The sequence below is a fragment of the Ochotona princeps genome, chromosome Y (genome assembly GCF_030435755.1).
Source record: "Ochotona princeps isolate mOchPri1 chromosome Y, mOchPri1.hap1, whole genome shotgun sequence".
In the NCBI taxonomy this organism is placed as follows: Eukaryota; Metazoa; Chordata; class Mammalia; order Lagomorpha; family Ochotonidae; genus Ochotona; species Ochotona princeps.
This window is the reverse complement of record NC_080866.1, coordinates 9,551,915-9,624,003: the sequence shown is the minus strand read 5'-3', so window position 1 is coordinate 9,624,003 and position 72,089 is coordinate 9,551,915. Positions and strand designations below refer to the sequence as shown.

General features: G+C 38.2%; 1 protein-coding gene across 1 annotated transcript; it reads right to left on the bottom strand.

The window, feature by feature from the left end:
• Positions 1 to 35,331: 35,331 nt before the first annotated feature.
• On the bottom strand, positions 35,332 to 61,915 carry XKR3 (XK related 3). Its single transcript, XM_058659364.1, has 4 exons — positions 61,873 to 61,915; positions 47,457 to 47,870; positions 38,012 to 38,259; positions 35,332 to 35,959 (listed from the first exon to the last, which is right to left on the bottom strand). Exons 2-4 carry the CDS (start codon positions 47,801 to 47,803, stop codon positions 35,337 to 35,339), a joined length of 1,218 nt encoding a protein of 405 aa, XP_058515347.1. The 5' UTR covers positions 47,804 to 47,870; positions 61,873 to 61,915; the 3' UTR covers positions 35,332 to 35,336.
• Between the last annotated feature and the right edge of the window lie 10,174 nt (positions 61,916 to 72,089).

Here is a 72,089-nt window from a genome sequence, read left to right as displayed (position 1 = left end):
TGTAATAAAAGGGTTCCTGTATTAGTATCTCTCTCAAAAATATATCTTTGTATATACTAGGTGGCAGGAATATAGCAAAATCATTAATTAACTAAAATGTCATTCACTAAAATGTCATTCACTAAAATGTCATTCACTAAAAATGTCATTCGCAGTTCCTATGGATTCTTCTATTGATGCTACTGCTGGTACTCATAAGCCTATAGTGCGATGACAAAATTTGTCAATGTTTCTGTTTCTGCTTTATGCTATAAAAATCCTAAAATGCCAAGATTGGAGAAGCTGCATGCAAATTCTTGCTGCTATAGATTTTTTTTTTTTTACCAGTAAGGGAATTTAATAGCTGCTGTGAATTTTATGAAATGTGCTCTTTTACTATTATTGATGATGTACACTTAATTGAAAATAAAGTCAGCAAGCTTAGAGAAGAACACTAAGAAATTGATCATTGTTCCCAATTGGTGGGATGTGAAGGGATGTGGGCATGTCTGATTGTTGCCTTTTATTGTACTTGTTGCTGTTATGTGGTTTGTCTTACTGTTGAATGTTGTAGCATACATTGTTTTTCTCAAATAATCTCCAGTCAATTTCAAGAAATCAAAATTTATTCTATTATTCAAAAAATGTAGGAAAACTAATTGAAATAATTGTAACAAATAAAAAGGGTGAAATTTAAGGGTTTTAGCTTTATCCCTAGTGTGGTTTATACTCCAATAAGAGTTGATTGCAGTTTAAGCCAAAGTCTTGGTGATGCTGACAACACCTACTAAATGAGAAGAACAGATGTTGAGAATGAGAACATTTAAGCCTGGTTGCCCAAAAGGCCATGGAGAAAGGGCCGAAGAGGCCTGTGTTAATGAGGGTTAATTAATTTATTACCACACTACCTGGAACCAAGGAAGACAGCAACTAAGAAATTTTGTAGAAATATTTCCTAATGATTGCTGCAACCTGGAGATAATCTCAAACATAAGGTTGATGTGATGTTTGATTTGTATGCATAGGATAAAGATATACTCAGGAAAAAGGTTCCAGGTTCTTGTCCTGGTTCATGTGGCATAAGTTAACACTTGCCCCACTCTTCGTTTATGTTGTGTTATTCCCAATTCCTTTTATGCTAGCAATTTTTTTCAATACCCATATTATAGCTTTGCACTTTGCAAGCTTATTGCATGGTAGCATGTGACAAAATGTCAGAAAGAGACAGAGAAAAATAGGAAGAGAAATGGAGTTTCTCCACCATCGGACTCACTTTATGCATAAACTTTATTAGAATTGGAGCCCCCATGAATGTTGGAGTCATAGAATAAAATCTGCAATTCCACTGTTGTAGCTCAATAATATTATTAAATGGTAGAAACTTATATCACACGTAGATCACAGTTCCCCATCTATCTTTTGTGATTTTGTGAAGGTGAACTGACATATATAAAGGACATATATAAATACTTGGTGTCCAAGTATTGAGTTGTCCCCTCCATGATCTTGCCTATAATTCATCTACTTTGAAAAAGAATTCAGTTGGTGTGAGGTACAGCCAAATGTTTGATCATTTCTTACATAGATCAACAAAGACAAGAAACATGCCATTTTATGTGCTTACTATGTTTGGAAACCAATCATCTTCTCTCTTCAGTTGTCAGTACAATATAAAATAGAATTTCATGAACTGTAATCCCTTCACTATGTGTTGGATCTAGATTTTGCTAATTCTACTTATTTGGTTTTCTTTAACCACTCACTGCCTTGCAAGTATGTAAGAGTGATTAAACAAATATCTAGTATTTTTAAATTGTATGTATAAAAGATGATATACAGCATCTCCCTTTCCCTGGTTTATTTCATTGTCATAATGATATCTAGTGATAACATTTTCTATGCATGTCAATATACTACTACTACTCTTTTTTTTTTTAATTTTCTGTCAATAGTAAGTTTATTGAGATTCTATCTAATATATCATTTTTAATTCATTGATTACATTGTATTATGTGATACAGTTTCATTGGAACTGGGAATCACCCCACCACTCTCCCCGACCTCCCCCCATGTGGAATATTCCACCTTGTTGCATATCCACTGATCAAGTAGAGTTGAGATTTCCTCTATGCAAGCAGAAATTAAACATAGAGTCCAACAACTTATAGTCCAATCTAGTTCCTCAGCTTCCTGGGAGACCCTGACCAGTCCGAGGGCAGAACCATCAGATTATCAACCTGATCAATTAAAGGCTCCAACATACCCTCAGCAACAATTAAATTCGCTGTGTAACTAATAGTTATAGTATTGAGTAACCAATATGTTGAAAACAATTGCGATTTCTTAACCATCTTCTGTGATCACCCCATTGTTAATTCAGTTTTAGTTTATACACAACATATAACATAATATACATAAAATGACATGTTTTACATAACATCATATCCTGTTAAATTAAGGCAAACATGTGGTGTCTGACCTTTTGGGATTGGCTCATTTCCCTTAGCATTATGGTTTCCAGTTTAGCCCTTTTGGCCACAAAGAACTGCATTTTGGTGTTTTTTTTTTTGTTTTTTTTGTTTTTTTTTTTTTTTTTAATAGCTGAATAGTACTCCATGGAGTAGATGTACCATAGCTTTCTTATCCAATCCTCTGCTGATGGGCATTTTGGCTGCTTCCATGATTTTGCAATTACTCATTGTGCTGCTATGAACATAGGGGTGCATGTTGGTTTCTCATAAAACAGGTATTTTGGGTATATTCCTAGGAGTGCTACAGCTGGATCATATGCTATGTCAATTTTGAGTTGTCTGAATGTTCTCCATACTGATTTCCATAGAGGCTGTACCAGCCTGCAGCCCCACCAGCATTGGAGTAGTCTTCCCTTTCCCCACAACCTCGCCAACAAGTGTTGTTGGTGCTTTTATTCATGTGGGCCAATCTTACTGGCGTTAGGTGGTACCTCATTGATGTTTTAATTTGGATTTCCCTTATTGCCAGGGAACTTGAACATTTTTTCATATGTTTATTTGCCATTTGGGTTTGTTCTTTTGTGAAGTGTTTGCCCATTTCTCATGCCCATTTCTTGAGTGGCTTGTTTGTTTTGGTGTTTTGGCTGTTTTGTAGTTCTTTGTATATTCTGGAGATCAGCCCTCTATCACCTATGTCGTGCGCGAAGATCTTCTCCCATTCTGTGGGTTGCCTTTTTACTTTATTGATTGTTTCCTTTGCTGTGCAGAAGCTTCTTAGTTTGATGAGGTCCCATTTATTTATTCTGGCTTTGAATGCTAATGCTTTTGGTGTCCTTTTTAGGAAGTAGGGACCTACCACTAGGTCTTGTAGAGTATTTCCGACATTTTCTTCCAAAAGTTTGAAGGTTTCTGGAAGTAGGTTTAGATCTTTTATCCATTTAGATTTGATCTTAGTATATGGTGAGAGATGTGGGTCTATCTTTTTGTTTCTGCAGGCTATCAACAAGTTGTCCCAACAGCATTTATTGAACAGACCTTTCCATTTGCTTGGATTGTTGTCTGTCATTTTGTCAAAGATTAATTGTATCTATGTGGGTTCCCTTCTGGTGTTTCTATTCTGCTCCATGATCTTCCTCTCTTTGAGCCAGTACCAGGCTGTTTTGATAACCACTGCCCTATAGTATGTCCAGAGGTCTGGGCCGTGATTCCCCCTGCTAAATTCCTGTTCTTGAGAATGGTTCTAGCTATTCGTGTTTTTTTGTTTTTCCAGATGAACCTTTGAATCATTGTTTCCAGATCTGTGAAGAAAGTTTTTGGCAATTTGATTGGGATTGTGTTGAATGTATATATTGCTTTTGGCAATATAGACATTTTAATGATATTGATTTTACTTATCCAGGAGCATGGCATATTACTCCATCTTTTGAGGTCTTGTTCAATTTCTTTTCTAAGTAATTTGTGGTTTGCTTCATAAAGGTCTCCTACATTTTTGGTTAGGTTTATTCCCAGATGCTTCATACTTTTCTCAGTTATTTTGAATGGTATCTTGCTGGTTAGGACTTTTTCCATCTTTCGGCTATTTGCATGCACTATGGCTGTTGATTTTTGTTCATTACTTTTGTGCCCTGCCACTCCTCCAAACTCTCATATAAGATCTAGCAGTCTCTGTATTGAGCCTCTTGGCTCTTCTATATAAAGAATCATGTCATCTGCGTATAGTGAAAGCTTGACTCCTTCATTTCCCATTTGGTTTCCTTTGATTTCTTTTTCTTGTCTTATGGCCTCAGCGAGTACCTCTAGGACTATGTTGAACATCAGTTGGGAAAGCGGACATCCTTTTCTTGTTCCAGATCTCAGAGGGAAGGGTTCCAGTTTTTCTCCATTCAGTATGATGTTCGCAGTGGGTTTTTTATATATTGCTTTGATTATGTTGTGGATTTTTCCATCTATGCCTACCTTGGTTAGGGTTTTTAGCAAGAAATTGTGTTGGATTTTGTCGAAAGCTTTTCTGCGTCTGTTGAAACTATCATGTGATTCTTGTTTTTCAGTTTTTGGATGTTGTGTATCACATTTATGGATTTCCGGATGTTGAACCATCCCTGCATTCCAGGGATGAATCCTACTTGATCCGGATGAGTGATCTGTCAGATGATTTTTTGAATTCTATTGTCTAGTATTTTGTTGAGAATCTTAGTGTCAATGTTCATCAGAGAGATAGGTCTGTAGTTTTCCTTCTCATTTGGGTCTCTGTCGGGTTTTGGGATTAAGGCTGTTTTGGCTACATAGAATGAGTTTGGAAGAGTTGCCTCTTTATTGTATTGAAGAGTTTGTAGAGGATTGGAGTCAGTTCTGTTCGGAATGTTTTGTAGAATTCTGTAGTGAAGCCGTCTGGGCCTGGGCTTTTCTTTGTTGTGAGATCTTTAATCACTGATTCAATCTCTGCTTCAGTTATGGGTTTGTTCAGGCCGTTTGTTGCCTCTGGGCTATGTTTTGGCAAGTTGTATAAGTCTAAAAACTTTTCCATTTCTTAGTGGTCTTCTGATTTGTTGGAGTACAGTGCTTTGTAGTAATTTCTAATTATATTCTTAATGGTTACAGTGTCTGTTGTTATGTTGCCTTTTTCATCTTTGATGCCTTTAATTCTTGCTTTCTCTTGTTTTTTCTTTGTCAGTCTGGCCAGCGGGGTGTCTATTTTGTTTATCTTTTAAAAAACCAGCTTTCTGATTCATTGATTTCTATCTGATTAGTTTCCTCCCTTGTTTTGATGATTTCTTGTTTCCTATTGTGTGTGGGGCTCTTCTGCTGCTGTTTTTCCAGATCCTGGAGGTGTGTGTTTAGTTTCTATATTTGGCTCCTCTCTTGGGCCTTGACATGGGCTCCAATTGTGATGAATTTACCCCGTAGCACTGCTTTGGCCATGTCCCATAAGATTTGGAATGTTGTGTCAGAGTTTCATTGGTTTCCATAAATTGTTTTATCTCATCTTTAATTTCTTCTCTGATCCATTGTTCGTTTAATAGCATATTGTTTAGCCTCCAAGAGTTTCTGCATTTCCTGGGGCATTTTGAATTGCTGATTTCCAATTTCATTCCGTGGTGGTCTGAGAGGGTACATGGTATGATTTCTATCTTTTTGAAGTTATTTAGGTTTGCTTTGTGTCCTATCATGTTTTTTGATCCTGGAGAAGGTGCCATGCACTGCTGAAAAAAATGTATAATCTGTGGCCTTGTGATAAAAAGTTCTATAAATGTCTACCAAGTCCAGTTGTTCTATTGTGTGTATGTGCTTTGTTGTTTCTTGGTTGAGTTTTTGTTTTGTTGATATGTCTATTGTTGTTAGTGTGGTGTTAAGGTCACCCACAATTGTTGTGTGGATATCAATGCCTCCTCTTATGTCTGTGAGTAATTGCTTCACGTAGCTAGGCGCGTTGCAATTTGGTGCATATATATTCACAATGTTGATTACTTCCTGATGTATCACTACCTTCACCAAAATATAATGACCTTCCCTGTCTTTTTTGATCTCTGTGAGCTTGAAGTCTAGGTCATCTGAGATTAGGACAGCTACCCCAGGCTTTTTTTCTCGTCCATTTGAATGAACTATCTTTTTCCATCCCTTCACTTTCAGATTCTTAGAGGCTTTTCTGGTTAGATGTGTCTCCTGTAGGCAACAGATAGTTGAGTCCTGTATGATGTTCCATTCTGTTAACCTGTGCCTTTTGATTGGTGAGTTTAGACCATTTGTGTTTAGAGATAATATTGAGAGAAATTGATTTTGGGCTGCCATGAGAGCGTGTACATGTGCAAGTGTGTATTTGCGACTATTAGAATGTCTGCTTGGTTGAGTTTCCTTTTATGGATTTTAGTGGGGAGGTCTTCCCATTTGCCATCTTTGATTTTGGTTTTCATTTTTTCCTTCTGGGTTTAGCACCTTCCTGAGGAGGTTGTCTAGAGCTGGTTTTGTGCTGGTGTATTCTTCCAGTTTCTCTTTGTTGTTGAAATATTTAATTTCATTCTCAAATACAAATGAGAGCTCTGCTGGGCACATTATTCTTGGTTGGCAGTTGTTTTGTTTCAGTATTTGAAAGGTTTTACCCCATTCTCTTCTTGCCTGGAGTGTTTCTTCTGAGAGATCTGCTGTGATTCTGATTTGCCTTCCTCTGAAAGTAATCTTATCCTTTTTTCTTACCTGTCTTAGAATTGTTTCCTTGTATTCGCTTGAAAGCAGTTTGAGGACCACATGTCTTGGTGAGGATCGCTTTGGGGTGCAACTATTGCGGGTTCTCTGACCATCCTGGATTTGTGCTGGATTTATATTTCCGGTATTCTGGAAGTTCTCTGTATTATCTCATTGAGCACCCGTTGCAAGCCTGTCTCCTTTTCCACTCCTTCTGGAAGGCCTATTATTCTAATATTTGATTTTTTGACATCATGTTTCATTTCCTGTATGGACCTATTGGCTTTCTCCAGATTTGTCTCCAACTGTTTGATGAACTGCTGCCTTTCATTCTGAATGCCTTCCAATTCTGATATTCTGTCCTCTTCTGTGTTCATTCTGTTGGTTAGGCTTTCAATTTTGTGTTCTATATCAAGGATTCCCTTTTTGACTTGATTTATTTCTGCAATGACATGGTTTTTGAATTCCTTGGACTCTTCCCAGTTCTTCTCGCTGTCTCTGATGAATTCATCACTAGTTTCTTAAATTCCTTATCTGGTAATTCCTCTATGTCATCATCTTGCATCTCAGGTATTGAGATTAGTTTTTGGTTTTTTTGGGGGGAAATGCTTGATCTTTCTTCTGAGTCATTATTTTTTCTGAAACTTCTCTTCATTGTGTTGTTGTTTTTTGCCATTTTGGGATTTTGACCTCTGACTTGCTTGTCCAGAGCCGTAGCCCTCATTGCTGTAGCTTATAGGAAGTGTGACCCAGCAACTGCTGTATGGAGTGTTGGCCTAAGTATACTTCTTCTTACTCTATTGGGGACAGCAGGTGATGGTGAGGTGGGTGTTGATTGGCTTCGTTTGTGCCTTGGTTTATATCTCTGCCACTTGTCTCCATTGTAGGTAGTTGGTTGGGTGTTGTCCTATGTGTGCCAATGTGGATAGGGTGTAAATGATAGTTTGTAACCTTGGGCGTCTTCTCTTTGCTCTGGGTAGATTAGACCTTGCTGTTCCACACCCAACTATACCATCATAGATGTATTCCCCTGTTGTGAAACCCCTGCTGTGGCCCTGCTTGCCTGTGTTTCTTCCCAGTTCAGGAGATCTGTTGGGTTGTGCCACTGACTCTGGGGCTCTAGCTAAGCACAGCAGGGGGTTCTGCCTGATACTCCAGTTGCTTGTTGCTCAGAATTTGTGAACCAAAGCCCCGAGCTGGGTCAAGAGGCTCTATGTCCCAGCCCTAGTGCCAGGCCTTCCCCCTGCAGCTCCCACTCAAAGTCATTGCCCCACTGTGAGACACAATGTTCCATGCCTCTGTGTGGGTTATTTGACTCTGCTGAGCTGTGTCTTGCCTCTTCGGCTCAGGGCCTCTGCGCCACATCAGGCCACAGGTCTACAGAGCCGCGTTCTGCCTCTTGGGCTTGGGGCGGGAGCCACATGTAGCTGGGGCCCATGTGCCACCTCAGGCCACAGGTCTGCTGAGCCGCGTCTTGCCTCTTGGGTCCGGGGTCAGCCGCACGTAGTCAGGGCCTCTGCGCCACCTTGGACCACAGGCCTGCTGAGCCGCGTCTTGCCTCTTGGGCTGGGGACCCGTGCTGCACACTGTGGGGGTCTCTGTCCTGGGGCCCTGCCTCCTGTGGTTTGGAATCTACACCCTTGGCTGGGTTGGAAAGATCCGTCAAGTTCTTCTCCCTGGAATTCCCACTTAAAAGAGTTGTCCCACTGGGAGATGTACTACAGCGACTCCACTGCCAGGCCAGCAGGCTTTGTTTAGCAACCTCCAGCTTCTATCCGCTGGGAGAACTTGCCCCACGGTTCTGCAGAACCGGCTTTGCTTCAGGGTCTCCTGAGCTGAGCACAGAAGGGGATCTGCTCAAGCTCACAGTCCTGCCCTGCCCCCTTTACAAAGCTTTTCTTTCTCTCTCTCTTTTTTTTTTTTTTTGCACTTTCTCAAAGGTGCTCCACAGTTGGGAGCAGAGCCATGGGAGTCATGTATCCATGCTCCCACCAGCCTGCACCTCTTCCAGGGAGGCTCTGCTGAGTGTTGCCCCACTCCTAGTGCTCAGGCTGAGCCCAGCAACAGTTTCCACTGGAGTCTCTTGTAGCTAGTCAACCATTTGGAGCTGAGTTGGGGATTACTGTAACCCGGTCCCAGAGCACAGCTCCAGTCCCCTCGGCACTCTCTCAAAGCTGCTGACCTGCTGGGAGGCAAGTTTCTGGGCAACCCCCCCTCCTCTTATCTTTGTGGGTTGATGCCCCCTTTGTTCAATCCAGTAGCCTCCTTTAGGGTCTCCTGCACTCCAGTGGTCGGTGCCCCTGTGGGTGTGGAAGCCTGTCCTTCCAACCGCCTTTGTCCTCCCTGGAATGGCTGAGATTCCACCGCCTTCCCCCTGGCTGGGATCGCGACTCACCAAAATTCTTGCGGCATGCTGTCTCCTCTTTTTTCCTTTTTGTGGTTGTCTCTTCACACTGTGTAGATCTTCTTACTTCAACGAACTCCAGTCTACTACTACTCTTAATTTCACAACTGAATTAACATTTTATATAATTTTTATTAATCTATTCATTATTTGTTGTCTGTCTTGGTTAGGTCATATTTTTCATGTTACTTTAAATTATTGAATCTCGGTCATACAAATGGTTGAAGGGTCAAAATGGAAATTTAAATGTAGTAGAAATCTGTTAACCTTAATTGACTATGATGTCTCTTGCTACTTTTACATGCTTATGAGTTGTCCATGCACTAATTTTGACTTAAGACAAACTTATGTATAATTATCATTCACTGTGTGCTTCTACATTCAGAATCTTTGCTATTGTGGGAGACATTATTCAGTTGAATCCCCCAGAAGCACTAGGAGTAATCGATAAGGTTTAGATAAAGAATCTGCCAGAGGAACTAGCTGTGTTTTGGGGAACTTTACCTGGCTGCTAAGATGTATATGGCTAAAGTCTCTGCTCCATGGATACATAACTGACAACATTCCATTAAAAGTTTGGTGCGGAGAATCAAGCTGGCGGACTAGGGTAAGGACACGTTTATGCAGACAGGAAAACATTTAATCAGGAATGAAGCAGAGAGGACATATTTCAGGAAATAGGAAGGGACAGAACAACAGCATAGGGGTACCTGAAGACTGACCAACACAGAAAAGCAGCGGAAACAGCGGTGTGGTGTTGCAGAGACTGATACTCCAGTACGGGGATCTAAACTCCAACAGCATCTGGAATGCCACCAGCTACCAGGAGGGAAGGGACTTTCACTGGGAGCTCAGGTGGTGAGCCCAAAGAACTGTCCGTTCTGCTGGTCCGTTTGATTTGACCAGGAGCAGAGACAAGGCAGCAGATCTCAGATGGGCAGTGCAAGAACAGGGTGAATTTCATAGCCCAGTCAGCCCCCTAGAGCCGAATAGGGTGCCATTTTGCCTAGGAGGCAAAGGCAAGAGAAAGGACGGAGCATATGCTGAGCTGGAAGTAAGTTCATTTCTGACTCAGTGAACTTCAACGACATGGCATTCTACAGGTTCCACCCAGGACAGGTTTGGGTTGCTCTCGGATCTGACGGACAGCAGATCAAGAACTGTAGTGGTTGTATATCAGGCGCCATTTTGGGCACTGTGGCAATAGCTTTGGGACTGCAGGGGACAATAGTGAACTGCGCATGTGCTGATCTCACGAGAACTTGCTGAGGGCCATGATAACACAGGTTGCACAGGAAATTAATATTGACTTTGGCAGCGTACCGGTCAAAATAGTTCCCTGTGGCACCTAAACATAAAGTCCAACAGATTCCGACAAGATCAGCACCACCAACAATCTAATTATATAGCACACCTGGGGTCTCTCTAATCCTGGGACCTTCTCCAACCGGAAGTGGGAGAAAGGTTGCAGTGACAACAGTGCATCCTCAGCACGGTATCACAGGAGGTGGAGATTGATGAGCAAGGAGCTGGGTCTGTGTAGACCACGGTGGAAATCCAACATAAGAACCCAGGCCTGGAACTCGCTAGAGGTTGTGGCACAAGTGGCTGCAAGGAAAAATTTGTGTACCACAGCAAAAGTAAAATCACATTGTAGACCTGTGGGTGACACAGATTAGAAACCTGCCCCAAGGAATTCAAGACTCTGCTAACCAGAAGTACAATGAACAAGAGCAAAAGAAGAGACGAAGGCACAATGAATATTACCGAAGACTCCCCTGCAAAGGAGCAAAACCCTATGCCAACCTCAGAGTTAACTGAGGAAGACATCGAGACAGTGGGGAACACAGAATCCATAAGACTCATTTTAAATATTCTGATCAACAATGAGAAGCTCATGCAAGAGTTCAAAGAATTTAAGAAAGCAATAAAGCAAATCAAGGCTGGTATATCAGAAATTAAGAACACGAGCAAATTAAGAGTGCAGTGGAGAGTCTCCAAAATAGAATGAAGAAAGCAGAAGAAAGAATCTCAGAATTGAAAGGTATTTCCTGTCATCAGGGGGAAGCAAACAAAAAGCTGGAAGCACAGCTGGATCAGGCCAAAAAAAGTATTCAAGAATTGAAAGATACTACTAAGAGGCCAAATGTAAGAGTTATGGGAGTCCCAGAAGGTGCAGAAAGAGAAGCTGAGTTTGGAAATGTATTTAATGAAATAATAAAGGAAAATTTCCCTAATCTGGAGAAAGAATTGGGAAACAAGCTCTAGGAGGGGCACAGAACTCCCAACAGGCTATATCAAAAGCAATCTTCACCAAGACACATGATCATCAAGCTCTCTTCAATTGAACATAAGGAAAATATCCTTAAATGTGCACTTGATAAAATCAATTGTCATAGAAAGGAATGCAAATTAAGCTCACAGGAGATCTCTCACAGGGAACTCTACAGGCAAGAAGAGAATGGAGTGACATATTCCAGATTCTAAAAGAAAAAAAAAAATTGTCGGCCTAGGATAACATATCCAGCAAAGCTTTCTTTTGTCTTTGAAAATGAAATAAAATTCTTCCACAGTAAAGAAAAGCTAAAGGAATTTGCCTCTTTCAAAACTGCCCTACAAATGATACCTCAAGAAGTTCTCTTGACAGATAAGAGGAATAGCACCTACCAAAACCAAAGGCAAAGGTGAACAACATCCTAGTAAAATGACAACAGAAGACTAAACCAATGAACAACCCATTCCTAAAATGACAGGGACAAAGTAACACCCATGTATATTAAACTCTGAATGTAAATGGCTTAAGCTCAACCAAATGTCATAGATTAGTAGAATGCATTAAAAAACAAAACCCATTTGCTTATTGTCTGGAGGAGACACACTTCAACAAAGATCAGCGGAAACTATATCGCATGAGTTTTGTTGTTTTCTGTTGTTTTCATCTCTTCAAAACACTTCCTTCTGATTAAATCATTCAACGACTCATAGATCATAAAGTGGCATAATTTTCTTGAAGAAGGTTCTTGATTTTCATTTCTTCAGCTACACATTAGTCACTTAATCGCATGTTATTCAAATTCTTCATGTTGTTAATTTCTTTTTTCTTCCAGATGTTGATTTTGTTTTGTGGCTCTTCATTTAAGGGGATGTATAGCAGCCGTATAATGGAGACTGTCATATTCAGTAACATGTCATTTAACTTCAGGCATTGTAAATTTCTATTTTTCTTTTTATTGTTGATTTTGTATCATGACTTATCATTTAAGGGGATGTTTAGTAGCTGTGTAATGGAAACTGTCATATCTAGTAACATGTCATTTAAATTCATGGCATTGTAAATTTCTTCTTTCTATTGTTGATTTTGAATCTTGATTTTTCATATAAGGAGATGTACAGTAGCTGTGAAATGGAGACTAACATTCAGATGTGAGGATGTAGTGTGGTATGTGTTTCTTTTTTTAACATATATTTTTATTGCATTTCCTTTTTTTAAAACTAATTACATTGCATTATGTGATACATTTTTTTTATGCACTGGGATTCCCCCCCGCCCCTCCCCAAACCCTCCCCCCACGGTGGATTGCTCCACCTTGTTGCATTTCCATAGTTCAAATTCAGTTGGCATTTTTCGTTAGAGGTATTTACCAAGCATAAAGTCCAGCAACTTATTGTCCTGGTAAGTTCAATGGTTTCTTGGTGAGACCATCTCTGGTCTGAAGGTAGAGCTGGCAGAGTATCATTCCAATCAATTAAAAGCCCCAACATAATATTTCCAACCATTTACAACATTATGGCATTAATTAACATGGTATTGAGTAACCAATATGTTAATAGGAAAATGCAGGTTCTCAACCACAACCTGTGACTTCTTCATAGATATTTCAATTTTGGTTTATATTCAACCGTATTCTCTACACCTTAAAATGGCTTAGATTGCTATTCAGCTGTCTCATCCCTATTTTAATTTTAGTCTTTAGCAGTTTATAACATTGAAGCATGATTTCACTGAACCTGGCTGTTTTTCAGGTGGTCTAACTCTATAATTCTAACAGCATATATGTCAACAGTTTAGGTGAGCATGTTTAGAAGGGGTGTGCAGAGCAATGTTCCATACCCCAGTTAGGTGTAACTAATCTTGTGTTCCACTCAGTGAGGTATAGGTGCATCCCCGCTGACCATTTCCTGTCTGTTTCTAAGCTTTCCTTGTTGTTCTCTGTCTTTCCATTCTAGTTTTGTTTGTTTGTTTGTTTGTTTGTTTTGAGGGGTTACTGGAGCGCTCCTGAAGGTTATTATGAGAGGGGGTGGGGACCCAAAGTTGGAAGCAGGCAAGGACCAGAGAAAGCTCCTCTCCCTAGTCCCGAAGAAAGTTTACTGTTCTTCTGTGTCTGCAGACCACTCAGGGATCCTGGTTGTTGTTCCGATGACCTAAGAACATGTTAGGCAGGATTTGGGCTTCTTCCATCCCATGTGGTAGATCCAAAATGGGGTGGTTGACCTCAGAATTCTTGTTCACTGAAGGCACTCCATTACCCCGTGGTCTTCTTAGCAGTAGGGATGTAGTCCTCTGTGCTCCTTGGTGAGGGTCTGGGAGTCTTCAGGATTGGGATAAAAGCCTCCTCCTGTCCGCCTGCTCCACTCTGGGGTCCCCCCTGCTCTATGCATATGACCTCCTGTTAAGAGGCTATTAGGATTACTACTGATTCCCCCATATACCTTTGTAGTTTTGCTATTGTTTAATGCTAATTTGAGTCTGTTGTCTATGAGTTACCAGTTATGACCCTGATAGGCTACATTTCCCATCTTCCTCACATCTTCTAGGTTGATGTAAGATTTTGCTGCTCTCCCTCCCCATTTCCAAGTATCATGGGGCCTTACAAGTACATTAGGTTTTGCAATTCTTTGATGTAGATCATAAGCAATCTGCCTCATATTATTGGTTACTTCACAATATCTTATTGCATGAGATAAAGGATATTTGGGGTTGCAATAATACTACTGTTTTTCGGATTGACATCATTTCATAACAGCCACATCGAGCTCAACAACAATAACAGCAACAGCATCAACAACACATTGCAGCACCCTGATAAAATAATGTGCCACTGAGTAAGCAACACTTGCTTAACTAAAAGGAAACACAGAAGTCTCTTGGGAAAGATGATGCCATCATATACTTCATAATAACTTGATGAATTCTACCACAGAAAAGAGATTATTTGAAAGCAAAGCAAGCTGACATAAAAACATCAAAACCTATGAATTACAGCCAAAAGAGCAAACAATTAAATAAATAAATAAATAAATAAATAAAACTTTAAAAAAAGAAAAAAAAAACAGTATAGTTTGGACTGTTGGAGTTACACTTTCCATGTTGGCTTCCTTATATGAGACAGAATATATGGTATTTGCTCTTTTGTGATTGACTTGTTTCACTGAGTATAATGGCTTCTAGTTGGGACTACGTGGTTTTAAATAGAATAATATCATTCTTCCTAATAGCTGAATAATATTACATAGAGTAGATGTACCACAGTTTCTTTAACTACTCTTCCTTGTACGCACATCTCTTTTGTTTCCATGACTTTGATATTGTAGATTGTGCTGCTGTAAATATAGGATTACAGATCCCCTTCTCATAATCAGATTTCACTCCTTTTGGGTATATTCCTAAGAGCGGGATTGCTGGGTCATATGGCAGGTTTATTTGCAATTTTGCAAGCACTCTCCATACTGATTTCCACAGTGGTTAGACTAGCCTACACTCCCACCAGCAGTGAAGGAGGGTGCCTTTCTCTCCACATCCACACCAGCATGTGTTGTTTTTCGAGTTCTGAATGTAGGCCAGTCTAATTGGAGTTAGGTGGTCCCTCAAGGTGGCTTTCATTTCTATCTCTCTGATGGCAAGAGAGCCTCAGCATCTTTTCATATGTCTGCTAGCCACTTGAACCTGTTTTTTGAGAAATGTCTCTTCATTTCTTTTGCCCATTTTGCTACATGGTTGGTTTTTTTACTGTCCTTGGGTTTCTGGAGTTCTTTGTAGATCCTGGATATTAGTCCCCTATCATTCGTGAAGAATGCAAAAATTTTCTCCCATTCTGTTGGTTGCTTCTTCACTTTGTTAATTGTTTCCTTTGCTGTACAGAAGTTTTTTAGTTTGATATAGTCCCTTTTGTTCATTTTGGATTTGACTGCCTTTGGTTTAGGCATCTTTTCTAAGAAGTCTTTCCCTGTTCCTCTATCTTGGAGTGTGGTTCCTATGTTTTCCTTTAATAGTTTGATGGTTTCTGGGTGTAGATTTAGGTCCTTGAGCCAGTTAGAGCTGATTTTTGTATAGTGCGACAGGTGAGGGTCTTGCTTCTTTATTCTGTAAGCTGCTATCCAGTTGTCCCAACAGCTTTTATTCAATAGACCAGGTTTTTTACCTGGATTGTTTTCAGTTTTCTTGTCAAAGATTAGTTGACTATACATGTGTGGATTCCCTTCTGGTGTTTCTATGCTGTTCCACTGATCTTCTTCTCTGTTTCTGTACCAGTACCAGCCTGTTTAGATAACCGCTGGTCTGTAGTATGTCTTGAGGTCTGGAATTGTGATTCCTCCAGTTTGGTTTATATTTTTCAGGACAATTTTAGTTATTCGTGGTCTTTTGTGATTCCAGATGAACTTCTGTATCATCTTTTCTATTTCTGAGAAGAATGTTGCTGGGATTTTGATTGGGATTGCATTGAATATGTATATTGCTTTTGGTAATATGGCCATTTTGATAATGTTGATCCTGCCAATCCAAGAACATGCTAAGTTTCTCCATTTTTCAAGGTCTTGTTCTATTTCTTTTTTAAATGATTTATAGTTTTCATCATAGAGGTCTTTCACATCTTTAGCTAGCTTAATTCCTAGGTATTTAAGATTCCTTTCCTCTATTTTAAAGGGAACTGTGCTTACAAATACTTTCTCAGCGGGGGAATTATTTGTGTACACTAGTGCCATCGATTTGTGTTCATTAATTTTGTATCCGGCTACTCTGCCAAAGTCTCTTATGAGTCCCAATAGTCTCTTGACTTAGTCTTTTGGTTCTCCTAAGTAGAGAATCATGTCATCTGCGAATAGCAATAATTTCAATTCCTCATTTCCAATTTGTATTCCTTTAATTGCTTTTTCTTGTGTAATAGCTCTGGCAAGGACTTCCAAAACTATATTGAAGAGTAGCGGTGAGAGTGGACATCCCTGTCTAGTTTCAGATTTTAGTGGGAACACTTCCAATCTCTCCCCATTTAGTATGATACTGGAATTGGGTTTATCATAAATTGCTTTGATTGTGTTATAGAATGTTCCTTCTATGCCTATCTTGTTTGGGTTTAGCATGAAGTGGTGTTGGATTTTATCAAATGCCTTCTCTGCATCTATTGAGAGGATCATATGGTTTTTATTTGTCAATTTGTTGATGTGATGTATCACATTCATTCTTTTGCAAATGTTGAACCATCCCTGCTTGCCTGGGATGAATCCCACCTGGTCCAGGTGAATGATCTGCCTGATGTGTTGTTGGATCCTGTTGGCTAGTATTTTATTGAAGATCTTTGCATCTATGTTCATCAAGGATGTCGGTCTGTAGTTCTCTTTTTCTGTTGTTTCTCTCTCTGGCTTTGGTATTAAGGTGATATTAGCTTCATACAAAGAGCTTGGAAGGATTGCCTGTTTTTCTATTGTTTGAAAAAGCTTGTGTAAGACTGGGGTAAGTTCCTCTTGGAACATTTGGTAGAATTCAACAGTGAAGCCATCTGGTCCAGGATTCTTCTTGGTTGGGAGGGCTTTAATTACTGATTCAATCTCAGTATATGTTATTGGGCTGTTGAGATTGTTAATTGCTTCTTGACTCAATTTTTAGTGGAGTGCATATGTTCAAAAATCTTTTCATCTCCTCTAGGTTTTCTGATTTGTTTGCATATAGTTGCTTGTAATAGTTCCTGATGATTCTTTGTGTTTCTGAGGTATCTGTTGTTATATCTCCTTTCTCATCCCTGATACTATTGATGTGTATTTTCTCCCTCTTTTTTTAAAATTAGTCGAGCTAGTGGGGAGTCTATTTTGTTGATTTTCTCAAAGAACCAGCTCTTTGATTGATTGATCTTGTGTATAGTCCTCTTGGTCTCTATTTGGTTAATTTCCTCCCTTATTTTGATGATTTCTTTTTTCCTACTAATCTTGGGATTGCTTTGTTGTTGTGTTTCTAGTTCCTTCAACTGTAAGGTTAGCTGATTTACTTGGCGCTTTTCTTGTTTCTTGACATAAGCACTGATTGAAATGAACTTTCCCCTTAGCACTGCCTTGATTGTGTCCCATAAGTTTTGATAAGTTGTGTTGATGCCTGCATTTGTTTCAAGCAATTTTTTAATTTCCCCTTTGATTTCCTCTCTAACCCATTGCTCATTTAGTAACATATTATTCAGCCTCCATATGTTTGTAAGTCGTCTTTGGTGTTTTGAGTTCTTGGTCTCAAGCTTCACTCGTTGGTGGTCTGAGAAGATGCACGGTATGATTTCCACTTTTTTAAATTTGCTGAGGCTTGTTTTATGGCCTATAATATGATCAATTCTGGAGAAAGTGCCATGTACTGATGAAAAACAAGGTGTATTCTCTGTCTGTAGGATGAAAGGTTTGATAGACGCCAACTAAGTCCATTTGCTCTAGAGTTTCAGTGAGTTATAGCGTTTCTTTGCTGAGTTTCTGGCTTTTTTATCTGTGCATTTGTGTTAATGAGGTATTAAGGTCTCCCACTATGATGGTATTGGAGTCTATTTCTCCCTTTAAGCCCATTAACATTTGTTTCACGTAGCTAGATGCTTTGGCGTTTGGAACGTAAACTATTATGCTGATCTCTTCCTGCTGGAGGCTTCCTTTGATCATTATGTGGTATCCTTCTTTGTCTCTTTTGAGGCTCTTCACATCATAGTCTATGTCATCTGATATAAGAATGGCTACACCTGCTCGTCTTTCCTTTCCATTAGCTTGAAATATATTTTTCCATTCTTTCACTTTCAATTTTTTTCTGATCTTTGTTGATGAGATGCTTCTCCTGTAAGCAGCAGATAGTTGGGTTTTGTTTTTTGATCCAATCTTCCAATCTATGGCATTTGACTGATGAGTTTAAGCCATTTACATTCAGCGTTATTATTGATAAGGGGCAGTTTGGTCCTGTCATTTTGGCGATGTGTTGTTCTATGATTGGGTCTTCTGTTAGCCTTTTAGTGGGATGTTCTCCACCTTTGCCTTTGTTTCTGGTGGTTGCTATTTCTTTTTTCTTTCATGGGAACATCCTTGAGTATCATTTGTAGGGCAGGTTTAGATGAGACAAAATCTTGAAGATTTTCTTTATTGTGGAAGAAATTTACTTCATTTTCCAAGACAAAGGAGAGCTTTGCAGGGTAAGTTAGCAAACACAGCTGTCCTGAAATTTTTTCTCTTTTAGAATCTGGAATATGTCATTCCATTCTCCTCTGGCCTGTAGTGTTTCCTCTGAAAGGTCAGCTGTGATTTTGATTGGGTTCCCCTATATGACACTTGATGTTTTTCTCGTGCACATTTAAGGATTTTTTTCTTTTTGTTCCACTGAAGAGAGCTTGATTATCATATGTCGTGCTGAAGTTCGGTTTTGGTCAACTCTGTTGGGATAGTTATGTGGCCCTCCTGTATATTACTTTCCAATTCTTTGCTTAGATTAGGGACATTTTCCTGTATTTTTCACTGAATATGCCTCTAATCCCAGCTTCTCTTTCTGCACCTTCTGGAACTCCCATAACTCTTATGTTAGACCTTCTAATTATATCTTTTAATTCTTGGATAATATTTTTAGCTTGATCTAGCTCTGCTTCCAGCTTTTTGCTTGTTTCTTCATGGTGACAGGAACTATCTTCTAATTCTGAAATTCTTTCTTCTGCCTCATTCATTCTGTTGTTGAGACTCTCCACTGTATTTTTAATTTGGTCTACTGTGTTCTTCATTTCTGATATATCAGCCTTAATTTGATGTATTACTGCTATTTCTTCTTTGAACTCTTGTTTGTACTTCTCATTGTTGTCCAGCAGCTTTGCAATGAGTTTTCTGAGTTCTTTGTCCCCCATTTTCTCAATGTCTTCCTCAGTTAACTCTGGGAGTGGGCGAAGCTTTTGCTCCCTTGTTGGGGAGATTTCAGTAACACTCATAGTGCTTTTGTCTTGTCTTTTACCTTGTGTAGTTACCAATCTGGTTGACGAAATCATCTCTATGGTGTCTTTCCTATAGGTCTATAAGTTGATTGTTATGTTCAATCAATGCCCTGGATTTGGCAAACACAGCTTTCCTGAATAATTGCTTCATCTGCGGTACTGATTTTATAAGCAGCACTGAGCTTGTCGCCCGCTGCAGGCCAATAAGTCTAAGTATCTCCTGGGGTTATTTTGGGTGGAGTTGGTGGTGTGCCTTGTCCAAGATGGCTCCCATATGTGGCACCAGTAAAGATCCGGGGGCTGCTTCCACCAGCTCCCGGGACCACACAGACCCCACAGGCTGTAAGGCTGTTGCCATGGCCTCAGCTCCACGCAATTAACCACCAACATGCCCACTCCGGATCTCCACTTGGTGTCCACACTTGCTGCTCTGCCACCGATATGGCTCTAGGTGGAGAGCTGCCAGTGCTGGCTTTCAGTTCCTGGGACCACACAGACCATGCAGGGATCAAGCCTGGTGCTCCCCTCCACCCTTGGATCAGTTCCATATGAACAGCCAGAAAGGGGCCTCTGTGTTGCTCTGTCAACTCCATGTTCCGCCTCTCCACACAAGATGGCGCCCTCAGTCCCCGACTCTCTCTGCCTGCAGCGAGTCCCAGTCACTCAGCTTGTCTGTCCACTCCCAGACCACACTCACTTTTCTAGCTCTCCACGCGGACCCAGGCTCTTATCTGGCGGTCACAACATCTGTGTGGAGGCCACTGCTGGATGTCTGGCTGGCGCTGGAAATAAATTGCTGGAGCCTGGATCACCACAGTCTGGATCGCCGGAGACTGGATCACTGGGGTCTGAGTTGCTGCTCGCCACTACAACACTGCTATCTCATTTCCGCAGGTTCCCTGTGTCCAGGGGGGTTCCTGGTACCCCCTGCTTACTGCCTGAACCCTATTTTTTCCCTGTAATCTACTTATTGTACTTCTCCCTGCCTAATTCTTCTCTGCCTTAAGAAACGTGTCTGTACTCTATGCTGCCATCTTGGAACCCCCCAGTATGCGTTTCTACTTCCAGACAAAGATGGACTTACAATGAAACTGTTTACTATATCTTGACAATAGGATTCTGGACTCTCGGCCAGTGTCTATGCCCGCAATGATGGACATATGACTGAGTATGAAGAACTGTATGTTATTAATGATATAGAGGAACTGGGGGGTGAGGGAACTGGGGAGGGTATAAGGGAATATGAAATTGTATTATAAGATAATAACAACAATAATAAAATGTATTTAAAAAATCTGGTGCTGTTAATAAACGTTGACTATTGATCATTAGCCAGTAGTCCACACATGTTATTATTGGTTCCGTGCACCAAGTCCATCACTGCATGGCAGTGACAACTCTGCAAACTGAAGAATGTCAAATTTAAATTCTGAAACACATTAGAAAAAATTTCAAACTTGGTCTGATGATGGATATTATGTTAGTTCATTCTCTAGATATTTATGGTGGAGAACATAGAGCATTAATCCTACAAAATTACCGAGATACAGAGTTCATCTCTCTAGCTATAATTTGTCCTTTTTGGTTATAGTGGAAATGTGTTAAACAAAATTTTAACTGTGAGTAAACTATTGGATATTATCACATCTTGGATTCTATCTAAGCTTACTTTATTAACTGTTGCCAACTTGCAATTATATGTACATGAAAGGAATTGCAAATCATGCTGCATTAGCATTTTAATTGTTTTCTAAGCATATTGACCTTTTTTTCATGTTTATTCCTTACACAGACTGCCTTATCCAACTGCTTTTGGAAGGTTATAAAAGATTCACTGCTTTCCAATTGTTTGAGAAGGGATTCTACTTTCAACCCAGTGTATTTAGAAAAGTCTTCTCCACCCAGAATCAGCCTAACTCACTTCATCCCCAGTTCCAATTCATGTGCTGACCAGTTTGAACTGCAACATAGAAGAGTCTCACAATCCACTATCAGGTTTATTCCCAGCTGTGATCTTAGAGGTGTAAGGTGATGATTCAGCTTAGCCTAGTATAAACCAGCCTTAGTATCAGATCTCATAGTTGGTATTATAGCCTCATCCAGCTCATCATACCCAACATGTAATCTTGACATGTTAGTACTCATTAACCTATATCACACCAGCCTTATCTCTTGCTTCTAGGAGAAGCTACAAAAAAAAAAAAAAAAAAAAAACAAAACAAAACAGAGGAATTCTCAAAGTTCTCCCACAAGGCCTCACTAATCTAGATCTCACACATGCAACCAAGTGCATTAATCCTGCTTGGCATAGTGTGTATGTAGCCTTGATGATTTTATGTGCTGTTGAATACTATTTTCTGACCCAAGATGACCTCCTCCTAGCTCTGGTTTCAGCAAGTGCTGATTTCCATGCTGAAGCCTGCCAAAACTTTCATTGAGAAAGCTCTTATAAAAACCACCATGTGCTGCATTCTATGGAAGCAACTCATAATTCTCATACAGAGTCTGATACCAGTCTTGCATACCAATGTTTCAGCGGATTCTATATCTCAAACATGTACCCTAATAAGTGGCCTGATGTATATAGGGAGCATGGTATTGTGATTTAGCAAGGAAGGCATGTTCCCAAGTAAATGTTGAGTAGGAAAGGCAGTTCAATCATGCGTCAGCACACATAATGCAATCAGAGATTCTTGCAGCCAGGATTTTATACATTGTCATCTTTTTAAATAAGGAATTCAGCAAATCCACATTTTAAATTATCATCAAAATAAAAGGTGTAGCACTGTTTTGACTTAAGTATATTGCAAACTTTGTTGCAGGTATAAATCCACAACCCTTTCTGATAATACTCTGATGTGGAGGATTAATTTGGGTCTTCTCTGCATTTATGCTCCAGAAATATTTTCATGCATCCTCTGTAAGACACCCGTACATGATTAGTGAATGCGGACCAGCTATCAAATTTTTCGTGGTAGAAACAATCAGAAGACTAATCTAAGAAGCATTAACCAAAGTTACAATTTGACTCTCCAAAAGAACAAAACAATTCAATATTAAATAGGAAGAGGAAATGACTGAAAATTCAGAGATCTTTTACAATATAAGATCATGCCAAATAATCACGTGGCAAGTACATGACATAAATAAATGTTTGCCACAAATGAAAATTCTGGACTGAATGGACATTTTAAAAGACAGATCAAGTCAAAATTAGAATTAAACAATTCAATATTTCTAATGACAAATATGATATCACTTTAGTCAGCTAGCAGTTAGAAGGCAAATCTTTGGTACCCTATCACATTAATTTTAAAAACTTAGGCATATTTTTTAAAATTAACAAAAAATGGAGAATGATTGATAGTGTTTTATGGAATATAATCAAATGGCAAAATATTTGTGTCTTACCACTTCTTGAAAATATAGAAACAGGAGGCTGTTGGTGGGCCCCAGGAAGGGGTGTCCTACTCAGATCCCAACTCCAGCCACCATGTGCACGTGTTGAGCTGTACCTGGGCCGGCCTGGAATCGGGGGCTGCCTCCTTTCAGGATGAGTACACCGAGAGGTGAATTCTCCGTGACTGGGTAGGTCTGGGCCCACCGCCCTCATTGGGCGATGAATGGGATTGGGGAGGGGCGTGACCTTGGGCCTGGGGATTTAAATTTCCAGCAGCTGGGAGGCTGTTGGTGGGCCCCAGGAAGGAGTGTCCTGCTTGGATCCCAACTCCAGCCACCATATGCACGTGTTGACCTGTCCCTGGGCCGGCCTGGAATCGGGGGCTGCTTCCTTTCGGGGTGAGTACACCGAGGGGGGAAGTCTCCATGACTGGGTAGGTCTGCGGCCCACCCACCGCCCTCATTGGGTGGTGAATGGGTTTGGGGAGGGGCGTGACCGTGGGCCTGGGGATTTAAACTTCCAGCAGCCGGGAGGCTGTTGGTGGGTCCCAGGAAGGGGTGTCCTGCTCGGATCCTGACTCCAGCCACCTTGTGCACGTGTTGAGCTGTCCCTGGGCGGCCAGTGCGCCATTTGGCACCAGGCTCTGCCTGCTGGCTGCCTGGCCAGTGAGCTCTGAGTTATTGGTTGTCTGAATCACTGCTTAGGTACCTCCTGTGCTTGATCCCCCTGTGCTTTTGAGATCTGAGTCAATCTTAAACATTCCCAATGGCAGTAACTTTTCCTTTGAAGAACTTGTAATCATTTAACAATGCTGAGAAGGAACACCAGTTCATGCCGTAGCTAAGGTTCGGGACTTGTCCAGCCAGATATCCTTTTACCTGACATGATGATGGATCAGGAGACTGGTCACATTTAGCAGGGCCATAACATTCAGTAGTTCTCAAGAACCATATCTGGTGGTAGATTCTGTGTGGGCTGTGTGGGCCGCACCCTGTGGAAAGTCTACCCCCACTGGTAAGCCCAAACATTTGTGTGGTTTTGGATTAAGCTAGATGTGACAAAGAAGCCTGCCATCAATCACAGGTAAAGGAACCCACAGCAGTATGGACTTGTCAAGGCAGCAGCACCTGAAAGTACATCCTGAATTGGGTGGGGGTGGGCCAGACTGCAACACTCACCAGCTCACATAAGGCCAAATGGAAAGCCAGACAGCGCCGGGCACTGGCCTGAAACCCATTGGCATGTATGGAAACTGAGTCTGGGAGTGGATCAAATGGAGGAACTTGGCACACTCTCCTGGGGAGTCACAGCTCCCACTGGTGAACATGGGGTCCAGACCTGGGGGCTGGACAAGCTGGGCAAATTAGCTCCAACAGTTGGCTAATGTGTAAATTGGTAATGGAACAGGATGTACTGGGCAGGACTGAGCAAACCTTAGCCTACAAGTGAAACTAGAAACCAGCATGGAGCACAGGTCATGCTGAGCTAGGCTCTTGCACCTAATGATCTACATGAGTCAAGTACGCTAAGCCACAGTGTCTAAGGCAGAGGCCAGGACAAGTGAGGGACTGAGCCAAGCTGAGTCAGAGCATCCACTGGCATGCGTGTCATCTATGGCTGGGAACAGGCCCGGTTGGGGAGCTAAGCGGACACCCTAACTGGGTTGAGGTTCCCACCAAGGGATGCGTGTGCTGGAATGGAGGCTGCGTCCTAACTAGAAAACAGTTGTAGTCCCCCGTGGCACTAATGTGGACTTGAACTGGATGCACCAGGCCAGGCCAGACCCCAACACCATCTGGTGTCCTGGAGAACCAGGATAGATGTGGGACTGACTAGGCTAGGTCTCAACCCCTACGGAGCCAAGTGTGAGCTGTATGTGGGTATGTACGAGCCATGGTTGGGCTGAAACATCCAACAACAAGAACCAGAATGGGGTGAAAGCAGCCAGGAAAAGCCACTGTTCCTGCTAGGACAGGAGGTGAACTGAGTAGGGCTGGCTCAAAGACCCCCTGGTATGCACAAAATCTGGCATTGGGAAGGGTTCTGATGGAGGAGCCTGGACAACTCCTCTAGCAAGACACAGTCCCTGCAGGTAAGCGCAAGAAGCATGATAGGAAATAGCACAGAATAGGCCATTGAAACTTTTCCACTGGTATACATTTGGTGTGGGTCGGGGGCAGACAAGGCTGAATCAGTTCACACCATCCACTGGCAAATCCAAACACCAGAACAGTGTGGGTTGAGCCAGGTTTGGTCTCGACAAAAACCAGTGCACACTATGGAATGCCAGGGTGAGGTTGCCTGTACTGGATGTGACTGCAGCACCCAACCAGCATGTGTAAGATCCAAAAATGGAGCGGACAGAGCTGGCAAGGGGAATAAGGGGATGGTCCCCTCGCCGGACAGCTACTCCCACTGGAGAGCATGAGCTGGGATGGGGACAGACCAGACTAAGCAGGGCTATAACACCTGTGCACCACATGTGGACTAGATTAGGGAAAAGCCAGACTGGGCTTATTATTCCTACTGGTGCAAGTATCAGATGGCAGAAGCTGGCACTGCGGGCTAATTCTGTCAAGTCAAAACACAGAAACACCCGAAGAGTGCATAAACTGAGACTGAGAGAGACCCGGGAGGGAAATAGTGTGTTCCCTCTCTTAGGTTGCTACTCCCACGGGAGGGCATGAAAACTAGGTTGGGGGCTGGGGTGGCTAGACAGAGAGGCACTCAGCAACATCCATGAGGGCTGGATAGTTGAGCTGGTTAGATAGAACTAAGCTTTAATATCCATTGACAAGTACGAGAGCCAAAGGGGATGTGGGACAGATTGAACTAGTCTGCTATACATACTGGCAAACCAGGGTCAGGGGCGGGCCTGGTGTGGGTTATTGTGGGTCGCTCCGACTAGGCTGCAGCTCTCACTGGTTTATGTGAGGGCCGAGTATGTGCTGGGCAGAACCAGACTGGACTGCAACACCCATTGGTTCCAGTGCAAGTCGGGACTGAACACAGAAACAACCCAGCAATTTCAACCACCAGCTGATCATGGAGATGGACTGTTCCTGGCCCTGTGCTTGCTAGAACATACAAGAATCTGGTCGGGAAATACCTCAAAGTTTCTTTGGGGATCCCCCTAATCGAAATGGTGGAGTCAGAACCCTAGCCAAGAAAAGACAGAAGAAAGAATAAGTCAATCAACCACCTCAGTTATCTGTTGACAGCAAAAAACTGGGCAAATGAAGACTCTATGCTGGACTATGTCAATCAGTGGATTCTTCAACGACCTCATGGTGCTTGGAGTAGCGAAAATGGCAGTGATTCATAACTGATGAACTATTAAAACCACTTGAGCAAGGGTCTCAGAGCATGCCCCACATCCGGGACCTGGGGTGGGTGGGAAACTGGGTGGGGCGTCTTCCTCAATATCCCCCTTTACCTCAGATACAAGAAGGAAACAATATGGACATAATAGTCTTACCCACCTCCCTATAGCCCCTGAACCTTTTTACTGTAACTATGTAAAGATTGTCAACAATATAAATAAAAAACTAAAAAAAAAAAAAAAAAAGAAAATGTAGAAACAGAAGTAAAACTTGCAAAACTTTGTGAGACATAGCTACACTAGAGGCATAACCAGAAGAAATTCTGATGTAATCTGACAAGATCTTCACACTGATAAATTCTAGTCAAATTTTAGCAGTCAAAACTGCTGATTCTAATATGTGCACAAAGGAAAGGCCAAGTTATATATAGAAAAACTGCATTATATTCACAATGGATTACTCTTCAGAAAACTTATACCGTAGGTTAGAATTGAGGACAATGAAAAACCACAATATTTTATTCAGTGAAGTCTCTTTTCAAGTAAAAGCCAAAGTCAATCTCTCAGGATATAATCTGTAAGTATGTGTCACTGTTGTCCAGCATTGCATGAGATTAAACAAATGTATTGCCAAAATAAGAAAAGTAGCTATCACTACACAATGTTATGATGAAAATGTTCCAATAAACTACGAAGGAAATGCAACATAAAATATATAAATTTTCTTGAACAATATCAGGACCAAGTTGTTATTGATCAGTAATAATCATGAATGTAAGAAATACAAATCAGAATCACAAATGACCTCTGACTAAAAACTCCAGTAGAAAAAAGAAATCAGATAACATTCTATTCTAGCTGAAATAATAAAACAAACAAAACAGAACTCAGCCCAGTATAACATACCCAGAAAAGCTTTTTATTTTGTCTTTCAAAATAAAATAAGAATCTTCCACAATGATAATCAAAAAAAATCCTCTTTCAGAAGTGCTCTACAAAATAGAAGATTAAATCAAAAAGCAAACCATTGCTAAAATGACCAAGCTAACACTATCCAAATTAACCCTGAATGTAAATTAATTCAATTACTCAAAGGTTGTACATTAGTGGATTCAATTTAAAAAAAAAAATCTGTCACCTACAGTAGACATATCTCACCAACAAAAATCAGGGAACCTTAAAGTGATAGGACTGGAAGGTATATTTCAGGGTAATGGAAAGCAAAAATCAGATTGTATTATTATATCAGATAACACAGACTTTGATGTGAAACATTGAGAGAGATGAAACATTGAGAGAGATGTATAAGGTCAGCATATATTGATCAAAGGATCCATCCAGCAAGAAAAGATGATCATAATAAATATATGCACCCCAAATATCTGGGCACCTAGTTGCATGAAACAAATATTAGTGGGTTTAAGAGGAGAAATAATTCCAATAGAATAATAATGGAGGACCTTAATGCCCATTATCATCAATGAACAGATTGAGAAGAATGAAATTCAGAAAGGAAACATTAGAACTCACCCAGATGCTTGAACAAATGGACTTAATTTTTATTTATTAAATCTTTCATCCTGAAAAGAAAGCACTTTTAATACTTCATGGAACTTTTTCCATGATTGACTATGTTATAGACCACAAAAGCCTCAGCAAATAAACCAAAGTTGTACCATTCACCATTTCAGATGATCAAGAAATGAACTAGAGACCAATAAGTTAAAATACCCAGGAGACATGCAAAATACCTGGAAACTGAATAGCATACTACAAAAAATACAATGGGTTAGAAAGTAAATCAAAGGGAAAATACTACTACTACTACTACTAATAATAAAGCTTGAAGCAAATGAAGGCAACTTCACAACATATCAATATTGATGGAACACAGTCAAGACAATGTTAAGAAGAAAGTTCATCTCAATCAATGCCTTTGTTAACAGATAACATAAAAATGGAAACATAATAATGAACATATTAGCTGTAAGTAGAAATATCAAACTTATTATAAGCAATTACATGCCAACAAATCAAAAACCTAGTAGAAATAGATAAATTTAAAAACACATACAATCTCTTAAAACTGCATTATGAGGTACTTAATCACCTGAATATACCTATAACAATGACTGGAATGCAATCAATACTTAAATACCTACCAACAAAGAAAAGCCCTAGCCTAGATGATTTCACTGAAGAATTCTACCAGATGTTTCAAGAACTTTCATCAGTCCTCCACAAGCTATTCCAAACTATAGAATAGGAGACAATGTTTCCAAACTATTTCTTTGAAGGCAACATCACCTTAATAACAAAACCAGATAGAAACAGAATAGAGACAACTGCTAATATCTTTGATGAACATAGGTGCAAAGATCCTCAACAAAATAGTAGCCAAAAGAATCCAACAGTATATCAAACAGGTTATTCAATTAGTCCATGTAGTGTACATTCCTGGCATTCAGTAATGCTTTAACATTCAAAAATCAGTAAATGTGAAACATCATGTAAATAAATTGAAAAATAAGATCATAAAATAATCTCAAAAATGCAAGGAAGACATTGATAAAATCAATGCCACTTCATGCTAGAAACCTTAACAAGATAGGAAGAAAAGGGACATTCCATAATACAATCAAAATGATATATCAAAAATTCCAAACCAGTATTACACTAAACAGGAGAAGACTAGAAGTATTTCCATTAAGATCTGCAAGTAGATAAGGATGTCCGTTTTTTCCACTACTATTCAATACAGTACAGGAAGACTTTGCTAGAGCTATTAGTCAAGAAAAACAAATTTAAAAATTCAAATCAGAAATGAGGGATTAAAATTATCCATTTTTGAGGATAACATGATTCTCTATATAGCAGAACCAAAAGACTTAGTCAAGAGACTATTGGACCTCATAAGACAACTTGGCAAGGGAAAAGAATATAAAATAAATAACACTAATCAATATCAATAGTATAAATAAATGACTCCATGACTATGGAAGAAATTTTAAGCATACTCCACTTTGATATAGAAAAGTGGAATTTCAATAAACTAGGAATTAAGCTATGATATATGTGGAAACATTCTACTATAAAACCTCAAACATATTTTAAAAGAAATAGAAAACATTAAAATATGAAAAAGCATGTTAACTGATTAGCAGCCTTAACATAATCAAAATGTCCACATTACCAGAAGTAATATATAATTTCAACATGATTACATCCAAAATCACAAAAACATTTTTCCAGAATTATAAAAGTGCATACAAATGAGGTGGTCACAGAAGGTGGTTAAGAACTCGCATTTACTTTTAACATATTGGTTACTCATTACTATGTCAATTATTTCCATAATGATATAAATTTTTGCTGATGGTATGTTGGAGCTTTCAATTGATCAGGATGATACTCTGCTGGCTCTGTCTTCAGACCAGAGAGGGTATACCTAAGAAGCGTTTGAACTTGACTGGACAATAAGATGCTGGACTCTATGTTTGGTATATGCTTGCAATGGGGGAATCTCAACTGAAATTGAACTGTGGTTATGCAACAAGGTGGAGGAATCCACCATGGTGGGAGGGTTTGGGGAGGGGAGGGGAGAATCCAAGTACCTATGAAACTGTGTCACATAATACAATGTAATTAATGAATTAAAAATAATAAATAAATTTTAAAAAAAGTATTCCAGAATGGTTGAGCTACTAGCATGCATACCAACAGAGCCCTATATATTTTTTGTTGATTTTTTGACTATGGTTTTTAAAATTGCAGTTACATGGAACTTCCTTGCGGTTTTTAAGTATATTTAGTAGATGGCTAGCAAACATGAACATTGTTTCAAATTGCTATCCAAACAAATTTCAGCTTTTGATAAATATTCCTCTCATTTAATTATTGTTTATCAGGATTTTTTATGTTTAACTTTTGAGGACTTTTTAAGTCCTAATATTATTTCTCTCTTACGTGCACTATTTGATATTACTTTGTCTAATTATTTTCTTTACCTCTTCCTTTATTTTGTTGATGACTTCCTTTCTTGTGCAGACTTACTTTCTGAGTGTTTTTGTGTTTCTGCTTTTGGAAAGAATTGCTTTCTTACTAAACCTGTGGCTTATTTACTGAAATTTATATACATTTGCATATCTTAGTAAAACTTGAAATCTTAAAAAACAGAATCTGAAGGAAAGAAAAAAGAAAACAGGAAAAAAACCATTGAGTGTTGAAGTTCCACAGAAACAAGTCCATACATCAGAAGAATCTGACCCCACATATGATACTGCAATGCTCCAGTGGATGCTGTGGGACAAAATGGTGTGGCCACTTATTGCCTTGGCAGACATAGTACTGTGGAATGCATATCTAGGCATGGTCCCAAGTCTATGTGGAGTACTGGAAGGAATTCAATTTTTTTAAAGGCAAACAGGATGCCATCAGAACTCCGGCAGCCAGCAAATGGAGCAATGGCATTTTTTTAAATCATAGAACTCAAAAGCTAACAGGAAGGAGAAACCATCTTAGTAAAAGCAGCGGAGGTTGCTGTGACTTAAGTAAACACATAATTTAATAAGAAAATGTTCAAAATGTGTTTCTTCGCTCATTTTTTTAAGCAGATGACTCTGGAAATGCCATGGATCTATAAGAAGATGAAAGAGGTATGTGACGCTTCGTTATCTTGCTGCCAGTGAATGTGGGATATCTTCACTTTGTGACCAGGCAAACTCTGCAACTGAATGAAAATACATATTCTGGGATGCAGATGGCTGTTTGGATCCTACAGTGGTTCTAGAAGATAGGGTTTACTGCACACCTTGGGCAGTAAACTATATTCTTTGATTGCTACTCCGATGTAAGTGAGACACAAAAATACTGAGATTTAATCACAGTAATTGGTTCCATAAAAAGGGATATGATCTCGTAAATACTGTGACTCAATTCTACCTTTGCAGATAGTAGAGATTTACTGTGTCAAACAGGTGTCACTTTGGACTCTCAGAAGAATTGGGTGAGGTTATATGGCTCTATGAATCAAATTAATCTGGATGTCTTGTGCAGGAGTAATATTCAACATAACCACAGAAAAATGTTTCAAAAGGAAAAAAAATAAAAGAGAAAGCATTATCACATTTTAATAGTAAATTAAAGGGATATAAGAAATGATTGAAAAGAAACTTCAATGGTTTTTAAACTAAGATTACAAAGATCCTGAAGAAAACACATGATTTAATGAAAACATAAAAAGTAAATAAAGAACAAGTGAAAATGCCTTTTGAGTTTTATGAAATAAATAAAGTGTCAATGCATATTTGTCTCATCAGTTCCTGAAAGTGTTCAAAGGGAGCACCTATTCAATGTAACAACTTGGAAAAATTTAAGAACCATAGGAATATTCAAGACAGGAAATGCACAGACCTGCTGATAGATTTATTATACAAGCTCATAATCTTGAAACACTGAAGTCAAATTATAACAGCAAACAGTTAAACAATTTCAAAATGTTCACAAGAGAAATAATCAGGTTTTTTGAAAAGAAATTCCAATTATGTTCACCATTCATTGCTCTTTCAGAAACACTATAGACTAGGAGAATAAGGACAAGGTGGAAAAAAATGTCAAAAATTTCCAAGAATGCTGTATTCAGTGAGACTCTCATGAAATGAAAGTGAAAGAAAGATCTTCAAGGAGGATCTGAAGCACCTGCAACAGTTGTCCAACCTTACCAGGGGTACACAAAAACAACCTTAGAAAGGATGATAAAAGGGATGCAATGAACATGCAAAAATATTTATTAAAATAAAGCAATATGATGAAAGAACATTTTCCAATAAAAAAAACAAAAAAAAAATACAAATCAAACCATGTGAATATTCAAGTATTTGTGCGACACTTCCAGAATTAGATAGTTATTTATTAGTATTCTTTTTTAAAAATTTATTTATTTTTATTACAAAGTCAGATATACAGAGAGGAGGAGAGATAGGGAGGAAAATCTTCCATCTGATGATTCACTCCCCAAGTGAGCCGCAATGACCAGCGCACGCCAATCCGAAGCTGGGAACCAGGAACATCCTCTGGGTCTCCCATGTGGGTGCAGGATCCCAAAGCATTGGCCCATCCTCAACTGCTTTCCCAGGCCACAAGCAGGGAGCTGGCTGGGAAGTGGAACTGCTGGGATTAGAACCGGTGTCCATATGGGACTCTGGTGCATTCAAGGTGAGGACTTTAGCCACTAGGCCATGCCGCCAGACCCCCAGAAAATATTTTTGAAACAAATTTTACATTATTTTATTTATTTTAAAGATTTATTTTATTAGAAAGTCAGATATAAAGGAGGATAGACAGAAAGGAAGATCTTCCATATGTTGATTCACTACCCAAGAAGCTGCAAACTTTGGTACTGAGCTGATCTGAAGCCAGGAGCTAGGAGCTACTTCTGAGTATTCCACATGGTTGTACATTCCAAGGCTGTGGGATGTTCTCAACTGCTTTCTCAGGTCACAAGCAAGGAGTTGCATGGGAAGCATGGCCACCGGGTTTAGAACTGGTGCCCATATGAATCCTGGATGTGCAAGGGAAGGACTTCAGTCATTACGTTACAGTTCTAGCACCAAGACCAACATTTTAAGCTGGATTATTATCAGCTCACTTGTTGAAGAGTAATTTGCCATACTAAGTTAGATCACATGTTGAATGTATATTCTGTTCTGAAAACTCCTTCTGTTTCTGTACCAATTCCAGTACATTCTGAATACCAGTACCCTGTAGTATGTCTCCTTCTGCTTTCTTTAATTCCCAAAGATAACATGGGCTGTTTGTGGACTCTTTTGTTTCTGGATTCAGTTTTGTATTACTTTTCTAGGTTTGAAGACATTGCTGTGGGATTTTTGCTGGGATTTGTGCGTTATATTCTGTAATATTGATATTTGGATGATGTTCATTCTACCAATCTTGAAATATGATGTTTCTTCATCTTTTTTCTGCATTTCCTTTTTGCTTGTACATATTGTAATTTTTATCATAGAGGCCTTACACACCTTTGGTTATTTTAATTATAATGAATTTATTGTTTGTACCCACACTATTTTGAAAGGCACTAGTCTTACAAGTTCTTTTTCAGCCATACACCTGTTTGCATATATTAGGGCCATTAATTTATGTTGATTGATTTTAAACACTGCAACCTTGTCTAATATTTTCATAAATTCCAGTGGTCTCTTACTTTATGTTAGTCTCTGGGTCCTCAGGTTGACGTTAAACAGGGATAATTTTTGTTTTAAAATATAAGTCTTCTTGAATCCCCCTTTCTTACCTAGTAGCTCTAGTGAAGACTTTAATAATAGTAATGCAATAGGAATTGTGTTTGTGTACAACCTTAACTAGTTTCAGATCTTACTGGGAATGTTTCCAGTCTCCCAAGTTGGCATTATTCTGGAAATTGGGTAACTTATACATTGCATTGGTTTCTTGCATAATGTTCATTTTTTTGCTTAGATTGCTTAGTTGTATTTTGTTCTCATTTAGTGAGAAATTGTTGGATTTTACCAGTTGTTGTTCCTACATCTATTGAGATGATCATATGATGTTCATTCTTGAATTTATTGAAATGCTGTGTCACATTTATTACTTTATGTATGCTGAAGTTCCCTTCATGTCCAGCAAAAATCCTACTGGGTCCTCATTAATTGAGAAATTGACCATAAGTTCAGAGTGCATATATATATCAGGCACAATGGCAAGTATCATTGTGCTTCTAACATTGCATTGTGAAATTTGTTTTATTTACATGAAAACAGTTGCTCATGATGCATAATATCAATTTCTTCTTTATCTGAAAGAGTTATTACAAAAGAATATGTATTTCAAAAGGCAAGAATAATTATGACATGGATGCATCCATATAGGAAATCTGTACAGTATCAGATCGGTAAATGTTGACACATTCCGACATTATTTTTTTCTAAAACACATTGCTATGGTGTTAATTCTGTAGGGAGGGATTGGCATAATTCTCATAATGATTTTATACCATTTTCAAGTAAGTAGAACTAAGGCACATGCAATACTTAGGAATTAAACACAAAACAAAATTTGAGACACAGATGGCCAGATAGAGATCTCTGATTTATCTTTTTACTCAGTAGGTATCTTCATGAGTTGCGGGTGCACTGTGATCAGTATTTGGAGTAAGGGATTCAACTTATTTTCCCTACTTGTGTGCAGAATACAATTATGCTACCATCAACACTACTTGGTAGGGACTACATTAGCAGGAATTAGACTCAGGAGGCACATGCAGGCATGCAGTGCAGGCATTCAGCCAGGAAATGTGATGTGATAATCAGAGAGTTATAACTGGGTGTAAATATTAATACTGACTATAGAGGAAGAAAATTGCTAGATTATAAATGTATGTGGTTAAATAAAAGTTGCATAAATATGCCATGGTGACATTGCTACAAAAATTATTGCACAAAACATATTTTTAAAAATTTAATTCTCTATTGAGAATTGAAAATACAGCTAGAAATCATGTGCAAAGCCCTGTTGATTACATAAAAGCAAAAGCATATTTTTTTAGAAACTCACTGCAAATGTTTGAGAAATATTAAAGAGGCTTAGATTTTTTTTTAATAATTAAGAGTGTCTTTTTGGGGAGCTGAGTACTAGCGCAAATCTTGTGGGCCTGCTGATAGAGTATTTTCATCATTTTTGCCTTGCTTCTCTTCCTGAATGAATACAGTGCACTTTCTTCCATTTCCAAATTTTTTTATGTCTATTGTGGTCACATGATGATAAAAGCATTATTTCCTGAAGACTATTTTTCTTCCCAGACAATGGGATTAATGTATACATTGTCATTAGTTTTTCAATCCTACTATCTGAAATGTAATTTGTTTTGCTACAATGGTAACATCAGAGCTGCCACATCCAGTATCTTGGAACCACTGAATCAATGCTAGTAACTTTATAGCTCAATACTTTTGTTATGACCTCAGGAAAACCCGAACATATTTGTTACACTCATCTCTTGACATTTCATTATATTACGTTAGAAACATCTTTCATTGTTAAAAACTCTCATAGGCAAAATTGGGGTCTGATATTAGGAATTCATAGGATAATTGGCAAGTGATTAACAAGAAGATAGTAAACAATGTTAAAATTATGTATTTTTTCTTGTTTAAACCCTGTTCAGTTCTTTGCTTATAGCTTTATGCAAATTTTCCATCTTATTGTTTGTATTGTGAATAGCATTTCTTGGATATAAAATACCAACTCCTTTATCAAAAAAGACAAATTTTATGCTAACTTTCTAAGAGTTCCTTTAATAGACTCTATACTAGATGATCCTATGTAGTCACTGTGATTCCATCTGCTTTTAAGAATCTTATGGTAAGTCACAGGAGCCTGGGCATAAATACTCATAGAAGATGAGCATAAATCCAATAGATAATATATAACTTAAGATCAGTTGCACAGCAATTACTGTGTCACAACAATTCAACAAAGTTTTTCTGCCATCATACCTGAATATCAATACCATTATCACATTTTCTAAAAATCTTGGGATGTAATGTAGTGCTCTATGAACCCACTTCTGCGTCTTGTCAATTATTTCCTCACTTGAAAACTTCAGTTTCACTGATGACCAGCAGGAGAAGTCAATGGTTGCATATAGTAGAGTGATCACCACAAGAGTACATTTTGGATGTGATCTCTTTCTCCTGTTGCGAGAACGATGAGCCCCACTTCTCCAAAACTCCAGCCACGGTGCCAGAAATGATATAGAAAATGTGATTAATATAAAGTACATGCTCTTTAGTTTTAAGGATGTGATAAAAAGTACCACAGTCACAACTCGAGAGGTAATCTCCAAGCTACGCCATATCATGATGTGCAGATACTGTAAGGGGTGTAACTTAGCATCATCGTACTTGATCTGGATGGTCAATATATTGCAGAGAATGGCACCATATGTGACTGATAGCAGAGAAAATGTCGTCAAAATTGCTATGAAAAACAAATACAAAACTTTTAGAGACTTTCTGATGTAATTTTTTCAGATTATATTAAAAACATATTACCACCTAGTTTCTTTTATACAGTGTAAAGGTTTTTGTTGTTACATGCATCATTAATCATCTGTGACTGGAACCAAAGTAAATAGTATCCTATAATTCTAATTTTACTTGAGAAAATATAAGCATATATGAATATTTGTTCATGCACACATGGGCACAAATGCATTTCCTTCAAGTGAATAATTCTTCAGAAGGAACTATAGAAATTCAACTCTGAAACTTTGAATTATGATAGGCTATTTGAAGAATTTATGATTCAATCTTCACATTTATAAGACATGCATTTAGCATTATTAGTAACTCTAATCCTTATGGAAAGTTTAGGAGGAGGTGAGAATATCAAAGAAAAGGCTGATGCAACATGAAAAATACTTAGGCCAAGGTTTTAGCAGAAAGTACAAATAAATTCTGGAGTCAACATGAATCCTAGAGACAGAGTGAACAAATGTAACTGATTGATGGGACAGGAAGTAAAGGAAGAGGAGTAGACAATGCTATAGAAATAAATTTATAGTACATTCACTTGAAAGAAATAATAAAATTCCATCAAATACATATGTAACAATGCATACATGGGTATTAAATAAGCAGATAAAAGAGTGAATTGTCATTCCTCAGATAATTACATGAATATATAAGTTGTGCTTGCACATCACTGAGACAATGAGTGACGCCAGTCCCTTTATATCTTTAGAAGTGTAGTCCAAAAGGACTCCAAGTATGGTATTATTCCTCATTGAATACATGCTAGAAAATATTGAATTTGAGAAAGTGTATTTAAAAAACATCACTCTGAATTTCAAATTAAAACATAGGTAAGTGAAAGCAGATATTAGATAATTTCAAGCTATTTTTTAATAAATTGAAAATGTTTTGAAGAAAATTATAGATATATTTTTAACCATCTATCATTGGAGGAAATAAATTATAGATTCAGCTGTAATATACTATAGACATGAAGATAACAATTAACATTTTGTGTTAATTTTAGCATCCGTTAAAGATTTCATTTCTTAAAGTTTTATTGATTTTTTTTTGAAGAGGCAGATTTCCACAAAGTAGGAAAGGAGAGATTTCCCATCCACTTATTTCACCAGTATTTGCAAGGCCAAAGAATGCCAGGAGCGTCTTCTGGGAGTCTCATGTGGGATCAGGGTTGCAAGGAGTTGGGGATGCCTGTGCTACGTTCTCAGATCACATAAAAGGAGCTGGATTAAAGATAGGACAACCAGGAACTGAACTGGCAATGACACGGAAGCCAGTGCTGCAAACAAAGGTTTGTTTGTCCATACTGACTGCAACTTATTTTTTTTTTAATTTTTAACAGAACAAAATTGATAAAAATGGTTGCAGTGTTTCCAAGTAATTTTTTTTTTTTTAAAAGTCAATTTCTATAAGTACTTACCATTATTTGGAGAAATGCTACCAAAGCAAGGTTTGCATAGATTTACCATGAAACACAGAAACCAGTATAAAAGAGTGTATTTGCGTGTCGTGGTGGTGGGGTGTGCTTTCAAAAGCTTTTTAATAATGTATATTTTTAGGAAACATTTAACTCACAATGTTAATAATCAAAATGAAACTAACATGAAAACACATCATCTCTAAAATATTTTGTTTTATCAAATGTGGTCAGACTTATGGCAAGGTGGCAGGATTCAGAGCTGCTGCAAGAGCCAGCCCACCTCAAGTGGGAGTTGTTTTTTCAGATGTGCACACCTTGAGCCATCCTGTGAAGCAGGTTATTGCTAATGTAACTTGGAAAAGCAATGGAGGACGGCCCAAATTCTTAAGCCCCTGCATCCATGTGCACTCAGCTAAAGCTCTGGTCTCTTGGCTGGGAATTGGCATTACTCAGCTGTATGGCCCAACACCAAAATTCCAATTTGTGTCACCTCATTATTCTCTCTAGCTACATAAGTAAGGCATTTCCCTACATTACTTCCTCGAATGGCTCTCAGCATAAACCAGCTAAACTTACCTCTACTTAGGGGCCATTCTCTAATATTAAAAGTGATATATAACTGGGCAATTAATTGTGGAGCAGAGCACATAAAAGCCTGAATCACAGACATGCATTTGAAACTTTTGCACTGTACAATGATATCACAAATTGAGAGAATGTCCTCCTTTTCCAGCATCATATTTATTCCATTATCTTCTTTATTCTTTTTTTTCTGCTGCTTTTTTTTTGCCAGCTTAATATAATTTATAATGATTTGTAGACACCTGTGAGAATTGAGGAACATCAAACATCAACATTTCTTAATAAAAATATGCACAAAAATATTTCAAAAATATTCATCATATCCCCAAAATAAATATTACAATATCCAAAAATCAGACATTGTTAATCATCTATTTTATATTGTCACTCAATTTCTCATTTGAATATCAAATGAATTATGACAGATTAGAATGTAACCATCCTGGGAGTTGAGCATTGGCTCAAGTGTTTTATTCTCTACATCCAAGAGCCAGCATGTCATATGCCAGCATGTCATATGTGCACTTCTGTGAGGCATGGTAGATCTACTTTCCACCCATATCCCTTTTAATGGCATGAGAAAGTGTCATAGGTGACCTCAATCTACAGGGCCCTGCAGGAATGTCAAACATCAGGAGAAACCTCCTGGCTTCAGATTAGCATTATTATAATATTTGAGGACATGTGGGAGTGAAACAGAAGATGGAAGACCTTTCTATCTGTTCCTCCCTCTCTATGAAATTCTGCATCTCCAGTAAATCAAGTAAATTTTCTCTTAAAAAGAAAATAAACAATCCTTACTTTTGTCAAAATATGTTTATCCTCCTTAATTATTTTGTCCTTTTTAATATGTAATTTGAACACTTTGGGGATGTTTAATTTACATCATGGTCATGGAAGTTCTTTTGCTGAAAGAAGGCCATAGTTTAAATGTGCTCTGATTAGGTATAATTCAATATTTTATAAATTTTCCACATGATTGAAGCATTTCTCAAGATTGACTGATCCACAAGGATAAAAAATATCTTTCAACCATATCTCATGCTTATATTTTCTAATGGTGACTTAATCTTATTGTAAACTCATGTAATTCTAACCTTAAAGTTTAAAGAAATGTTAATTAACTTAAACAGTGACAGGCAAAAGCAAATAAAAGTAACCTTTCAGGTTTTTAACTTCATGGCAGTTAATGAGGGATTTCAATAATTCAAACATAATGCAAAAAGAAAATTTTCTTAAGATTACACCACAAAGTCCCAAAGAAATCAAGATATTCTGACAAGAAAATGCAAAGTTATACATAGAATCTACATATTTGTACCATTTATCAGATAAAAATAAGAAAGCAAGATAATTGTAAACAGTATTAAAAATAGGATCCAAAGCTAGACCAAAAAATTAAATGTGGGTTGCAGAATTACCATATTTGACTTGGCCTTCTGTAAATGCCAGAATTCCACATGGGCATTTGATGCCTGCTTTGATGAGGAAAACAGCAGAGAATACCTCACATCCTTGGGAGCCTACATCATTAAGAGAGATCTGGAGCAGGCTTCTGGCTTCAGGTTGGCCCAACTCTGGTCTTTTTGGCAATGTGGGGAGTGAACCAGCAGATGGAAGCTAGCTCTGTTCTTTCCACACTTGATGTAACACTGCCTCTCAAATATGCAATCTAAATTCAAATGTTCAATCTTCCAAAGAAAATGTACCTCAAATGTGGCAAGGTTAAATACTAGAAGAAAATGACAAATCAGGATTCAAATCTTTTCTTTTCTCCTCATAAATATTTGAAAAGAGAATAAAGCATTATTAAGTTGTGAAAAATTCAGAAAGGATAACATTAATAGTTAAATAAATTATACACCTCACAGAGATGTTCATATATTTCATAAATGTGGTTCACACACACTTGGAACACCTGAATTCAAAGTATAATATAAGTCACTGTGCATAAATTTGAGCTTTCTGAAGCAATTTAAATGTTTTAAAACAGAAATAAGGTAAGTTAGAGATCTTTTCTATTTCACAAATTTTGGTTGTCAATGTATCCAAATACATTTTTAAAATGTATAAACCAATACTAGGAATACATAAGAATCCTAACAAATGTTGTAAAATGACTTGTAATACAGTAAATTTAAATGCTGTACATTTTGAAAATACATGAAGCAGTTGTGCTCCTGATTTAAAAAGTAGCTTGTCCAGTGCCCGGTGGCGTGGCCTAGCGGCTAAAGTCCTCTCCTTAAATGCCCTGGGATCCCATATGGGCGCTGGTTCTAATCCCAACAGCTCCACTTCCCATCCAGCTCCCTGCTTGTGACCTGGGAAAGCAGTTGAGGGCGGCCCAATGCATTGGGACACTGCACCTGCATGGAAGACCCAGAAGAGGTTTCTGGTGCCCGGCTTCGGATTGCTGCGCACTGGCCGTTGCGGCTCACTTGGGGAGTGAATCATCAGATGGAAGATTTTCCTCTCTGTCTCTCCTCTCTGTATATCTGACTTTGTGATAAAATAAGTAAATCTTTAAAAAAAAAAGTAACTTGTCCCTTCAGAGTCATTATAAAATTTGATAAACATGAAGCCATCCACTAGTTCTCAATTTCTTAATCTATTATAAATACTGGATGACTTGAAAAATATAAAATAGAATGAATCAAACAATGCTCTATCTTCCTTCCTTTTTCAAACACTTAAAAATCAATTTTATACAACTGTAAATGACAGTTATAAATCAGGATATAGATCTAAACATAGTAGGAAAATAATTTTTCAAGGTCAGTGTTTTTCACTTTTGCAATTCAGCTATTTCTCTAGTGGTTGCTAAAGTAGCTTTTGAAGCCATATAATACTCTCACTATAGCATTAGGTAACTTCCTGAAAAAAACCACAAAATTCTGAAGTTAGTATGTAAATAGGATATTAAAATCTATGTAAATTTGAAAAGTCTGTGAGAAATAAAATAAAATTTTATATTAATTTTATTAAATACTATATTATTTTATCAAATTAAGCCACGCGATGACCCATGACAAGTTTATTCTAGTCACGTTGCTTTCAATCCAATTTCCTGCTAATTCATTCTTGGAAGCCCAATAACACATTTGCAGCCTAAGACAAAATCCAAGTCAAATTCTGATCTGCTGGAACTTATCTGACCCAATGCTTACAACGGAAATTTGGAGCGTTAACTTGTTAGTGAAATGTCCCTTTATTTTTTATCCCTTTCAAGCTAATGGTAAAAAAAATAATGAGATCATCTAAACATACACAGAGCAAAGTTGGATTATACTCTTAATTGATCTCATGGCCCTTACGTATAGCCAAGAGGTAGATGTTCAGTGTTATGAGGCAACCTTGTGATAAGCAGAGTTAGCTATTCAACTTTTAAGGATGTATGAGAAGAAATTTCAAGCTATAATTCTTTAATTTTCAAAAAGTAATGCAGGAAACCTTAGTTATTTATAGAATATCAGTGGATTCTTTTTTTTAACATTTATTCATTTTATTACAGCCAGATATACACAGAGGAGGAGAGACAGAGAGGAAGATCTTCCATCCGATGATTCACTCCCCAAGTGAGCCGCAACGGGCTGATGAGAACAGATCCGATGCCGGGAACCTGGAACCTCTTCCGAGTCTCCCACACGGATGCAGTGTCCCAATGCAATGGACCATCCTCAACTGCCTTCCCAGGCCACAAGCAGGGAGCTGGATGGGAAGTGGAGCAGCAGGGATTAGAACCGGCGCCCATATGGGATCCCGGGGTGTTCAAGGCGAGGACTTTAGCCACTAGGCCACGCCGCTGGGCCCAGATTCTTAATTTTAGCTCCTAAATAGCATCATGCGTAGATAACATTTCGGTGGTATTAATTTAATGTTGACTTCTGCCTACATAAAATGCAATATATTTAGGCTTTTTTTTTTCTTGAGTAAGAGTTTTAATGTCTTAAAATAATATATGTTTTAAAATAATGGAAGTCCTCAAGGATGGTCCAATGTCTTAGGACACTGCACCATGTGGGAGATCTGCTGAATTTTCTTAGTTCCTGGCTTATGACAGGCACAGCTGCTACATCACAGCCTGTAAGTGAATTAACCTGTGGATGGAAGTTATTTCTCTATGTCTCTTATCCTCTGTATTAATCAGAATTTCTGATAAAAACACATAACTCTTAACAAAAAAAGAAAAGAAATCATCAGGCCTGGTGTGGAAGATTGCCAGCTAATGCTTTGGCCTTGCACTCACTGGGATCCCATTCTGCTTCTGGTTCTAACCCCGTAATACTTGCTATTCATGTGACCTGGTAAAGTAGTCAAGGATGGCTCAAAGCATTCAGACCCTGCACCCACATGAGAGATCCTGAAGAGGCTCCATGCTCTTGGCTTTAGTTCAGCTCAGCTCCAGCTGATGTAGCCATTTGGGGAGTGAATCGGTGGGTGGAAGATCTTCCTTTGTCTCTTTTCCTCTCTTTATATCTGACATTTCAATAAAAATCAATAAATCATTTTTTAAAGAAAAGAATCCTTAAAACTTGGCATGGATCTTGCAAAGTGTCATTTCAGCTATATAGCAGGGAAAAGGGAAATGACTTCTTCCATCACTTCTAAGCTGTGAAAAGTTTTGAGAGTGAATGTGCATGTTGGAAATCATGTTGTGTCTTGGAAGATTTGTTATGTTTTATGTCAACATGGAAAAAAATCAGGAATTCTTTAATCACTATTGAAAATGACGTGTGAGAAATAATTGTCACTATGAATAAATTGAACATGAAATACATTGATAAAATGCTGCATAATCTTTTCTAGATTGCACTAAATGCTTTGTCAGAAAACAAATCTAAACTATTTTAAAATAATAGCATCAATATCAACTCTCCTGAATAACTCTATGAATCAATATTAAGAAAACCTTAAGAAATTTATTCAATAAAAATTGAAGAGTATGCCTTAATCTCCAATGGATTAAGGAAAAGACCAAAGAAAACTTTCAAGTCCCTCTTTAAAAACAATAAAACACACCTAAACATGCAGGACACAATACAATAATTATGAAGAGAGCAGTTTATAGCAGCAGTGTTTGCTTTTGTAAGACTCAGAATGATCTCAAATATATAACTCATAACTACATACCTCATAAAAGTAGAAGAGCAAAAAGCTGGGAGTTCAGTAAGTGAAAGAAAGCAATTTTTAGAGAATTAATACCTTGTTTTTTGAAAAGGTAAGAAAAGGTGTGTAAATTCTTAGCCAGACTAAGGCGCGCAACAAAAAACTCTCTAGGATGTAGGATGAGAGAGCAAAAGAGCATGTAGAAAGAGCTGTGTTGCTATAAATGGAATAATCTTGAAGAAATGAACACTTACACACATACCTGTTAGCAAAATGGAGTCATAAGGAACTATAATAAATAGGTTAACATTAAATAGTAAAAATAAATCCCACTATAGAAAAGAAAATAAGGCTTAAAGAGGAAATGAAACCATTTATCAGGAGCATTTTAAACATATTTAAGATATTAGTTAGAGAAAATAAAGAGAAATTCTCCTCATCTGTGTTTTATTGATCATAAAAAAGAGGAAGATATATGGAGTTACTGGTGGGAATAAGGAAAATTGAGGATCCTTCTATATTTAGCTAGGACCTAAATTTCTAGCAAAATCATGAAAAACAGTGTGAGCAGTCTCAACAGCTTTGGTGTAGAGATAGTTACCATTTTTAAAAATTGTACTACCTAGATATATAGTTATAAGTTATATGGACCTAGATATGTAGTTATAAGATAGAACTATTCATGGCGTGAACCTAGATATGTAGTTATAAGATATATGGACTCTCCATTATTGCAGCATTATCCACATTGTGAAGGTCTCAAACAGCCTAAGTGTTGATCATTAGAAAGGCAAAATGTGATATATATTCATAATATCATGAAATGTTACTTTTTAGATGCCAGAATAAAATTGCTGCCAATATTTAAAGGGAAGAATCCAGGATCAGAAAGACAGAGTGACATTGTATCACTCATATGTACAGTTTAAGAAATGAGTGATCTCATAGAAATTAAAAATGTGTTTGGAACTTCTACAGAATGGGATATTAGTTGGGGAGAAACAATCAATTCTAAATTGGCACTTAATAGATTAGTATTTTTTTTAGAAAGCATGATATCTTATAGGGAGTAGAGCGTAAAGAGTGATGCTGGCAAGGAATTACTTGAAGCTAGGAATGAAATTATTAAAAATAAAAATTAAGGGAAAAACAGTTTGAAAATAATTTTGAATGTTTTAACTATTTATTAATGCTACTATCGTGGAAAGATAAACATATTTATCCTAACTGGAAAAACATAAGGAAAGGCGTATCAACTGCCTGCTAAGATTAGGAAGGAGTAAATTAACAGACAAACTGAGGTAACTGAAATAATGTTTGGTTTAGTGAATTAGAAGAATTATAAAAGCACGTTATCACACTATTATTTAATACAAATTACCTTTGCACGCAATGATAAGCATTTAAAAGTATTTAATTTGTGAAACACTTGTATACTGAGTCGAAACATAATAAATTTAAAATTTTTCCAAGACAAAACTGCTTAAATTTCTAAAAACTTAAGGTAACATTTCATTAAGTTTTTAGATTTATTTATTTTATTGGGAAGTCAGATATATAGAGAGGAGGAAGGGGAAGATGGAAGATTTTTCATTTGTTGATTCATTTGCCAAGGAGCCACAATTCCTGGAGCTGTGCCAATCTAAATCTAGGATACACGGAGCCTCTTCAGGGTTTCTCACACAGGTTCAAGGTCCAAAGGCTTTGGCCCATCCTTGAGTGATTCCCTAGACCACAAGCAGGGAGTTGGGGTCAAAACAGGGCCATCAGGATTAGAACCAGCAGCCATTTGTATATAATCCCAATGTGTACAAGCAAGTACTGTAGCTGCTAGGCTACTGTACTAGGCCCATAAATATTTTTATACAGAAGACAACAGTAATGTGACAGTACTATTCATAACAGTTAATAACTGAAAATAATTGCCATATTAATCAGCACACAATATGAACTGCAGTTCACCCCACATTGCTAATCTGGAAACCATTATAGTTATTATTCACTTTACATGGCTCTTGTGAAAAAAAAATCTATAATTTTAAAATAGTAGAAGGCAAGCTCTTAATAACTGTAAAAGTAGAACTGAAATGATGAAAAAGGTACTAATGATGAACATTATAATCTTTTTAATATAATATGCAAACTCTAAAAATCTATTATAATTATAAATCACACCATATAATATGAAACAACATAAAATGTCATAGCATGTCATCTTGCTGCAAGCTATCTGTAAAATATTAAAGCTTGACTTGATAAAGAAGATTGGGACGAATTATGTTTGGAATCTTGAGCTCACCCAATGCTATTGACAGAAACTGAAGTAGAACTCTACTGAAGATGGTATTCGAGTGAGACAAAGTCCAAGACCAACATCGAGGCCTGCTAGTGAGGGACTGTATTGTGGAATGGCCCAAATAAACTGGATTGTATATGTTAGTAATTTAAACAGCCACATAGGGAGTATTATTTATGACTAACATTGCTATTTACTGAGCATCAAACATCAGCTGGTTAAGATTGATACCAAATATAGCTATCAGTAGTTGTGCCACATCAATTCCTTAATTTGAGTTCCCATGCATTTTTATAAAAGATTGAGACAGTGGCCCTTCTGTGTCAATCTTCTTGAAAAGTGAAGGGCATCCTTTTGGATAAACTTCATTTGTATTGTTTATAGCATTTATTTTCTACTTTTCTAAATCTTACATCAAACCTCCCACATCCTATTCATGTCCCTGTAGGCAGTGATATATTCATATATGTACACTACAAATGGTACCATCAAAGACTCTAAATTAGGAGAGGAACCAGATCCTTATCACAATATAAAAATGATAAAAACATTTGCAGTCACAGTTGTAATTTAGAATAAGGGAACAGATTTGTAAAACCAGCTTGAAATGTAAAACCAGTATCTTTTCAATGATGTTCTCTAAAAATAAATGTGAAGTGCAGCATCAGTTAAGTGAACTGCCAGTAATGAACTTCTGCATATCATTTTATCAAGTGTATTATCCTTTACTAGATTTATTTCATTTCAGAGTGCAAAATAGTTTCTCAAGGAATTCTTACTAATATGGCTATTGCTTTTAAAATTTACTGATCACAAATGAATTCTGATATCATCCTGCTTAAAAATACCACACATGGATTCTGATATTATCCGGTTTAAAAGGGCAGATACATCAGTTGTGTCAAAGAGATGCTTGTTTGAACAGGAAAGGATTTGTAGTGAGAAAATCAGACTGTATGAGGATAAAAAACAGTAAAAAAAAAAAAATGAAAATAGTAATGAATATAGTAATGAATATAGTAATGTTTGAGTCTTTCCAAATATACAAGTCCACATGAAAAAATTATAAAGCTTATTTTTATGGAAAAAGGATCATTCTGAATCTGTATGTGTGAATTTATAATGTGACATATTTTATTTTTTGGTCAAAATTATCTTGACATTTTCATGCTAGTCCATTGTTTGTATTTTTTATAGTCCTTCTCAGATATTCTATTTTTTGTCACTTCTCATAACATTCTCCTATTTTTGTCAAGATCTTTTATGTTGTGTTCTGTTAATGTTTTATTCTTTTTCACTTATGCATAAGTCATTTCCCATACAATAAAGAGTTAAAAATCATATTCTATGGAAACTCAAACTCTCGTTCTAAAAATAATGAAATAAATTGGGCACTGCACATTGGTACAATGTGATGGAATCCTATATGGGTAGCTCTATGTGTCGTGTATCCTCAGAGTCCCATCAAGCTCGCTGCTTATCCATGAAACTAACAGTGAGCTGCCAAAACTATCAAGTCCTATGCACAGAAGAAGTCCCTGGCTCCTGATTTTATGTTGGTTAAGCTCTGCTGTTTGCATAGTGAGCCAGTGAATGAACAATCATTCTCTTTCTCTGTCTCCTTACATATCTAATTTCATTTTCTAGTAAAAGAAATAATGTTTAGGACTATTCTGTTATGATAATATGGGGAAAATTGGTTGGTGGGAGGAACTTAGGGTATGGGTTCAAAAAATCCTACACCCTGTACAATTATACCATAGTTAAAAATAAATAATTTTTACTATTGCCTACAGAGTTGAGAAGGATGCACACCAATGTTTACCTCTATGTATGGTGGGGAGTGTTCTGGCTTGCAGAATTGTACATGGTGTTCTTATTTTTATACACATATATATTTCCTTTTATATATAATTATGTAAGCATATATATTAAGATAATCATAATTGTATTATGCTAAATTATATACTTATGTTATTAGCCTTTTTGTTATAAGTTTGTTTTCTTCTAGCAAAACAAATTAACAGTGCCACTTACCTCACAATAGGTCCTAAAAAAAGAATGTGTGATAAAACTAAGACAGCCCTATTTCTGGCCAAGTCCATGTCAAAAAACATCAGTATCACTTGGTCCAAAATGGCTTCAATAATTATAATGCCAATGGTAAATGCCATCAATAATTTTTCATTTTTCTGTCGATAAAATTCAAACATATATAAAGCAGAGGCAACCTCACCACAATAGATAATAGTTGAGAATAAAATGCTAAATGGAAATTTTATGTGGGATTTGGGGTCTTGGATTACAATTTCTTCTAAAGCTAAAACTCCAGCTGTTTTTTCTCCATCAAGCTCCTCTGAGTCTGAATCCGTGCTTAAGGTCATGTTAAGTTCAATTCTTCTCTGTCACTCCAATGAAGTCTGGAATTTCATCCAAATAGCAAGAAACAAACTGTGAATATATCATAGCAAAAAAAAAAAACATAAACAGGAAACATCCATTACTTTTCACAATTAAATTACATATAGTAATTAATATACAAATTTTCATTTTAAAGAGCTATTCAATTCTTATTATTTTTAATTCTATACCCATTTCAGGCAATTTCTACGACAATTCATAAAAATATAAAACAGATATTTATTAGATATATATGACCATGATAATGCTATAAAATAACAAGGTTTTATTTTCAAAGAATTTTTAGGTTTTGGATATTTTACAATGAAATTTTCCTTTCTTTGATGCAATCTTGTGGGTTCTTATTCAGTCTTGAGGGCTCTTATTCATATTGTACTATGGAATAGTTTTGGTATCTTAAGTAAGGCATAGCACTGGATACAAAAATTGAAAACCAACATATATCAACTCAGTGTCAGATTCAACCTTAAAAATTTTATCTAGTTGCTAGTTAATACTGGTTAAAAGAAAACTCAGAGAATGACCACAAGCCTACTTTAAATTCCCCAACAAAATGATTCATTCCTCAAAATGTATTAATTAAAAAGTGATGAACTGAAGAGGAAAAAATCAGGAGTTGTAAAAAATTAATAGAGAGAAATAAGGTCTTCTTAATTTTTATTTCATATTACCTTTAATACTCAAAGAAAAGCAACAAGATTTAATAAAGTTGCAACTATTTGAACCATTATTGCAGTGGTTTGAAGCAAATGGGTCTTCTGAGTAGTTCTCTGGCCAAAGCAAAGATCTGGAAGCAGATTATATACATAAAAGCTTTGCTTAAGAACAAATATGGAAAAGGCAAATTCTTTTAACTTTTAGTTCATTTCAAAGACAAAAGAAAGCTTTGCTGGATATGTTATCCTTGGCTGATATTTTTTTTTTCTTTTTGCATCTGGAATATGTCACTCCATTCTCTTCTTGTCTTTATATTCCTGTGAGAGATCTCCTGTGAGTTTAATTGGGACTGCTTTATATGTCAATTAACTGTTTTTCAAGTGGACATTTAAGGATCTTTTCCTATGTTCATTAAAGATCTTTTCCTATGTTCATTGATGATCATGTGTCTTAGTGAAGACCATTTTTGGTCAAGTCTATTGGGGGTTCTGTGCCCCTCCTGGATCTTGTTTCCCAATTCTTTCTCTAGATTAGAGAAATTTTGTTTTATTATTTCATTAAACATATTTGTAAAACCAGTTTTGCTTTCTGCTCCTTCTGGGACTCCCATAACCCTTGTATTAGGTCTCTTAATTGTGTATTTCAATTCTTGAATATTTTTTTTTGCCTGATCCAGCTCAGCCTCCTGCTTTTCGTTTGCTTCCCCCTGATGACAAGAAATATCTTTCAATTCTGAGATTCTTTCTTCTGCTTGCTTCATTCTATATTGGAAATTCTCCATTGTACTTTTAATTTGCTCTAGTGTGTTCTTAATTTCTGATATATTAGCCTTGATTTTCTTTATTGCTTTCTTAAATTCTTTGAACTCTTGCATGTGCTTTTCATTGCTGATCAGAACCTTTAAAATGAGTTTTATGAATTCTGTGTTCCCCATTTTCTTGATGTCTTCCTCAGTTAGCTCTGAGGTTGGCATAGGGTTTTGCTCTTTTGCAGGAGTTTTTGGTAATATTCATTGTGCTGTTGTCTCTTCTTTTGCTCTGGATCATTGCATTTCTGGTTAGCAGAGTATTCCCCTTGGGGCAGGTTTCTAAGCTGTGTGACCCACAGGTCTACAATGCAATTTTATTTATTGCAGTTGTTGCACAACAATTTGCTTGCAGCAATTGTGCCACTCCTTCCAGCGAGTTCCAGATCTGGGTTCTTATGTTAGATTTCCACTGTAGTCTCCTCAGCCCCAGCTTCTGGCTCACCACTCTCCCCCTCCTGTGATACCACGCTGAGGCTGCATCCATTATTTCTGCAGCTTTTCTCCCCGTTCTGGTTGAAACAGGTAGCAGGATTAGGGAGACACCAGGTGTCCTATATAGTTAGGTTGTTGGTGGCACTGATATTGTCGGAACCTGTTGGACTTTAGGTCTGGGTGCCACATGGGTTTATTTTGACACATATGATACCATAGCCAGTATTATTTCCCTGCAGGACCAGTGCAATCCACTGAACTCAGTGAGTTCCAGTGAGCTCAGCATATGTGCTAGTTACTGTTGTCCCTTGCAGTCATAAAACCTTTTGCCACAGTGTACAAATCAGTTCCTGATGTACCACCTCTAGAGTTCTTGATCTGTTGGCCATCAGGTCTGAGGGCTACCCAGACCTGTCTTGAGTGGAACCTATTGAATGCCACGTTGCTGCAATTCACTGAGTCAGAAAGGTGTTCACTCCAGGCTCAACCTATGCTCAGTCCTTTCCCTTGCCTTTGCCTCCTTAAGTGAATGTTGCCCAATTCAGCTCTAGGGGGCTGACTGGGCTGTGAAATACACCCTGTTCTCGCACTGTTCTTCTGGGTTCTGTAGCTCTGTCTCTGCTCCTGATCAAATCAAATGAACCAGCAGGATGGACAGTTCTTTGTCTGGGGTTGCCTCCCAAGCTCTCAGTGAAAGTCCCTTCCCACCTGATTGCTGGTGGAGTTCTGACTGCTGGTGGAGTTCACATCACCATTAGCTAAATGCTGCAGTCACTACAACACCACATTGGTGTGTCTGCTGCTTTCCTGTGTTTGTCAGTCTCCAGAGAACCCTCTGCTGTTGTTCTGTCCTTTCCAAAGCTGTCCTACAAATGATGTTTCAAGATGTTGTTTTGACAGAGAATAGGAATAGCACCACAAAAACAAAATACAATTGGGAAGAACATCCCAGTAAAATGACAACAGAAGACTACACCAATGAACAACCCATTCCTAAAATTACAGGAACAAAGTACTATCCATACATATTAAACTCTGAATGTAAATGGCTTGAGCTCAATCAAATGTCATAGATTTGTGGACTGGATTAAAAAACAAAACCCATCTATTTATTGTCTAGAAGAGACACACCTCACCAACAAAAACCAGCAGAAACTATATCATATGAGTTTTGTTGTTTTCTGTTAGTTTCATCTCTTCAAAGCACTTTCTTCTGATTAAATCTTTCAATGTCATAGATCATACAGTAGCATCATTTTCTTGAAGAAGGTTCTTGATTTTCATTTCTTCAGCTACACGTTAGTCATTTAATAGCACGTTATTTAACTTCATGGTGTTGTTAATTTCTTTTTTCTCCCCGATGTTGATTTTGCTTTGTGGCTTTTCATTTAAGGGGATATATAGTCGTTGTGTAATAGAGACTGTCATAGCTAGTAACATGTCATTTTATTTCATGGCATTGTAGATTTCAATTTTTCTTTTTATTTTTGATTTTGTAATTTGATTTTTCATTTAAGGGGATATACAGTAGCTGTGTAATGGAGACTAACATCCAGATGTGAGGATACTATGTTGTATGCATTTCTACTTCCAGACAAAGATGGACTTAGAGTGAAACTGTTTATTATATCTTGACAATAAGAAGCTGGACTCTGCCATTGTCCATGCCCGCAATGATGCACATAAGACTGTGTATGAAGCACTATACTTTATTAATGATATAGAGGAACTAGGCTGGGGGAGCAGGGATTTATGTAGGGGATAAGGGAAATGTCAGGAGCCTATGGAACTGTATCACAAAATAATAATAATAATAATAATAATAATAATAATAATAATAATAATAATAAATGTAAAAATACAAAATAATAGAAAAAGAGAATATACCAATAAAAAATTAATATGAAGTCCAAATCAACTAAATTTTTTCTGTTTTTTTTTTATTTCACACTGGTGATTAAATGGTTATATGATAGCATTTTCACTTTTCACTAAAACTTTCCTATTTATCTTTGGACAGTGCACTTGTTGATATTCTTATCCACAATACCAACTGTTCTCTTTTCAGCTTGTTCACATTAATGGGAAATTATGTGTATTAGAAATAAAATGTATTCTCCATGTTTATATGTTTGCACTAACCTGATTTCCAAAATAATACTTGATTTATAAGTATGATAAAGTATCAGTATTTTGTAATGAATTGAGAGTGGAAAAAGTGACCTCTCTGTTAAGAATGTTATTTTCCACCTTCTGTTACAAAATAAAGGATCTTAATTATCTCAAAAAAAATGTTTCTGCTTTCTCTTGACTATTTGTATTTTATTAAGAAATTATATCAGACATAAATCTATACATCAGATTTTGTCCTTTTATTTGAAATACTAAAACAAGTAGGTTTGAGAATATATACAAATATTTATATAGCTAGATTTATTTTTAAAAACATACTTACCTGTTTTTTTCATGGAAGAAAACAGTTTCAATATTTTGTAAATTTAAAAGTAAATATAACTGAATGAGGCTAAACAAAATTCTAAGTACATTTAAATTAAATAAGGCTAATATTGATTTTTTTTGAGATTCTAGCATTCTATTTTTAACAAGAGAACCTAATTTGAGTCACAAATATATAAATGTACTTGTTATAAGTACAAATCTATTGTCAGCTCTTGTATTTAGTTACTGAAATTGAAAAACATTTCTTCTGATCTAACGACCCTTGTAAACTTATCTCATATACTTTATCAGTCATTTAGTTCCTTACCATTGTATGTATCGATACATTTCTTGCATGGTTAATCTGTATAACAATTCCTAAAGTTTGCAGTCCTCAAAGGTAATTAAAATCTTGTATAATTTATAATATAAAGTTGTCCATGGTAAAGTGTGAATCCTGTGGTTGCTTTCAAATTTTAGTAAAGTTAATCAAACATCAGTGCTTTTAACTACTGAACATATGATTCTTGCTGTGAACTTCCATCTATGATGCCACATTTCATATTGGTGCCAGTTTGCATTCCAGCTACTCCCTTCTGACTCAGCTCCCTGCTTAAGACCTGTAAAAGCAGTGGATGATGGTTCAAGTCCATGTGTAAAACTTAGAGAAAGTTCCTGGGTTCTGGCTCTTGGCCCTGGGTTCAGAGTGACACATTTCTGGCTGTTGTGGACATTAGGAGTGAACCAGCATACAAAAGATCTCTCCTCCACTCTGTAACACTGCCTTCCAAGTGAAAATAAAATATTTAAAATGCTACATTTTCCTTATAATAAATTATACTCATTATCATTAAATCTCATTTGTCTATTCCATAGCCTTATGTCTTTTTTCTTCAATGTGTGTTTTTTTTTTATTTTCAACAAAATAAACAACAATGCCAACGGACTAAAAGACAAAACAAGAAGTAGAGCACATATTAATGGATTATTTCAGAGTAAGTAGTGCTCATAACATTAGCTGATACAAAAATTGCATTTTATCACTTACTTGGTTACCAACACATGAATTACAGAATGAAAAATGTTACTACATGAATCACTTAAGATGACTAATGCAAAATATTCACTGATATTATAGAACTTATTGGTCAAAATTTTCCTTTTGTTTGTTTTGTTTTTCTTTATTATTTTATGATACAATTGATAGGATTTAGGATTCATCTTACTCCTAATACTGCCCCAAATCCCTTATTTCTGCTATATTATTCTTATTTCTGCCTTATTATTACAATGTTATTGTCTCTTACAAATAATAATAAGTCCTCTACTTAAGTGTAACTTGACATTATAGAAATGGTTAATAACAGAGTCCAGCATGTTATTGTCAAGATACATTTAACATTTTCATAGGGGTCCCTCTTTGAAGTGAAAATGGAGACACATACTACATTTGTATCTTCACATTTAGATGTGATATTCTGCATTGCACAGCTAATATGCATTACAGTAAGTGAAAAGCAATAAAGCAAAATGAATAGAAGGAGGAAAAATAAAATTGTAGCAACATAAATTAAATAACATGCAGCAGAATGAACCGGTGTGCCACTGAAGAAATTACAAGAAAATAAAAACCTTCTTAAAGAAAAAATCAGAGGAAAATAATGCTGCTTATGAGTCAGTGAAAAGGTTAATACAAAAAAACCCTATTTTTAAAAATTGAAAATTATTTTCTAAGATGCAGCAATGACAATGTTGAAACTGTATTGATCTTGAATTTTGCATTATATCAGAAAGAACATACAGTATTTGCCAATTTGGGATTGGGTTATTTCACTGAGAATAATGCTCTCTAGTTGGGAACACTCCGTTGCAAATGGTAAAATTTCACTCTTTTTTATGACTGAGTTGTATCCCAAGGAGTAGATGTACTACCTAGTTTCAATTGGCCCTATTACTATAATTATGCATTTCTTTTCTACACACTTAAAACATTTAGGGTAACCTAAATCAAATTTTAAGAGCTCTGCAATTTAAAAGTGAACATTTGTGAAATTCAGTGGCATCTTGTGCCCAGCATAGTGGCCTGGCAGCTAAACTCCTCGCCTTGAATAGATCCCATATGGGTGCAGCCCTGCTTCTCATCCAGCTCCCTGCTTGTGGCCTAGGAAAATATTGGAGGATGGTCCAAAGCCTTGGGACCCTGCATCCATGTGAGAAACCTGGAATAAGCTCCTGGCTTCCAATTGGCACAACTCCAGCTGTTGTGACTATTGTGAATCAAACGATGGAGGATCTTCCTCTATGTCTCTCTTCCTTTGTATATCTGACATTACAATAAAAAATAAAATCAACCTTAAAACAATTAATTTTAATAAAGGAAGTTCTATGGATTGAAAAGATCCATTTTGGAACAATTACATCTCATGGGACAAATTAATTTTAATTGAAACCTGTTTTATGGAAACTCAGCGACCAAACACTTGGAAATCTATTCATGCCTTTTCTTCAAATATAAATACTCAATGCATATTAACTGATAATGTGTTTCCTGCTCTTGTGTTACTTTTTTCTCTTGTAGCACTTTATAAGGTGCTTTCTATATTGTGAACATGTACAAAATCATATTATGTAATATTTTATTTCCATTTATGAGAATCTCAGTTCATATCAAATAAAATGCCCTCAATTTTCCTGCTATATTACAGGCATCTAACAATATTAACATTACACCTTCCATAGTATCCCTGTGAAGAGTGAGGAGCTCCTCCTGCCAAATACATACCTAAGCATATATTTACATAAAGCATTCTCTTTTCTACAGATGAGAATATACCTTTCCCTATAAATTCTATGTGAGCTCTATGAGTATTAATGATTTGTCCCTACAAAGCAATTTAGAAGAAATATTTATTCATCATTTTGGAGTGGATAATATTTATTAATTACAATTCTTATTTATTGTATTCATTTTCCTTGTAATTCAGAGTCTCAGATTCCCACCCACTGATTCATGCTTCAAATGCATGCAAAGCAACAGCAAATAGTTGAAGCCAGTAGAATGGAAAGTAAAACAAGACATATTTTAGTACTGAAAAATAAGATGGTTAAGTAGTATCTATTAATATATTTTAATCACCTGCCATAATCATTGGTTGGCCTTATTCCTGAAGAAGATAGGATATAATTATTGGAGAATCAAGATGGCAGAATAGGGTAAAGACACATTTAGACAGATGCAGAAATATTAGCTAGTGTGAAGCAGAGACGGCACATTCCTGGAATTAGAAGAAGTTAGAACAACAGCAGAGTGACAACTGGAGACTGGCAGACACAGGAAAGCACAGTCACAATGGTGTGGTGTTGCAATAACTGATATCTCAGCAGCATTCAGCCAATGGTGATCTGAATTCCACTGTAGCCAGAACTCCACCAGCAACAAGGTTGAAAAGTACATTTACCAGAAGCTCAGGAGGTGAAACAATCACAGGACTGCCCATCCTGTTGGTATGTTTGCTTTGACTGAGAGCAGAGACAGAGTGCAGGTCCCAGATGAGCAGTGGGAACAGGGTGGATTTCACACCCCAGACCACTCCCTAAAGCTGAATTAGGCTCCATTTTGCTTGAAGAGGCAAAAGTCATGGGGTAGCAATGCTCATGCACAGAGCAGAGAGTGAACTTATTTCTGACGTAGTGAAAAGCAACAACGTGGTATCCTACTGGTCCCATCTAAGAGAGGTCTGGGTAATCCTCAGACTTGATGGTCAGCATATCAACAACTCTAGGCACATCAAGCACCGTTTTTACAGTGTGGTTAAGAAATTAAGAGTGCAAGGGGCAACAATAAGCCGTGTATATGCTGAATTTGGTGAAAACTCACTGAGTTCAGTGGATTGCAATGGTTTCACAGGAAAAATAATATTGATTGTGGCATTGCATGGGTCAAAAATAGGTCCATGTAGCCATCACACCTAATGGTCAACAGGTTCTGACATGATCAGCACTACCAACAGCCTTGCTATATTGGACAAGCAGTGTCTCCATAATCCTGATAACTGCTCAGACAGGAAGTGAAAGAAAGTTAGCAGAATCAACACTGCAGCCTCAGCATGATATCACTGGACGTGGAGAGTGGTGAACCAGGAGCTGGGGCTACAGAGACCATTGTGACTACAAACAAAAAGCTGTGTACCAACCGCAATAAGTAAAATTGAACTGTAGACAGAGCTTAGAAACCTGACCCAAGGAGAAGAATTTGCTCACCAGAAGTACAATGACCAAGAGTAAGAGACAGAGGCATAATGAATATTTCTGCAAATATTCATTTGCAGAGGACCAAAACCTTTTGTCAACTTCAGAGTTAACTGAGGAAGACATTGAGTATATGGGAGATACAGAATTCAAAACACTTGCTATAAAACGTCTTATCAACAATGAGAAAGACATAAAGCATTATGTCTAGGAATTCAAGGAATATGACACCCTGGAAATGAATCACATGAAAGCTGATATATCAGAAATTAAGAACGCAGTAGAGCAAATTAAAAGTATAATGGAGAGTCTCAAAAATAGAATGAAACAAGCAGAGAAAAGAATCTCAGAATTGGAAGATATTTCTTGTCATCGGAGGAAGCAAGCAAAAAGCTGGAAGCTGAGCTGGATCAGACCAAAAAAAGTATTCAAGAATTGAAAGCTTGTGTGTAGGTTCTAGCAGGGGAGTGCTGCTACTCATATACCCTTGACTGAAGACTGGTCCTCCTCTAGTGGGGATGGTTGTCCTCTTCAACCGAGCATGCAGCTTCAGAAGGGACGCCCATGGAGTGGTGAGGGAGGAAGGGGACACCCTCCTAACCAGCCACATCAGCCAAACCACCATGGCAATCAATGGGGTGACAGATGCTGCAATCAGATCACCCTTATATCCAGTATTCAAGAATTGAAATACACTATTAAGAGATCTAATAAAAGAGTTATGGGAGTCCCAAAAGGTGCAGAAAGAAAAACTGGTTTTACAGATATATTTAATGAAATAATAAAGAAAATTTCCCTAATCTAGAGAAAGAATTGGGAAGCAACATTCAGGAGGGCACAGAACCCCCAACAGGCTTGACCAAAAGTGTTCTTCACCATGATTCATGATCATCAAGCTCTCTTCAATCAAGCATAGGAAAAGATCCTTAAATGTGCACTTGAAAAAATATCAACTGACATAAAGGGATGACAATGAGACTCACAGGACACTCTCAAAGGAGCAACATATTTCAGATTCAAAAAGAAAAAAATTGTCAGCCTAGGATAACATATCGAGGAAAGCTTTCTTTTGTTTTTGAAAATGAAATAAAATTCTTCCACTGTAAAGAGAATTTATAAGAATATGCCTCTTCCAAACCTGCCCTACAAATGATGTTCTCTTGATAGAGAAGGAATATTACCCACCCAACCAAATCAAATGTGAAGAATATCCCTGTAAAACAGCAACAGAAGACTAAATTAATCAACAGCCCATTGCTAAAATGACAGGAGCAAATTACCACCTGAGTGTAAATGGCTTAACCCTGAATGTAAATGGCAGAAATAATTTAATTAAACATCATAGATTAATAGACCAGATTAAAAAACAAAGCCCATCTATTTGTTGCCTACAGGAGACACATTTTGCCAACAAATATCAGCAGAAACTGTATCTCAAGCATTTTGATTTTTTCTGCTAGTTTCATCTCTTCAAAGCACTTTCCTTATCATTAAATTTTTCAATGACTCATTTAGATTAGTCAGAAGCATCATATTTTTCAAGAAGGTTCTCAATTTTATTTTTCATTTCTTCAGTGACACATTAGTAATTCAGTAACATGATATTTAACTTCATATTGTTGTTAATTTCTTTTTCTTTTTTCTCTTTTTGTAGTTTTTCATTTAAGGGGATGTACAGTTACTGTGTAATAGAGACTATCATATCTAATAGCATGTATCTTAGCTTCACAGCACTGTAATTTTCTATTTTTCTTCCTGCTGTTGATTTTGTTTTGTGGCTTTTCATATAAGACAATGTATAAAAAATGTGTAATGTAGACTATGCATTTCTACTTCCAGACAAAGATGAACTCTCAATGAAACTGTTCACTATATATGATATACTTATTAAGATGCTGCGGACTCTAGCATTCTCCATGCCTGCAATAATAGACATATGACTGTGCATGAAAAACTATGCTATAGTAATAATATAGGGGCACTCAATGAATGGGGAGGGAAGACTAGAGGGGAAAGGAAATCCCAGGGCCTATGGAACTGTAGTATATAATGATAATAATAAAAAGAAGTAAAGTTATATTATAAACTAGCCAAGTATGATAGAAGCAGTTTAAAATTCTCACATTGATTTTGAGAGTTTCAATCATAGAGCAATTAAGCAACTTGGCTCAATTTTGTTGATTGACTTTATATCTGTATTGTCTCCTCTGTTTGGCCCACAAGTTTCTAATATCCCTAGATGAAATGGCTGCACCAACTGAAGTCTCCAAGAATTTTCAAGCTTTCAGATTCACTCCTGAGAAGGGAGAAGTTTTCAAGCTGTATAGTCAGATTCTATATGCAGTTTAACATGTATATGAAGCTAAACATCTTCTTCCTCTTCAGGAGCTGAAGTCCTAATCAATACTTGATGTTTTCTGGATTTTGCATAAATGTCCTCATTTGGACATTTCTGTTCCATTTTTGTGTAGGAAATGATTGTTTCATCTCAAAATCTGGTTTGTTGTTTTTGACTTATCCTTTTATATTTGATCTGTTACTGCCATGTGATTTGAGCAAAGTGGCGCCATTGCTCAGAGGAGGAAACTGAGCATAGAAGCAGCCACAGTCTCCACCAGCTTTGTGAATCTTTGAATAAACCCCTGCTGACTCTTGGTATATGAAAACAAACTCCTCTGTATCTGAGTTAGTGAAAACGGATCACTATTTTCAGCAAGTGAGCCAAATGTCCATGGAAGAGGTGGTATTTAAAGCCTTCAGATTGGGCCCTGCATAATAGCCTACTGGCTGAATCCTTGCCTTGCATGTGGGCCGGGATTCCATATAATTGCCATTCCATGTCCCAGCTGTTCCACTTCCAATCCAGCTGTCTGCTGGGTTTGGAAGAGCAGTGGAAAATGACCCAAAGACTTGGGATGCCACATTCTTATGAGAGACACAGAATAAGCTCCTAGCTCCTGGCTGCTGGGTTTGTACTGGCTAGGCACCAGCTGTTGTGGCTCACTTGGGGAGCAAATCAATGGGTGGAGGACTTCTCTCTCTGCCTCTACCTTCCTCTGTAAATCTGTCTTTTCAATAAAAATGAAATAAATCTTTTTTTAAAGCCCTGGAATTGGAAGAGATAACCTGAAAAATTAATGGAGTTAAGGGAAGAAGAGAACCTGCCAGAACCTAGGGAAATGTATCATCAACACCAGAAGGAGGATATAAGGAAACAAAATGAGCAATAGTCTAGGAGAATCAGGGCTATGCTATGTCCTGGAAGCAAGAAGTGTTTAAAATAAAGAGCAATCTTCATCATTCCATGTTGCTCACAGAATAAGTTATGAGAACTGAGAATTGATCATTGGCTTCAGCAATATGCACATTACTGGTGACTTTTTCTTAAGATTTATTTATTTTTATTTAAAAGGCAGATTTTCAGTGAGAAGGAGAGACAGGAGAGAGATCTTCCATCCACTGACTTGCTTCCCAGGTAGCCGCAATGTGTGGAGCTGATCTGATCTGAAACCAGATGCCAGGAACTTCCTCCAGGTCTCCCATGTGGGTTCAGGGTTCCAAGGATTTGGGCCATTTTCCACGGCTTTCCCAGGCCACACGTGGGGAGGTGGATGGGAGCTGGATGGGAGGTGGATCAAACAAGACATGACCTGGTGCCCATATGGGATCCGGCATGTGCAAGGCAAGTATTTAGTCACTAAGCAATTGTGCCAGGGCCTTTATTGATGACTTTGACAAGAGCAATTTTAGAGGTTGGTAGTAAAAATGTTTGAATTCAGTTATAAAAGAATGAGAGGACAGAAAGGCATAAAGGATATGCAGCACTTACAAGTGTTAGGTTTTCTTTGGAAACCACAGAGAATTGTAGTAGTAGCTAGAGAGGCATATCAGAACAGATTGCATTTGCTTAAGATGAAGAAAATAGCATTCGATGCTTGTGGGAGTGAGCTAATATAATGCTGCTGGAATGAGAAGGCAGGGTGGTTGGTGTAGTAGCCTTGTTTAAACCACATTGTTCCTGGAGCATAACTTAAAATCACTTTAGTGAACACTGTTATTTTCTAAAACTTTCTATGATAAAGATAACTTTTCCTGATTCTTTTTAATTTAATGTAAAAAAAATGATAAATTCAACATATTTCAAATGGCATGGTTAAGACAACCCTTGGGACACCTGTGAGCTGTTAGAATGACTGGGTGAAAGTTTCTTATCTACTTGCAATTGTGACTTCCTGCCAGCTCACACTCTGGGAGGCAGTAGATGAAGGCTTAGGGAGCTGAGTCGCTGTACTCACATGAGCACTTGAATTTGGTTCTCAACTCTGGTGTTCATATGGCTTAGTTCTGATCGCTACAGGCTTTGGGGGAGGAAACCGATAGATAGGAGCTCTGTGTATGTATTTCTTTCCACTTCTCAAGTAAATAAAATAAATAAAGATTCTAAAAATGGCATAAACAATTATACAAGATTACTTTTTTAATATTGCATGGTTTGGGCTTGGCACGGTATCCTAGTGGTTAAAGTTCTCACCTTGAATGTGCTAGAATCCCATATGGGCATTGGTCCTAATCCCAACAGCCACAGTTTCCATCTAGCTCTCTGCTTGTGCCCTGGTTAAGTGGCTAAGGACAGCCGAAACTCTTGGGACCCTGCACCTGTGTGAGAGATCCAGAAGAAGTTCCAGACTCCTGGCTTGGCATCAGTTCAGCTCCTGTAAACTAGGGAGTGAATCAATGGATGAAAAATATTCCTCTCTGTCTGCCCTTATCTCTGTATTCCTGATTTTGCAGTAAAAAAAATAACTCTAAAAAATAATATAATTATATATTAGATAATGATATGAATTTAAAAATGAGTGACATTGGGCTTGGCGGCATGGCCTAGTGGCTAGAGTCCTCGCCTTGAAAGCCCCGGGATCCCATATGGGAGCCGGTTCTAATCCCGACAGCTCCACTTCCCATCCAGCTCCCTGCTTGTGGCCTGGGAGAGCAGTTGAGGACGGCCCAGTGCACTGGGACACTGTACCCGCGTGGGAGACCTGGAAGAGGTTCCTGGTACACGGCATCGGATTGACGCGCATCGGCCCGTTGCGGGTCACTTGGAGAGTGAATCATTGGACGGAAGATCTTCCTCTCTGTCTCTCCTCCTCTGTGTATATCTGGCTGTAATAAAATGAATAAATCTTTTATAAAAAATGAGTGACATTATTAAATCATCTTCCATCCGTCTGTAGATAAAAACAGCAAGGTTAGAGATATAGCAGCAAAAGATGCATTACAATATTTTCCAAATCCGTATAAGAAATAAGAAAACAGAAAAGATAATGTATCAAATATAACATGGATTATGAAACATCATGGTTCGTGAACACATCAGCAATCTTTTTGTTTGCTGAATATCAATATGAGCAAGGCTTGATGCAGAAGAAACAAAGTATCCATTCTTACCTTAATTTTCTCTCCTCATTGTGGCTGCTACCACAGGTGAGACACATCCTTCAGAATTTAGAATTTCAAAATGTATTCTAAAGGCAACAACAGCTGAAAGGATCAGAATCTAAGTATTCAGGCATCAAGCACCTTGGAAACCACTTGCTTCCTTTCCCTTAGATCAATAATAGCTTTAAATACATTTGCTGTGTGCTAAGCTGGTCATGTTTGGTTCCAAATATACTGTTACAAGTATCATATAATGTAAAATCACTCAACGTTTATATTTAAAGACAAGAAGGTTTGGCTTTATGTCATTAATATACATATTTGTGTTATTGTCAAAGACTGAATGCTTCAACACAAAACATTTAGACGTAAAATACAATTTTAAGAAAATACTAAGAGTTTACTATACTGCTATTGATTTATCTAATGCTATGTGGTACAAAGATATTTGGTAACATGTTTCAAGTAGTTCCAAGTGGAATTAGTTTCCTGGAAGCATTTGCTAATGACACTGTCAATTTTTGGGGTGCAAGTTTAGCTTCCTCATCAAATACTAATTTATTGAACACATGTGCTACATTTGCTACATTCAAAAGTTTCCATGCTGTTTTACTTCATGTCAAGTTTTTGGCAAGCTCTATGCAATTTTGAATCTAATATGTTCATAAATATGTCTTCAGATAAGCTGTGATTTTGCCTCCAGTTATATTTATTTTCTTATTTCAATTAGTAGAAATATGGTAAGCAAAAACAGACAAATAGGAATGATTTATGATAGCAATCAAATTTCCCTAGGAACCCTGCTTCTCCCCAATACCACTTTTTTTTTTTTCCATTTCTTCAACAGCATCTGCAGAGTTGCTCTGCTAGCCAATTCTATATCCATAAGCCTAGTGTGCCAATAATCATTAAGAAAATGGCCTGAGGAATACAATTTGGCTAATATATATGTATGCAAAATGTAGAACAATCCCACTTTTTCTATGTTGTATCCTAGCTATATTAACAAATAAAAAAATATGACTATGTTTTCTAATGGATACCTTGGTTACAGGAAGTGAGTAAATACTACAGTGACCTCAACCAGAGATCTGGCACCCAAAGTTATCATCAATTCATATTAACCCTGAATATAAATAGCTTAAAAACATCAATCAGGGCCCAGCAGCATGGCCTAGTGGCTAAAGTCCTCGCCTTGAATGTGCCGGAATCCCATATGGTCGCCAGTTCTAATCCTGGCAGCTCCACTTCCCATCCAGCTCCCTGTGTGTGGCCTGGGAAAGCAGCCGAGGATGGCCCAAAGATTTGGGATCCTGCACCTGCATGGGAGACCTGGATAAGGTTCCTGGTCCAGACTTCGGATTGGCTCAGCACCAGCCGATGTGGTCACTTACAGAGTAAATCATCAGATAGAAGATCTTCCTGTCTCACCTCTTGGTATATCTGACTTTGTAATAAAAATAAATAAATCTTTAAAAACAATCAACCAAATGTCATAGATCAGTAGGTTGGATTAACAAAAAGCAAACTAACTAATTAAAAACAAAACAAAACCATCTATTCACTGCTTACTTGAGACATGTCTCATAATAAAGATCAGTGGAAACTATTTTTGAAGGATTTGGATTTTGTTTTTATTTTCTTACTGATTAAATTCTTCACTGATTCATAGATCATACAATAGCATTTTTTTTCAAGATTCTTCATATTTTTCATTTCTTCAGTGACATGTTAGTCTCTTCTTCCTGCTTTTGATTTTTTTTGTTTTTGTGCCTTTTAATTAAATCGAAGATACAATAACTGTAATGGAGACTAGCATATCTAATATAATATTATTTAACAACCTGGCATTTAAAATTTCTATTTTTCTTCCTGTTGCTAATTTTGTGTTGTGACATTTTATTGAAGGAGATGCATAGTAACTGGAATGAGATTATATATCCATATTTGAGATATAATTCAGTATATATATCTACTTCCAGATCTAAAATGGACTCCCAATGAGTCTATTTCAATAAAACTTCATGTGAGGTGATCCCAGACTAGATTCTTATGTGAACACAGGGTCTGGCACACACTGTCATTCCAATCAGCTTATGCAAATGCTGCTTGTTATGATTGCTGTATCAGTTCTGTTTCCAGCCTGTCTTCCATGTGAATCAATGGGTGTTGTAGTGCAGCTCAATCCTGCCCATTTCAAACTTGACCCTCACACAAACCAATGGGAGCTGCAGCCTCGCCCACCACCTACCCTGGTTCCCATGCATGCCAGTATGTAGCGCAGATTTCTTCAGTCTCTCCCACATCCCATTCAACTCTCATACATGTCCTTGGGCAATGAAGCCTAGTTCAACCCAACCAACCCTATTATCCAACTAACAAACATGTTGGCCGATGCCTTTCTGTCTAGTCACCACTGTCCTGTCCTGGGTTTTGTGTTCTCCACTGGGAGTGGCAACCCAAGAGGGAGGTGCCAACTATCTCCCTACTAGGTCACTTCCACTACTGCAATATGCACTCTCCAGGTGGTTCTGGAGTTTGACTTGACAGTATTAGCACCCAGTGTCACCACCTGACACTTGATGCTGTGGCAAAGCCCAACCAAACTTCACCCACTCTAATTTTTTTTGCTTGCACCAGTAGGAAGATAAGTCTAACCTGTCTTTTCCTTAATCCAATTCACATGAGGTCCACAGGTGTTGTAGCCCTGTCTGGTCTGGCCTGCCCCAACCCAACTCACACTCTCCGGTGGGAGCTGTTATCCAGCAGGGGAACCCACGTTGCACCTGCTGGCTTTACTCCCTCTCCACCTCACCCCCAGATCTCAAATGTGCTATTTGTGTGCTGCAGTCACATCTGGTATGGCTCACCCTTCCTTGACATTCTGTAATGTGCACTGGAATGTATTGTGACCGAACCTGGCCTGACCCACACTATTGTGGTGCTTGCCAGCGGGTAATATGAATAAGTTCAGCATGGTCTGCCCTCTCCCCACCTTTGCCATATGTATGTCTGTGGTTTTCTTTCTTTGTCCTGGTCTGGATTGCTTCCTATCATGGAAGCACTCTCCATGCGCTCACTTGTATGGACTGTGTCCTGACAGAGGAGGTTCCCAAGCTCCTCCAACAGAACCTGTCCCTATGTCAGATCTTGTGCATATTGGTGGTTCCATGGTCCATTCCTCTTCGCTAGCCTTCATTCCATTTCAGTTCTTACTGTTGGATGTTTCAGCCAAGCCAAGGCTTCTCCCTACCTAGACACTGCTCACACATGGCTCAGTAGGGACAGAGACCTAGCCTAATCCATCCTACAACTACCCAGGCCTCCAGAGCGTCAGATAGTGCTGGCATCTAGCCCATCTTGGGACTCAATCAAGGACTCAATCACTGCCTTTTGACTGTGACTTTGGCCTGAGTTCCCAGAGTTGGGTCCAGCCTGGTTGTGGCGCGCCCCCCCACAACCACCACCCTGCAGAGAGCTGCAGTTGCCCCAACTCCAAGGTCCAAATCCTTCCCAAACTCTTCCTGCCACAAGATGCTAGTGGCAAGGTGGAACTAGGACTTGAACCCAGTTCCCAAGTTTCCCTCATGGTGTACTTACCCTGAGGGTAGATCTCTCTCAGGCCTAGAGAAAGCCAAAGACTCAATCACTGCCTTTCAGCAGTGGCTTTAGCCTGATTCTTAAATATATCTTGACAGTGGGATGCTGGACTCTGCCGTTGTCCATCCCATTTTGATGGACATAAGACTGTTTATGAATAACTGTGCCATAGTAATAACATAGGAGAACTCAATGGTGTGTGTGTGTGCGTGTGTGTGTGTGTGTGTGTGTGTGTGTGTGTGTGTGGTGGGAAAACTTCTGAAGCAGGTAAAGAAAGTCCCAGGACCCATGGAAATGTATCATAAAATGATCCTAATAATAATAAGAGAAAAAAATACTTTTGCAACAGTACACTGTCAGTTGTTTCAGTTATGTTGAAAATGTTGATAGCCCAATGTAAATGTTTTTTGCTTGGGCTATGCAATCTTATTGTTGCAGTTTAAAGTCACTTCGCACAGTTTATTTATAATTATGCCACAAAATAGATATACAATTAAGGTCATGTTTTGTAATTTTACCCTTTATTATTTTTGTAAATATTTTAAAATATTTTATAATTATTTAAATATATACAAAATTCCAGGGTCAATTCCCAAACCCAAATTATGGTCAGTATGTCTTTCCTGATGCTTTCTCAATCTTTTTCTCTTGCTCATCATAGCATTAGTGCCCACAAACACACATTCACTCTTACACATGTATTACATGTTTTGGTGTGAGAGTTCTTTTATGCAAGTAAATTTATATTGAAAATATTATGATGTTAAAATATAATTTTAAGGTATTTCACCAGGGGCCAGAGACCCTAAATGCCTGTTTTTCTAACTTCTCACACCAAGGAGAATGGAATATATCTGCTATTATGGACAGGCAGCAATGACTGTCATGGCTGCTTCATGCTGAAAAAGGTGTGTTGTAAGGTCAAAGATAGTAGCAAGACATTATCCAGGGGGTCAATATAGAGATCTGTAATAGAAGACAGAAGTCATCCGGTATTTAAAGTATTGATTGGAGCTTAGAGGCTATATTTGTTAAAATTTAGTTAACAAAACTAGGCACAGTATTATTTTTTTCCAAACTGTTATGTTTTTAGGGCTTATATTTAACACTCTGTCACACTAATTGTTAAACTTCAGTACTCCAGATTAAGATTAATAGACAACACACAAATAAAGCATCACTGAGCTACTCAGGATTGTAACTTAATCAATTAAAAGATACAGGGACAGAGAAAGGATTAGCATCAACAATAGAATATAAGCACAACACATAGAACCGTTACATAAAATTTAATTTTAAAATGTTAATGGTGATTAAAAGTTTTGAATTTAGAAAAAAAATTGTTGGAAGAAGATTGACTAGCAATTAAACTTACTTGAATTTTGAAAAGACTAAACACATTTTGAATCTACACAGCAAAATGGAAAATGTTAGGTTTTCTAAAACAATCATATCTTACTGGATTTTGTAAAACATAAAATATTGGGGTCCTCTGTCCAGCAGGCCTCAAGACCACCAAAGAGTAAAAAAATAGTGTTCTTTTGCAGCAGAAACACTGGAAACAAACTGATGGTGGAGGATGTCTGTTTATTTGACAGAAGTCACAATATAATATAAAAGAAAGGGACAGGCATATGTGAGGCGTCTCCCCCACAGATTTCTTTAGCACCCCGTTACTGGAGGAGATGAGCCTGCTGCCCACCACCCAGCTCCCAGCCCGTGAGAGACAAATGGATGGACAGAGGTTCTGTCTAAGCAGTTTCAATTTATTGGGGAAATTCATTTTCTTGTTTAGGGTAAGGGATAACCTCAGGCCGGGAATTTTGGGAATTCCAGGAGGGGAGAAACTAGGAGCCAATTACTAGAACAATGACTGTAGAAGCCACCTCCCATAGTCCAGGGGTAGGTGAGCGAGATGGCCCTGGTTAATCAGTATTTCCTTGGAGCTACTTGACTCCTGCCCTTGTTCACGTCCAGGGCTCTGTCCTTGGCCATCATCTTGCCCGCCAGTGACCTGGAATATTAGTCGTCATCTTATTGACTTAGTGACCTCTTTGTCCCTGAGTCCCACACATAAGGATGATCCCACTAGTAAAACATTGTGACTGACTAACCGATCTCTCTCTGAACCCTCCAATGAAGTTAAACATCAGGAAGTGTACAAAGTACTGGAAATTGTATCTCAGGGCAGACTCTTCACCTGTTAAAAATCAGGATGAATGTGACATTTCTCTTGCTTGATTTATTTACAAAGGAACTCATAACAATTTAGTGAGGAGAGACTGGGTGCAGCCCATTGCTCCTGTTGCACACCCCGTGAACAGGCCATGTTGGGATCTCTTAGCCAAGGGTCTGGTGTGCCATGCGCCTATGGCCTCACATATAGGCTAGGCAAGTGGAGATTCAGGGGCAATATCCCACACTAAAATCTTGGAAAAACATTTATCACATAGCACAAAGCATAATACCATGGCACTGATTATTAGACCTAAATGAATCAGGCAATAGTTGACAAAATAATAACTCAGCAGTTTATAGAACTCTAGCAAGATTTAACAGAACATTCCACATTTATGACAGAGACAAGAAATTCAATAGTTCTATACTTCTAACAAGCCATATAATAACAATTAGAGAATGGGATTATCTTAGGAAAATATATAGAAATCTTAAATAAATTAATAAGCAAAGAAGATATAAATTTCATATCAGAACAGTAAGGATGTGCCAATTCAGTGGGTTTTGATGGCTTTTAAAGGAGACTAACAAATTGCATTGAAGGGTCCTGGCCAAATGATATAGGGTGCATAGTTATAGACCCATCAACTCTTCTGAGATACTCTAATATTCTGCACTGGTCTCTATTTCTCTTTTATATAAAATTAGCAGTCTTTATTTGCATTAGTCTGGGGCTCATGATAACCCCTCATGGTCACTCTACATAGAAAGCATACCAAAGTTAGAGCTAAAGACACAAAAAAACTGCTCTTCCAGGTGCTGGTCTGATGTGACACCAGAGTCTGTGGAGGATTCTGGGCTGCTTATGCAATATGTTTGAGACCCAGTGGGAAATGGCTGACTCCAAAGTTTTTGCTATTGAGGGCAATCACATTTCTAGTGAACTTTGAAGTTATGAAAGGGTGCTAAGTGTTCTTTTTCATAGCCCTTGTTACCAGAAATGCCCAGTGGGTTCTTTCCTCAGCTTAGTATAGAAATAAAAAGCCACGAATCTGTTGCAGACAGAAAAGTTTAATTGTGAAGGGACCAGGTGAGCAAGGAAGGGAAGGAAGGGGAAAGCACCTCCGAAGAGCCGGGAGGTGGGGTGCCACTCGAAAGAGGAGGGAGAGAGACACCAAAGATTTGAGGAAGGGTCTTCGGATTTTAAGCCTTCCTTGACCCCTCCTTGTTGGGTGGGAAACCTACAGGTAAGATGTTCCCCATTGGTGGTCTCTTAATTAATCAGAAAATGGGTGGGCAAAGTTGGTGCCGCCCACCTGAAGGTGTGGCCAAGACCTCAGAATACCTGGATGGGCTCAGACCCCCCCTCTTGAAATCCCACACCCTACTTGTGTAGGGGTAAGGGACGACAATGTCTTCTGGCTACTTCCTGCTGAATCGGGTCATTGTTTGGGTAAGGGGCCCCTAGAGGTATGGGATCCAGAGAGATGGTCCAGGTCTTCCAAGCTGCCATGGCAGAAGTTGGTCTGGTTGTCATACAAGTTTGCATGTTCAAGGCCACCTGGATTCGGAAGACCCCTAATCAGGAAACAAACATAAGACAATTGAGAAGCCAGTTGAGTGCTCTCATGAGCAGGAGCCAGTACAGATGCAAAGAGGGCCCAGAGGCTAATTCTCACCATTCAAAAGCTCAAAGCAGGCAGGCAGGCTGTGGTGTAGCAGGTTCTGGTGCTCAAGGAAATCCTAGTAGACCTAAGCTTTTGTCTGATACCAAGTTGACAAGCCTGCTCAACAATGGCCCTGATTTTATAAGTCTGCAAGATAATGCTCTTAGTTAGGGCCCATCCTGCTAGCTGCAATGATGATATCGGTGACAAGGTGTGGGGAGCACATAGAAAGCACCTATCTGTTAGGTGCCTTTTTGAAAAGCAGCTTTAGATCCTCCAGTGCTTCCCAGGTTGGTTCTGCAGAATCTGGTTGACAGGGGTTGCTGACCTTAGACCATAGTCAATATCTACCCCAGGAAGGAAAACAACCTTGTACATCAGGGGCCAAGACTAAGCCTACATGGACCTTCATCAATATATCTCATTCCCAAAAAAGGGGTTTGTTTCTCTGGAATAACAAGGATGGAGTGCCAGAAGTGGAGATATCCCCAAGTACAAGCCCATGGCCAGAGATGTCTCATACAGTTACTTCGAATGGATCTCGGCCCAGGAGAAAAGGGCAAGGCAGAAAATCGAGCACCTGTGTCCATAAGAAATTGACCTTTTGAGAGCTCACCATCAGGGAGACCCAAAGCTCCTCAGTATGAACCCAGGTGGTGGGAGCCTAGATAGGAGTCCCTGGGACCCATCCCTGGGGGTTCTGGTCAGCAGACCCCTGCTCCCTCCAGAGCTGGGGGCAGCCCGTTTTCTAGTGATCCCCCTTGAAGATGGGACATGGTCCTGGAGGAAACTCCTTGCCTTTGTTTCGAGGGCACTCCCTCCGGAAATGGCCTGGCTTCCCACAGTTGTAGCAACAGCTTGAGGTCCTTTTCTTGAGGTGGATGCACTCATAGTGGCCAGCATTTCACTGTGGCGCCTGTCCTTCCACCTTTCCTTCTCTAAGTCTCGATTATAGTGAACAGCATTGGCTGCCTGGATCAACTGGCCCAAGGAGGACTTATCAGGGTCTGCCATAAGCTTTTGAAGCTTTCTCCTGATATCTGGGGCAGACTGCACAAGGAAATTGTCCTTGTGGATCGCTCCACCCTCCACTGTATCTGGGTCTAAATTTGTGAACCTCACAATTGCCCCTTTGAGGCATCCTAAAAAGGTCATTGGTGGCTCATTCTCCCCCTGATAAACAGTGGTGAGTTGGCTATAGTTTAGAGGCTTAACTTTTGCCCTTCTTAGTCCTTCTAAAATACAATAAATGAAATTATTTCCCTCCCATTCATGTCTTTTATCCTCTGGATCCCAGTTGGGATTCTTTAAGGGGATTGCCTCTGCTCCAATGGGGATGTTTGCCTTGTCTCTGATGCTTTTCCCCTGAGCTGCATAATAACAATTTCCAGCCTCATGAGTCTTTTCCAGCACCCTCTCTTTCTCTAAGGAAGTCAGAGTGTTGTCTAACAGTAACATTACATACTTCCAAGCTAAGTCATATACTGACTGGAGTCGTTCAAAAGATTGTACATGTTGATCAGGGTTGTTGGTGTAACTGCCCAAATCATTTTTTTTTTTATTTCCTTGAGTTCTCCAAGAGAGAAAGGCTTATAACCAATCTGTATACCAAATTCTCCTACCCCCACAGCTTGAAGAGGAAGCATGGTTTCTCCCTTCACTCTAGGATAAGGCCTAGGAGTCTTTTCCTTTGATGCCTGTGGATAAGAGGGACAGGGCTCCTCTGGATGAGATAAGCAGAGACTAGGTCCCTGTGGAGGAGGGGCTGAGGGAATCCCTTCAGGTGATTCCTTCAACGAGGGAGGAGACTCTTTATTCACTTGCAAATTATCTTCCTTTGAATCTGAAATGGCCAACTCCCCAGTTGTCTGACTTAGGATTTTTCCTATTCTGCCATTCTTAAGGTGATCCCGGAGGTGGAGAAACATTTGAATATAGGAGATTTCTACACACCTTCCCCAACGTCTACAATAATTGTCCAATTCTGAAATAGTATGATAATTAATACTCCCTGTGGGAGGCCAAGTTTTACCATTAGCAAGGGAATATTTGGGCCAAGCCTTCATGCAGAAAACAGATCAAGTCCTTCTTGCTCACAAATCACAAGCCAAATATGTACCATTTTTTAAGGATACAACCAAGAGGTGTCCAGGAGTCCACTCGTGAATTTTGATATCCCATCTGAACAACAAAGAGACAATGAACAGGCTAGAGAGAGAGACTTGCCCCCCTACTCCCTTGTCTAGCCTATGCCCAAATTGTGTGTCAGAGCTGGGGGCAAGTCCAGTCTGACCCCATGTGCAGTCATTTCAGGAGTGGCCCTGCTGTCTGCCAGGACAGGATCCACGAGCTTGGGGACTACCACTATTACCCCTGCCTCTCCCCACCTGTCCGTGCCCATGATCATTGTCTCATACCCTGTGTGCAGTAATTACAGGAGTGGTCCTGCTGTCCACTGGGACAGGATCCATGAGCTTGGGGACTACCTCTATTACCTCTGCCTCGCCTCACCTGCCCGTGACTATCTCATCTTCCATGGAGGTTTCATAACCTTTGGTAACTACTTCACAGTGATCCTTTTCCTGAAAATCTAAAGTGGCCCCTAGAGTTGAGGGACATGACTGCTAATGCTTACTTGTGCGTGATCCCAATATGGCTGAAAGTTGGTAAGGCATGAAGCATGCCTTAAAATAGGCTTGCCCCAATACAAACTGGGAAGTGGCAAGTTTCTCAAATTACCTTGGACTAGCTCTAGCTGATTTTGGAAATTTTCCCCATCTC

What these genes read in the sequence shown, in the direction of transcription:
- XKR3 (XM_058659364.1), bottom strand. Translation starts at nt 47,803, where the DNA reads ATGACCTTAAGCACGGATTCAGACTCAGAGGAGCTTGATGGAGAAAAA. An exon ending in TTTTTAGGACCTATTGTGAG is followed by an intron (nt 38,260 to 47,456) that starts GTAAGTGGCACT and finishes CAATTCTCACAG; the next exon opens with GTGTCTACAAATCATTATAA. An exon ending in AGAATGGCCCCTAAGTAGAG is followed by an intron (nt 35,960 to 38,011) that starts GTAAGTTTAGCT and finishes TGTTTTTCATAG; the next exon opens with CAATTTTGACGACATTTTCT.